The following is a 72,089-nucleotide window of genomic DNA, read 5'->3' on the forward strand; positions in this document are numbered from 1 at the left end:
CAAAAAGGAGCACTCCCATTGGTACATCTCAAAAACCTCACTAATCCCTTGAAATTAGGAAACACTAATTGGGGGCCCTTTGGAGACCCCAATTCTCCCCTAATGCTTATCTCCTCTAATGATCTTTTGACAGTAGTAGTGCTCATCTCCTGCATTTGTAGGTCTAAGTAAAGGGTGGCTTAATTTGAAGGTATATAATGGATATCCCTCCCCAAATTTTATCGCTTTTTTAAAAAATATCGTACCAAGATCTTGCAAAATCTTCCACCATATTTTCTCAATAGTCCTTACAAGACCACCAAAGTTCTATATGGCCTTATTTAGCTCTCTCCCATATGCAACATTCAACCGTACAAACGATTGTGGTCCACGATGCATGCCAATACCATATTAATTACTTGGAAGGACATAGTGGTTCCAACTTAATAGTGTGGTAACGTGGATATAGTCATGTACTTCTAAAGATCATATTTTCATTGAATAGTATGTTTGAAGTGGTTCTATCAACCAATCCCCCTCCCTCAAGGGTTTCTCATAAAGGATGCAACTTTTTGCCACAAAGGTGCATACCACGCACTTAATGGTCTTCAAAGCTTGTCTGTGTGTGTGCACGCACAGGCCCATGTGTGTGCGTGCGTGCACGCGTGTGTATGCGCACGTGCATGCACGTGGGCAGTACATGTGTGCGCACGCGTGCTTGTGTATGTTTTGGCTCCGGATCCAGTGTCGTAGTGGGTAACAATCTAAGCTTTCCCATGAAGGAAATAGGGATTTCTGCCACTCAAAGACCACTCTTGGAAGTATTGTATGTCTTGGACCTATGCAAAAACTCGTCAGTTACTCAACTTGCAAAGAAAAGGATATGGGTAGTTGTTTACCAAGATGATGTCATTGTCCAATCTAAGTCTACAAGCGACGTTATTGCACAAGGCCTCTACAAGATCAACGCCATGCCAAAAAAGATCCCTCAAGGTTATGCCATAAAAGATTTTATAACGCAAGATATTGAAATCTATTCATAGATCTGGAACAATAGGCGAGCTCCCACCAATCGTCACAACAACTACAATGTCTATCGGACGTCTATGAAAGGCAAGCAGCACTAGGATCTATTCTCGATGGTGGCCATGAACCAACCCATGAAACCATTGGAGCTAGAGCACTGAGACATCTATGTACCCATGCCCATGAGATCATTAGTTGGATCAATGTACTTCTTGACATTCATTGGTGAGACTACAGCCAGATGATGTCAATTTACATGTTGTCAAAGAAGTCTCAGGCCTTCCCCCGAATGGAAGGCAAAGGTTGGGCAAATGGCTAAAGACTTTCCTAACTAACACAAGTAGAGAGTTTATATCAACAAAGTTCAAGATGATTGAGATCAAACATCCATCAAAAATGACGAGGATATCCCAAGAGAATAGGTGGCGAAATATAGGTCATAGACAAGATGGGGTTAAGCACGTTGAGGGCAGAGGCAACCCACATTGGTGTACATGGCTTGAATCAGACTACGACTAAGCCGATGGAGGGAAAGACGCCTCTCGAGGAGTATTCCAAAAAAAATCAATCATTAGACACCTTCAAATATGGATATTAGATGCTTGGATCTATGTTCATAGTGAGAATTGGACCAAGCTTTTACCCAAGTAGCCGAAATTGTACCTCCAAAAACTACAATGAAGAGTTCAAGGCCTACTGAGTGTATGCCCTAGTGACCCAAAAGGCAATGATCAACCTGGATGCCTTCTTCTAAGAGATTAGTTTCTTTGAGGATGGAGTAGCCTCAAGATCTCCATTTAGCACAGATCCGAAATTCCATAACGAGATGACACAAATTTTGAAATAGAAGAGACTCCAACACTGAAAAGAGACCACTCGGAAACCTCAACTAGGATCCACAAGTGTAAGAGTCATGAGAGGGAACCATATGACGAGAACTATTAGCAATCCAACGATGAGTCAAAGCATTGATCAAATGTTGACCTCACCATCAAGAGATAATCTCCATAACCACCAAGCTAGATTCTATGCATCAATCACGAGCTAACACCATCATCAAGTCCATGATGGCAAGCAAGAGAGGTAGCTTGATGAATAAGTGCTCCACTTACTGAGGCAACTAACCGGCAATAATAGATAGTCATCGGGTTCTTTGCTAGTCCAGATCACTCCTACTAGTGTGAGAACTGAACTACTTTCCAAATAACTAGGCTTCAATAGGAAACTTGGACTAGGATCCACAAGTGTAGGAGTCATGAGAGGGAACCATATGACAAGAGACCCATTAACAATCCAAAGATGAGTCAAAGCATTGACTCAAATGTTGACATCGCCATCAAGAGATAATCTCCAAAACCACCAAGCTATATTCTACACCATCATCAAGTCCATGATGGCAAGCAAGAGAGGTAGCTTGATGGATAAGTGCTCTACTTACTAAGGCAACTAACCGCCAATAATAGATAGTCACCAGGTTCTTTGCTAGAGACGAGAAGCTCTAGCTATCTATGTCGATGTACACTTTGTACATGGGGTTTACGTGCGATTCCCCCTAATGTTGACCACCAAATAGGGTTTTGGGGCAGGTCTCTTTAGTGCCAAGCAATAAGTTAATCAGTACATGAAAGGGCATGTCCACTCGCAGCAGGTTTTCAAAACACAATAGAATGGAATGAAAAGAATGTATTAGTAAAATTCACATTTCCCCGCATATAATTTACTATTTTTACTTCAGAACTCTAGGATGACCAAAATGGATGAAGGCCATACGTAAGACAACAAAATATTTCATTCCACACAAATGCACTCCCGAAAAATATTTCATTTCACACAAATGCACTCTTGAAAAATGGAAAGAGGGCTACTTTAAAACAATGTTAGGTACACATGAAACTACTAAAACAAAATCTAAGAGCAGGCTATCAAGATTACAAACATATGTTCATATTTGTGAATCTTGCAAAGATGCATACCCATACACTTAACCTCTGAAATCGCATGAATCCCCACAGCCTGGCCAAAGAAAAATACATCGTGGACAATATGGAAATCAGTAAAGAGGAAGGCAGAAAATTTTACAGCAAGCAAGTCAAATGACAGGTGTCACCTGACGATTAAATATACCCACATAGGGATCTTGCATAGATACATTAACATCAACACAAAATACCAAGAGGTGAGTGAATGTATCATACAAGATGAGAGGAGTGAAGGTATCATACAAGATCTTATGCACACAATGCAAAAACGGCAGAATACCATGAGTTCCTTCTTGGTGTTTGTATGTCATCTATCATGTAGGACAAACTAACAATACTTTCTATCAACTACTGAAGTCTCTCAATTCAGCACTTGCCATACATTTGCTTGTGATAGAAAAAGCAGCAGCAGCAACAGAAGAGTTGCAAAGAACAAGTAGCTGGAGGCAAGTTCCCAACTGCATGGGGTACAAATCGAGCATTAAGGCATAGAAAGCTCCCAAGAAACCTACTTTTTAAAAACTTCTCTCAAAGATGTAAGAAGATAACCAAGGATTAAACGAGTACATGAAGAAGGCGAAAACAGATGAAAAGTTGGAAAAGCATTACCACTTCAGGTAGTGCAGTACTCCGGTTTAAAATATAGTTATTTTGCTTGCACTTGGACGCATGCAGATGCTCATTTCCTCCTCAGTAAACATGAATGACTAGAGCTCTATAGTATTGGACTGCGCTTTTTTTTTTTTTTTTCATTTCTTTTTTTTTACTGAGCTCGTATCTATGTTCTAGTAAAATTGGTGCTTCTTTATCTGTTCACCTCAACATTGGTCTCCACACACTATCACATGACAAAGGTCTGAAACAGAGTTAATCAACAAAGAATTCAACGCAGTCAGAGAGAAGCAGGCAGCAGGGGGTGATTGACCAAAAGAGTTTCACCATAACAGATGGCACTATTACTGTCGACCTCAGGAACCTTGTATATATGGCATAAACCTTGCAGCTTCTACATTATCTTTGGCTACCTCAGCTTGACAACAAGAGCAGCAAGAACTCCAGACAAGATGAGAACCAAATACCAAATTACTGAGTGTATCTGTAGCTTGAGGACACTACTAAACTAATATATACCATGTTTGACAAAGAACAGCAACTAACTCTGCTTAGGTAATCAACCAATTGGAAGCTAGCCATCTCAGAGTGAATCAGGACTATTCATCCAAAACTTTGATAGGATTTTTGTCATGGCTGTGCAAAAATCATTACTGCAAGACTGATATGACGCAAGGTAGTTGGATTGACATAAAATATCAAGCTTTGATCCCAACCATCGTATTAATGCTCTAGGTGAAAGACATACTCTGTCAAGCTTTGAAGCTTGCTAGAGTCAAGCTTTTGCCCTGCTGTAGGAATTAGAGATTGAACAGTAAGCATCTTTGAGGCTGAATCCAAAGTCCAGCCTTCTTGCATGGTGCCTGAAAGAAGACAGAAAAAATATCAATAGCGAGCTTCAAGTAATCAAACATTAAAACTACACCTCTTGTTACAAACAAGACCTTAAAATAACCACAAGTTTGTTGACAGTGAATGCCTTGAAACATCCTAACCACAATACCTGAAAGCCATTTCTCTGGTATGCTCTCAAAATTGCACTAAATAATGGCCGAGTGCAACTCAATCCAGAGCGTACACCTTGTGCAACCACTTGGTCTTTAGCCTTTCCAAATCCATCCTCTATATACTCACTCCTTGCTCACTTCAATCCTGGCTGCTCAAGAAACTCAATGCCATGGGAAGCCCAAACATACAAGAAGCAGGTAATAAACGCTTGCTATAAGCTGGAACAAGGCTTTCAGCTGGGTAACTCTTGCTACAAGCTGGAACAAGGCTTTCAGGAGCTAAGGAAGCAAATGGACAACCTCCACAACACCAGCGTCTAAACATCCTTCAAGTTTGGTTGCCCAACCCAGACCTAGAACTAATCATGGAGCTATAGATTGTACAATGATCTCTACAAGAGATTCAACTCGGAAGGTGGAATTAAGGTGCCCTTTGCCATGGAACTCAGCACTCCAGTATTGAACCTTTCCATTACAAGAACCAAGACACCCTGGCTACAAATGATTACCAAATAACAAGTGTAGGGGGCACAAACAATAAAAAGGAATCCTAACAAGATGGGACTGGTGGAAGGTTATGGACCTCATAGCTGCACGGCCGAAACAGAAACGGAAACGGCAGCCGTTTCCAAATGGCGGAACGGCGTTTCTGGTTGCTTTTTTAAATTAATTTAAAAAGCGTGGGGGAAGGACAAGGGGGGGGTTTCTAAAACACCCTCCAGCCTCTCCATTCTCCTCTCCCCTCTCCTACTCTAGCCTCTCCACTCCCTAAACTACTACAAAGGTTTTCTTGAGGATTGCAAGCCCTTGTGCCACACCAATTGAAACAGGTGCCAGGCTTAATCTTCAGGATCCTGGAGAGCCTTTTGATCAAAATATATATCCGCAGGCTGTGGGATGCTTGATTTACTAATGCAATACGAGGCCTGACACAGTTGGGGGTGTCACAGTTGGGGGGCATTGGCAAGCTATAAAGCGGATCTTCTTTTACTTGCAAGGGACTGAAAACCTTGGCTTGTTTTAACTTTTATCCCGAGGGGGGAGAATCACAGTTGCATGCCTTTAGTGATTCTGATTGGGCTGGATGTTATTACACCTGGGTGTCCACCACAGGTCTTATAAAGAAAGTTCTTGGAGACAAATAAAACAATACTGAAGACTAATGATAGCTGAAGAAGAAGTATATATCACAAGCGGAACTCAATGCAAGAGAAGATATGAGAGAGAAGCTTTGGAGGGAGCAAACATCAATCCTCCAGAGAAGGCAACTGTAGTGGACTTCTGCACTAGCTCCACAAGTTGGAACTGAACCAAATCTGAGACAGCAAACTGATGCAAGGATTGCTGCAGATCTGGAATTTAAAAAACAGTATCTGAAGCAGAAGTTAGGGGCAGGTCTGAAGTAGAAGTTGGGGGCAGATCTGGAGCTGGAAGAGGAGGGACAGATCTGGAGCTGGAAGAAGAGACAGATCTGGAGCTGGAAGGAGAGGGACAGATCTGGAGCTGGAAGGAGAGACAGATCTGGTGCAGGAAGAAGAGGCAGCCAGGAGGCAGAAGAGGTGGCAGAAGAGGAGGCAGCCAGGAGGCAGAGGAGGAGGCAGAAGAGAAGGCAGCAGCTCAGGGTGTGCAGGAACCTCAGGAGCACAAGATGATGTATAAGCACCTAGGCCCCCCCCCTTTAAATAGGGAAGGGCCAGTCGGTCAACCAGCTGGTCGGCCCAGATCTGGCCGACCTGGCCAGTCTGGTCGGCCAGATTTTGACCGACCACGTCATTCTGGTCGGCCAGATTGTGGCCAGTTCAGGAACCTGTTTTTGACAGGGTTTTGGTTTTGATTTTTCGTCCTAACGGAGATTCACCTGTGGCGTTTTTTTACCTGTAATTTATCGGACCTTTGCGCCAATTTGGCCTTTGATTATCCTGTCCGCTAGAGTTGGAGATTGCCTGGCTTAACAGGTCTTTGCTTCTATCTTGGTAATGCATGCATACCATGGCTCAGTAAGAAGCAACCAACAGTGGCCACCTCCAGTTGCTGAGTACATGGCAGTTTTCACAACTACCGTTGAGTGTGTTTGGCTCAAAAGATTATTTGCTGATTTGGATGTGGCAGCAATCTAGCACCACCATCCTCACTAACAGTCGGACACCATTGGCCATTGCGAGAAACCCAGTGATTCATGCTCGCAGTAAGCACATCGAGGTGCAATATCAATACGTCAGGGAGAGACTCACAGCAAGGGAGATCAATGTGATCTATGCTCGCACTAAGCACATTGACATGCACTATCAATATGTCAGGGAGAGACTCGTGGCAAGGGAGGGGAGATCCACGTGATCTATCTGCCTACACATGATAATGTGGCCAATTTCTTACGAAGGCACTTCCTTGTGAAAAGTAAAAAGTTTTTCACAAGCTTATGAACCTGATGCCTTTTGGGGACTGATCCGTCGAATGATCCCTGTGCATGTTCACAGCACCAATCCAGGGGGGATTTTAAGACTTATAGTATGATCTTCGTGAACCTAACTAGAAATAAATACAGTCAGGAGCTTGAGGCACTTTCCCCCGATGCATGTGTGTGAAATGTGGACAACTAGGTTCACCCCATCTAAAAGTAATCATGTAGTACTTTCTATTGTACATCTTCCTTATTGTAATACATGCAACATGCTTGGCTTCTTCACACTTAGGCTATCTGCATCCAACACCTGCTAGCATCCCAGATATAAGAGGTCAAAAGAAGCCAATTTAGCCACGTCTCCAACTAAATTAATCTGAGGGTAGAGCTGAAAGTTGAGTCCATTCCTAGACAAGGAGAAGCTCACAATCCAAGAAAATTCATATTCGACCGCAGTCACAGCATTGAAATGCATGTGAGTCAGATCACAACATATTGCCTTGCAGTTGTGTAATGGCAAAGCCTGAGATACATTGGTCTGTGCAAGCCTGCAATAGCAAATGTGCGATAATCACATGCCCAAAGTGCAAGAAGAAAAATGGGTATACTATCCTGATGCTGCAGAGAAGATGTCCATAACTTCCCCAGGTTTGAGCCAATATCTCCGAGTGTGGTAGAACCACATAGAGCGGTTGAGGGGTAGACTAGGCGGCAGAAAAGAATCGTGAGGTCAACAACCAGCTATACTTCATGTAGTCTGTGTAGAGACCCAATAGAATTGCAGCAGCACTTTCTTTCCCTGGTCTTCTGGTTCTCCCTCTTTTACCTAGCCTTTGTGGAATTCTGTTCTCCCATGAAAAAGCTATAACACTTATCTGACCCAAGGTCATTACTTGCTATTTTCTCAACATGTGTGTGCACGCGCAAAAATAAATTGCTCAAGGATAGAAACTTGGAGAAATGTTAAGTAAAATAAATTTCTCAGGAATGACCAGCTTACATTTGATTGTCTCATCCTCCTGTAACCCCAAAAACTTGGCAGCATCACTCACAGTGATTGTTGAATAAGCTGTAGATAGCAACTTCATTACCCTCCTTGAATAATCATCTGTGAAATTACGAAAAAAATCAAAAAGATCCAAGAAACGTCAATGATGCTCCAAATTTTATACCTTGCCTTGTAGGGCAACATTCCAACAAGAGAAACTAAAAGCTCCAAACAAGAAAAAATAATATCAAAGTACTTAATTAGACTCCAAATTCAGAACATCCAAACGTAAGTTGTCTTACAGTCAACAAAAAGGCATGCCATTTGAAAACGACAATGAAAAGTGAAAACTTCACCCTGCCAGTGCCTCTCTGCTGGATGTCCACAAAAAACAATCACTAGCCTATGACTGCCATCATCCATCTTCAGCACACAAGCAAATAGTAATCATGTATTCTATCCTCATAGTCAAATCTCTCAAAAATCTACAGCCAAATCCATGTTCCTACTACTGTAATAGGATGCACTAATAAGAAACTAGTTCACACCCTTCACCCAAGCTACAGTTGCTTGTGAAGATAAAAGTTACTTCATTTTGATCTCCCCCACGCAAATGGTGACTAGTAAAGGTTCTGAAAATGTAGCTAATTTGGCAAGAAGCCTATCACAATCCTAGATAAGTGCAACATCGATTTGTACAACTGCTAGTCCCGCAAAAACCTACATCTACATGAATCCAGTAAGAACATGCCCTGTGAGACCAAGATAAAAGTCACCCACACACGGCAAAAGGCATATACGTTGTCATGCACAGAAGGGAGCCTATCCATGTCGAACCCCTATCTTCATTATATATTGGAAGCCTGATACTACTTTTCACACTTTGGTCCCTCCTACTTTAACTGAACATATGGTTCTGCCTCTGCTCAAATGTTTTACAAGCTGCAGCAGATTCAGTAATATTGCATCTACTTCATGCTTGAAGGCACTAGACATGCTAAGACAACCAGATGCGTAAAGTCCTGATGCAGCAGGGAAATCATCTATCCAGATGATGTGCGGGCCCCAGGTACTGCCTAAAGCTGAATAACTAGTGTGTATTTAAAGCCCTGGCCCATCTGTGGTCAAAGGTCAGGTCCTGCTTTCGGATTTGAATGCCTTGCCGATGAAGGTATGGTCCCCTTAATAACATACAAGGCCCCCAACAATCACTCAGACTGCATGGTGTAGCTCCTGCTTTCGGATTTGAATGCCTTGCCGACGAAGGTATAGTCCCCTTTATAACATACAAGGCCCCCAACAATCACTCAGACTGCATGCACAGCTTGCCATGGCTAGTTGGTCTGCAGTCCAGGCCATTCAGCCAAGCTTCCTTCTTGAGCTGGCATGACAAGCAGGCTCGTACCTAAATAATAATAAGAATAATGCTCTCCATCCTTGTGAGAACAAGGCAGGTTATGAGAATATACACATATGTCTAGATGAATCCAGGAACTCATCCTCCAAACGGAAACATGGTACAATTCAATCATGACAGTTAACCACATAGCAGAACCTAGCTACTATGATATCCCCAACGAAGTTATCAGTGTCCAACAGAGGATGAAGGCCACAGTATAAACATATTCTCTCTCACATACATATCCACATACCCACACAAACTTGAGCATCCATTTATACAAAGGTCTTTGTACCGAGTTTCTGTCAACACTTTGGGGCCAAGGGCAGACTCAGCTGTGACAAAGGCTAGTGCTAACGGAGGCGGCTAATCAAAACGTATTCCACAATATTTCCAAGCAAAAACAAATTTAATTCAGTCCGTCATAGCTGCTGAAGTGATCCTGCTATTTGCAATGGGAGTTTTAGGCAAACACATTCATTGTGATGCAACATGCATAGAGACTACTCTTGCTTTTCCTATGCATGTAGAACATGCATGTAGGATTTGCATGTAGAAACTGCATGTAGAACATGCATGTAGGACTTGCATGTCTGTGTCTAACCGATATGCTTGCTGCAGAAGAATTACTAACATAAAAATCAAACCAAGAAAGGCACTGCATGTGACTGGTTTGGCCCTCTCCCCCCCAGGTTTTTATCAAAGATGAAATGTGTTGCTTCCTTCTAAACTGAATGGCTGCTTCAGCATAAGCCCCATGATATCCTGGTCTTCACATGGCCATGGGCTGTGTAGCTCTGCTCCCAAGGCTGCCCCTATGGCTGTAAAAATAAAACCCTGATCCAAACAATGTAAATGCCTGGCACTCAAGTGCCGGTGTCTTTTGCATATCCTAGTGTTGAATTAGGGTTAATCACCTCCCCACCTGTGAGCCCCCAAATGAGGAGTGCACCGGGGGGGTGGACCGTAGGACAATAGATTGGGTCATGGGACTGCCACATGGGCAGCACATGAGCTGTCATGTGGGCAGCAAAGAAAGGGAAGGACCTGGCAGAGAAAAGCCAACATGGAGGGCAGATCTGACGCAGAGATGCCCAGAGGCTAAAGATCTGTGCAGGGTTTCCAGCAAGCAATAGCTGCTTGCCAGGGAAATGACTCAGCAAATGACATCAGCAGGGCATGGGATCTGTACGGAAGGTTGCGAACAGGTGTACGGACTGTTCGGAGCAGTTCCTTAGGGCTTTGCACTTTCAAACCATGAAAGCTGTACAAAACTATCATTTTTATGGCCTAAGGATCAGGCTATGCACACGCCACAGAGACCAAAGAACATCAATCACTATGCATGTATAATTTGTGAGCGAAACTGCCATGGGCTGCTTACTATTATCAACAAAGCTATTCATCAGCTAGATCAGTAAATCACAGATCATAAATGGCAGTGCGTGTTTGCAAGTAGATGGCCTGAGCTGAACAAAACCTCAAATGGAACTGTCGTCATTTTCTAGCCAATTTACCCTCACAGACTCGAAGTAAGGCAAATGCACAAAGGCTCCAATAGCCAGATTTGTCATTACCTGTATAATCTGGGTTTCCACAGAATATAAGTTTACTTAGAAGGTGATTATAGTGAAGATGCAACATGCCTATCTGCTTTGAACTTGCAAGCCTATCATCTTACCCGCAACCGCAGATACTACTTGCTGAACAGACGGGCTCCAGCTATAGCTCCGAAGGCTTTCATGCACACCTGCATTGTCATATCTCCACATGCACTGTCCAATCTTCCAAGCAGCTACTAGTTCTGGGTTACTTTGCTTTACAGCCCCAGGAATACGCTTCCACAAGAACCTTCCATTGTTTCTGTTTACCAAGGCTGCAAACTTAGCTGACATACAAAGTTTGACAAATCTCCACTTGGCAAATGAAACTCAAAAGAAGATTATATGGTATAGCTGAATACTTACAAATCAGAAACATAGATATAGCCCAGCACATGAATAGCATAAGGCCAATCATCTGGCTTTTCCAGTCCTTTGGCAGCAAGCTGTGTCATCAAAATAACGGCATCCCATCATCAGATAGGCACAATAGAAAAGAGTAAAAGAAGGATAACTAGACGACTAAGCCCAACATTCTGACTCCTTTCCAATGACTATACCAAATCCAATTCGACCTGCCTATTTTGCAATTATGCTTTTTAAAGTAGGATATATAGATATCCCAACAAAAACTTATGATCTCATGTGCTTTCCAGAAATTGACGGAATTCTCAACACACTAAACGTCCTATCCAGTTTCTCTCCTTTTGTCACAAACCCCTGAAAGCTAGAGAATCTTATGAAGGCAATGAATAAGAGCGAAACATTGTGAGCTTATGCATGATGGAAGAAAGTAAAACGTTCACTCAATAGTTAAGAGTAACTTTGCCAGCAGAGAAAACTTAAATAAAATGCAATCCTGTTCACAAAAGAATTACCACATGAGTGTAACGTGAAAGACATCAAACCTCAAGTTCAAGGGATTCGCACAAGCCTGCAATCTCTTCAAAGTGCCCTGAATTAATAGCATCGTGCAACAAGCTGAGTCCCATACTGACCGACTGCTGGGGCTGCAATGCCTGTTGCTGCAGTGGCGGTGCAACATCACCCATTACACCCATGGATCACACCCACATCCGAAAACAAAATAATGACCTGTCTGAAGAACCATAAACGAATCAAGAATTGTCAAGAAGGCAATCCAGAGCACGCCAAAGCCCCTCCTGGAAAGCACCGAAATAAGAAGAACCACTCCTGGAAAGAGCAAGAGCAAAAACAACAACAGATGGACTTGCCATAATATTATATGAAGCCTTAATTTGGGATAGAAAATTTTTTGGAAAACAATCAGCTACACATTCCTCCCAAAAAAAAAAATTTTCCCAGATGTAATTAGCTAAAGACCTTTGGACAATGCTGAAATATTTGTTATGTCCATCAAGTAATAATTACTGAAATGTTCGATCTGATTTCAAAAACAGCAGTTTCGGTGGCAATCAATCATGAGCTCAAGCTCCAATTGACATACCATAAACACATTATTAACATCCATATATAGACGAAAATGTGGATAGGAGAAAATGATCACCCATCGCCTCAAAAGCAAGGTAAAGCATTACTTAAAGACAAGACAACCGAGCCCCAAAAGCTAGTGAAAACATCATGGGTGAGCTTCCATGCTTGGCAAAGACTGCCTAATAGCCAAAAATATATTAGGGATTAGAAAGAAAAGTAACCCCAATGTCAGGGAGGCCAAAACTTATATCCTTTATCATTGGAAAACTATTTTCCTTCAAACATTTCTATCTCATTTATGTTTACTTCATTTGTCATGCACACGAGGCTTGAATGGGCTTGTAATGTTCTACATTCACATCCTTGAGTCTGAATTTCAAGACACTATGTGCCAAGAGATACATGATTAAGATGTCAGGTTTACCCTTCCAGTATGGTTGCCTACTAGATCAAGACAAGCCTCTGTCACATTGTGGAAATGATCTAAATAGTGAAATATTTGAACTCTAGTGCAACACCAAAGTTGCCTAAAGTGGTCCATAGTCAAATTTTAGTGCTATAAACTTATGCCCACCAAGGTGGCCTCGGCCAAACGCCTTGCGAAAGTCCACAAAGCAACAATAGACCCTCTATCATGCTCTCTGAATGTGAGGATGTGATGCATGATCCGAACGAAAGCTTGCCTGTCCATCGGCTCTAAGTCCTTGGAGATCTACAAACTGGCTAAGCTATGTGTCAAGCACAAATGCATAGATCTTGGACATGGAAAGCCCAATCATAATGGTCTTGCAGCATTTCGAGCTCATGGGGATCTTGTGAATGGGAGCGATGGTGGTAAGGGTCCACGGGAAAACCGGTGGTAAGGGTCTAATGGTTTTAAGGGTCCAGGGGAAAGCTTTGCCAAGATCGGGCCACAATACTTGGTCCTTGTGCAATGTATTCAGTTCATAGTCCCTCATGATATGTGGCTCGGCCATTATGGAGATTCAAAGCTGTGTGTCGTGGTGAACGGTGTGCAAGAGGTGGGGCAAGGTAACTGTGAGAGGTAAGGTGGTGGCTGGTGGAGAACGGCGTACAATGCACCTACATAAGAGTGCCAAAGTGTGGTGTCTATAAGAGGAGAGGGGGCTCGTCGCTCGAGAAACTTCTACCATAAGTCTTTGGAGTAGTTACTAAACAGAATATTTATGAACTCCTCATTCTGACGAATGGAAGCCTACTTCTTCTGGCAGACCAAGTCGTGATACTTGCATATCATCTCTACCTCGCTCTGACAGTGATACTTTGTCTCAAATCTAAGCTGATGGCATAAAGCCTTGCACTCATCATCATATGAGCTATTGCAAGGTACTGAGCCAAGAAGCGGCGGGTGAGTGGAGCATGTGGTGTATGCGAAAGTGTGCAGGGTGGTCTCATGGAGGGAGCGGGAGATCAGAGTAGCTCAATCTTCCAAGAGCAGGATGTCCTCGAGATCTATGAGTAAGGTGGAAACATGTGCAGAGTACTCAAGGAAACTAGATGTCATGATATGTATATATGTGGACAAAGTCATGGTGAGCATCATGTGGCAGCAGATGGACATACTAAACAGAAAATAGGTGTGGTCAGCTCTTGGTGGTGGTGGGAAGAAAGACAAGTCACTAATATGCAAGGCGAAGGTAGGGGGTCCCATGAGCTGGTCAATTACGTTGGAGCCCCCTTCCGCGGCGTGGAAAGTAAGTGAATCCACTAGAGGAAAGTTGTCGTTCCAAACCATTGTAAATGACAAGGTCATGTATCTTGTCCTTGTCCAAGAAAGTGTACCCATAAGATGTGATCGGGACTCACCTATCTGCGAATACTTGAGATATCCCTGCCTCATCTAGATCAATATCCGGCGATCAAATAGAGTCATGTCAAATATCAAGAAGTGATATGTGACGGCGTATGCGTCCTTGCATTGAAGTCCCCAACAAAGAAAATTTTCCCGCAACTTCATAAATCGATGATGTTTGGATTTAGGGCGACGTACCGTGAAGAGACTGTCACCACAATATAAATATCCTAAGTCAAAGTACATTTGACCATTTATCTGATCATAATTAAAGAGTTTTCATGTGTGTTAATTATGGTCAAAGAGTTCTTTTAATGGTCAAAGAATTGACTACGGTCAAAGATACTTGACTCTGGTCAAGTAAGCCTGACTCCGGTCGGGGAGACTTGGTTTATTATCAAGAGGGTTAACTGCGGTTAACCCGAGAACCACAGAGCTGACTACGATCAGAGAGTATTGACTTCGGTCAACGAAACTTGGCATGCGCCGAGAGGGTTAACTACGATTAACCAAGATGAGCCAACTTCGGTTGGAGAGTTACGCCAACTTCGGTTGGGAGACTTGACTATAATTAAGGCACCTCGACCCTTGGTCAAATCCCCTTAATTATAATCAACAGCGTTGACTCTGGTCAACCAGAGAATAAATATATTTATATATATTTGTTATATGTGCACATGTGTTCAGTGGGGACGCCCACCATGACTAGAATTAGTCCATAGTGCGTTATTTGCATGCAAAGCGCTAACAATTAATGGGTGCCATGGTGGTGCACTTTAATTAATTGTTGCAGGTACTAGGAAGGGTTATTTCCCTAAGCGCTACGGCGCCTAACAAGCATCTAGGAGGCGGTTCGCGTGACCAAGTGCTTCGAAGACTCCAGAGTTGCCCTTAGTGGCATGTAATAGTCTAGATTTTAGACAAGTGGCATGTTGCCAATTGAGCTTGAAGCTCTTGTAATATTGATTCATGTGGGATTTCTGTAACACACAGCTCTACGCTGAACTATCTATTCTTTCTTCTCTCAAGTAATAAAATCCTTCGGGGGGGTCCAGCCCGTGTTGTCCTGGGTCCTAGTGCATTTGTAGAGAGAGGGAGAGAGAGCGCAAATGAGATAGTGTTTGTAGAAAAATTGTCTACGAGATTCCAGCAAATGATTGCATTGGTATTTAGAGAGAGCGCAAATGAGAGTGTTTGCAGAAAAATTATCTACGAGATTCCAGCAAATGATTGCATTGGTATTAGAGCTTGATTCATCTCTTTCCTTGGAGAGGACGGTCTTGAGCGTAAGGTTTTGTCAAGTGAGGATATGCTGACTTCTGATAGTATGGCAGAACAGGGCCTTGACCAAGTATTCTGTGCCGCATAAGTGGGGTGAATTAGGTTGTTTATACAGGTGCTTATGCAAGCAGCGCACCTGCGTAGACTCCACCAAGCAAGCTGCACAAGCAACAGCTGCTCTTCGTGAGGCAACGCAAGGCTAGGCGTCAACGAAGACCCGGGAGACGAGATGAGCAGCAGGTGCTGCTCCTTGGCTGTAGATGATTGACGAAGGACCCTACGTATGGCGAAGGCAACCGGCCAGATAGGGGTGCACAGGTAACGTCTCCATGCAGGCACACGGTCGACAGAAGGATGATGGTGGTTATCCATAGTAAGACGCCTTCACGCGGGTCTAGTTTCGTTGCTTGATAGATGGCCGGGATAGTGAAGCGCGTCGTGATGGTCTCTGAGGCGCGATGCTCTAGATGATTCGCTTGCACATAATTTTCCATCAAAGGTTCAACCTTAAGCTGATGTGGCAGCCAAGGTGACATGGCAAGCAAGGCACCAACTGACCTGGCACACACGTGGCAGAGGTAGTCAACAGACACGTGGCACACGTGACGTGGCGTCCACACGTGCGACCTGACATGGCAGCCAGGTGGCATGCATGTGCATATGCTGACGTGGCACTGACACGTGGCAGACAGTTCAACAGATGACGTGGCAAGACATGTGGCATGCTGATGTGGCAAACCAGTGGTTAAGTTAACCCTCGTCAGAGGTCTAGCTAACTTGACCCAACCAGACTAGTTTGGATCTATTTCTATAGTACTAATAATTTAGTAGAGTAGCAATAGTACTAATGTAGTTTCTATAGTAGAGTACTATTGTACTACTAATATAATGCGATTTAAGTGGCTGCTCTAATACTATGTTTCTCTATTACAACTAGTCTAATAGTTAGAACTAAGGTGGTATTGTCGGTTTAAGAGTAAATTGTTTGCCTATAGTATTGAAATGGAAGGTAGCTGGATTCATGTTACTTAAGCTATGAAGAAGTCTAAGAGCATACGTGTCCAAGGTGAAATTGTAGAAACTCCTAGCAATACTATTTTTAATCCCTATGTGAAGAAAGAGTAGCATGTATCCGCACAGGCCTCATGTGGTAAACCCACCAATGATGTCATGGAAGATGGCAATCTCTTGACTGGTGAGAACCGGGCTGTGGAGGACGACCCCATGGATGATGTAAATATTTTGGGTTCTACCTTGGTTTTTGCAAGAGTGGGTGAGGAGGACAGTGGTGATGACGTGTTGGAAAGGTTAAGAAGGTAGAAGGAAGCAATTGAGAGAGAGAGAGCCTACAAAAGGGGATTTTGGACCCAAAAGATGGAGAGGGAGAGGATGAAGATATGATATGAAGTACAGGGCCAGACTCACTCCAAAGATACAGGCCCAAGTGAACACCAAAGATATTAAAGACAGATCTTATGCATTCAGCCAATGTGGCTAGGATCCTACTAGTGTGCCTTCACTACAGGCAGGATTACCGGGGGGATAAAAAGCCAGCGACCCCCAAGTTTGAAACAAGAGAGTTTCCCAAGGCTCAGAAGAGGGGATTTCAGCCTCAGAAGCTGAGGGGAAACCAAGTGCAAAAGCCCTATAAGGGAAGACCACAATTTACCCCTGAACAGATTGAAACTTTCAAGAAAGAGGGTAAATGCTTCAGGTGTGGCAAAGAGGGGCATGTGGCTGCCTAGTGCCCAGAAAAGCCTTCAACTTCGAAGGAAAAAGAGGCAGAGAAGCCACAGGGACCGTAAAAGCCAATGGCAGGAGGAATTCCTGACATATTGGGTCATGTTTCAAACCTAGAGGAACGAGAATTGCTGCTATCTTGGGGCAAAGTCAAAGACTAGCAAGCGCTGATTTTATTTGATTCAGGGGCTACTGATAACTTTATATCACAGGATCTAGCCTTGAGGCTGGGAATAAAGACGTAGGAGTTGGGTAGGGCTCTGAATGCCGACCAGATGTTCTCTGGGAACCCTGTGCCAATCACTCCCTTGATAGGGAAGCTCCGTCTTCATGTACAGAGTTATGTGGATCAGGAAGATTTCTTCATTTCTCCACTGAAACATCATGATGTAGTCTTGGGTATGCCTTGGTTTCATCGCAAGGCAGTGAAGTTAACTCTTCTTGAAAGAGTGCTGGAGTTTGTACATAGGGGCAAAGTACATCGTGTGGTTGCTAGGCATAGAGGGGAAACTACTCCCATTGTATCAAATAGTTATGTTGGAAAAGAAATAAAGTCTGCAGTTTTGGTGACATTTTACAGCAAATGCAAGAGGGGCAGTCCACCAGTCACTATTCCCTAAAAGATGGGTATTTAATGAAAGATGACTGCCTATGCATCACCCAAGAGATGAGGAAAAACATTTTGGAGGAATGCCATGCACCTCCCTATGCTGGACATAGAGGAATTACAGCAACAACTCAAGCTCTAGAGAGGTATTTCTTTTGGCTAGGGATGCGGAAAGATATACATCAGTTTGTTACTGAATGCCTTACATGTCAGAAAGTGAAGTATGATAGACGGAAGGCACCTGGCCTACTTATGCCTCTTCCCGTGCCTCGGGCACCGTGGGAAAGTATTGCATTCATTTTTTATTTGCCAAGATCAAAGTCAGAGAATGATGGGATTTGGACTATCATTGATAGATTCAGCAAGCAAGCTCATTTCATTCCGGTTCGTAAAACCATAAAGGCAGATCATATGGCTAAGCTTTTCATGGCACAGATCTTTAAGCACCATGGTATGCCTAAGTTCATTGTCAGTGATCGAGATCCCAGAATGACCAATCTATTTTGGAGAGCTTTATTTGATAATATGGGGACGAATCTGAATTTTTCTTCTTCTTTTCATCCCCAGACAGATGGTCAAAGTGAAGTAGCAAATTCTACAACATTGGATATGCTGAAATGCTACGTGGGTGACCAAGGTTCAGACTCGGAAAAGTACCTACCATTGGTAGAGTTCGCTTATATAATACAGTACACAGCTCTACAAGGAAAACCCCTTTTGAGATCATCTATGGGAAGGTGATTCTGCCACCTATCCTCAAGACCAAAGACGAAATATTTGCAGCTGATCAGTTTGTGAGAGACCTCCAGACAACTTACAGCCAAGTCCGGACAGCAATTGAAAGGTCTCAAGAGAAGCATAAAAGAGCTGCAAATAAGCATAGAAGACAGTTGGATCTCAAGGAAGGGGATTGGGTACTTTTAAAGTTCGAGAAAGCTAGGCTCCACAAGTTTAAAGGCAAACAGAAAGTGTATGCAAAGTTATCTTCCAGATACTATGGTCCTTTCAGGGTTATAGAAAAGATTAATGAGGTTGCATACAGGTTAGCATTGCCAGAGCATTGGAGGATTCACAATGCATTCCATGTGACTCTTCTAAAGAAATTCCAGGGGCCAGAGCCTACAGAGCCAATATCAGAGGATCCACCAGAAGTGGATGAGCTAGAGGAGGTCCTTCAGCCAGAGCAGATTGTGTACCATATTGTACGCAAAGACCCTCAGGGCAAGGAGTTTTACAGGTATCTTGTAAAATTCAAGAATTATACGGCATTGGATGCCAAGTGGATGGATGAAGACATGTTGTCCGAACATCCACAACTTCTGGATGTTTACATGGAAGCTTTTCAGCTTGAGGTCAACTGAATAGAAGCCGAGGGGATGTCACCACAATGTAAATATCCTAAGTCAAAGTACAGTTGACCATTTATCTTATCATAATTAAAGAGTTTTCATATGTGTTAATTATGGTCAAAGAGTTCTTTTAATGGTCAAAGATACTTGACTCTGGTCAAGTAAGCCCGACTCCGATTGGGGAGACTTGGTTTATTATCAAGAGTGTTAACTGCGATTAACCAGAGAACCACAGAGCTGACTACGGTCAGAGAGTGTTGACTTTGGTCAACGAGACTTGGCATGCGCCAAGAGAGTTAACTACGGTTAACCAAGATGAGCCAACTTCAATTGGAGAGTTGTACCAACTTCAGTTGGAGAGACTTGACTATAATTAAGGCGCCTCAACCCTTGGTGAAAGCCCCTTAATTATAATCAAGAGTGTTGACTCCGGTCAACCAGAGAATAAATATATTTACATATATTTGTTATATGTGCACGTGTTCAGTGGGGACGCCCACCGTGACTAGTATTAGTCCATAGTGCGTTATTTGCATGCAAAGCACTGGTGCGCTTTAATTAATTGTTGTAGGTACTAGGAAGGGTTATTTCCCTAAGCGCTACGGAGCCTGACAAGCATCTAGGAGGCGGTTTGTGTGACCAAGTGCTTCGAAGACTCCAAAGTTGCCCTTAGTGGCATGTAATAGGACTTAGTCTAGATTTTAGACAAGTGGCATGTTGCCAATTTGAAATGAGCTTGAAGCTCTTGTAATATTGATTCACGTGGGATTTCTGTAACACACAGCTCTACGCTGAACTATGTATTCTTTCTTCTCTCAAGTAATAAAATCCTTCGGGGGGGTCCAGCCCAATTGTTGTCCTAGGCCCTAGTGCATTTGTAGAGAGAGGGGGAGAGAGCGCAAATGAGATAGTGTTTGCAGAAAAATTGTCTACGAGATTCCAGCAAATGATTGCAGAGACAATCTCAGCCTTCTCGTGTAGATCTCAAGCAAAGTGAGAGGTCTTGGGAAAAAAGTAGCATACTACGATGAAGAGGTCAAGTCGAGAGGTGCGACAAATCCAAATCTAGAGACATCTCGAATGTATGTCACACCTCTCAACAAAGATCATCCTCGTGAAAGATGATCTCTACAATTCCACCACTCCACCCACTCCACCTCACTCCCGAGTCATCTCGTATGTTGTCTTCCATGTGTATCCGCTCACGTAGGCAAAGGGACTTTGGGCTATGATGCATGTCTAGGTAGAAAGCTATATCTCATCCCATGTATGATAGCGATAAATTCCACGGATTTAACCATAAGGTTCCAAACAGTGCACGTCAAGGTCTCGATGCTTCAAGTCTCATAGACCCGATCTCCCTATGTAGGGAACCACCAAATGCCCATTGAGGCCTATCAGCAGCCGCCTAAGGGATAGGTGCGACAAGAAAGAAGAGTCCTCAGTGGAAACATAGAGGGGTATAGTGGAGGCCGGACTAGACGGGCATGACAAGGGCTGTACTGATGCTGATAATAATGCAGACGTTGATGCTCAAGATGGTGTCGATGGTGATGATGATGATGATGATGATGCCAAGGATGGTGTCATGTGCACGGATTGGTATCTGACGTGTACTGGGTACACAAGACTAGCTCAAGTAGCCTGGGGAGGCTTAGAGCTAGGCAAGCTTGATTCTCGGGTTCAGTGGCAAGGCTACGAACCAGTTAGAGGTCTTCGCTATTTTTGGCACTTGGGGCCCGAGTCTATATAAGGGGCCCAAAGGTTCAGTTCTCAGAGAGCCGATGGGAGCAAGTCTCGTTCCCAGGTGCTAGGTCTGAACCTGGATTGAGTCATGGACGCGCGCCTGCATCATAGCATAGCCCAAGGCCCAGCAGCAGATCCCAGGCTTCATAGCACCTCCTGGTGGTATGGGACACCAGGCTGGTTAGGATAGGCTGGTTAGCATCTGGTTGGGAGTTCGTGCCAAAAGCTTAGCTCGTGGCTCGGAGGGGACATCTCTTGATTCAAAATCGCATCCCGTAGATGTCATGGTTGGGTGGTGAGCAGCCTGCTCAGTTTCCTCACGTTTGGTGTGTTCTTGTGTTTGCTTGCAAATCAAAGGTTTCAAGAGTGCTGGTGTCGTGTCAATTGGTATTGTAGGCCATCTCTTGGTGGTTCTAGTGATGCCCTATAGGCCATGGTATGTGCCTTGTAGGCATAAATATAGGCACTTATAGTGTTAGTGCCTTTTAGGCCACATAGGACACTTAGTCCTATGTGACACCTAGGACACTTAGTCCTAGGTCTAGGTACAAGTACTTTGTATGCTTCATTTTCATCTATCCTAGTTGACGTGACAGCAAACTCTATCGACTCTTTGTACCTTGCTCTCTCTCTCTTTCCATTCAACGATCCTACACAGGTATCAGAGCCCGGATCTGCTTCCTGTCCCCGTACAGTCCGTACAACTGCCCGTACATTTTCGTATCAGCTGCCCGTATATTTTCGTATCAGCTGCCCGTACATCCGTCGTACATGCGATCCGTACACCTGCCATACATCTCCGTACCAGCTGTCCGTACATTTTCATACTTGCGTCGCCGTACATTGTACCTGCAACAATACATCGTACAACTCCCGTATCTGCGCCGCCGTACAGCTGTACAACAGTCTCTGTACTTGTCTGTACTGGCATCCGTACTACATTCACTATACCGCACTTTCCCTGTACCTGCATACGTACAAGCATCGTACAGCTTCCGTACTTGCACTCCGTACAGGCATCGTACATGTTTCTATACTGTGCTTTCGTACAGCCGTATAGATGTACACCGTACAACTTGGTACATGCGTTCCGTACACCGCACAGCTCTGCATCCGTACAATTGTACTTGCTCCGGGATTTGGTACAGCATTTGGCACGTGTGAAATTACTTGCAGTCTTTTACTGTTTTTTGACAGTTTTTACTGTCAAACCCTAATTTCCAACAGAAAATTTAGGGCTTTTGACATCTGAATCTTCAACCTATCAATACAATACTTTGGACAAGGTTGACAACTGAAACCCTTCCAAAAATTGAAGTTTTCAGTTAATTTCAGGTTCAGGACTGTCACATTGTGCCACATCATCACTTAGGTCAACAAAATTTGGGGCCTTTGTATTGGGAGCTCAATTTCAACTGGTGTTTGGGACAATAACTCATACTTTTGCAGTTTCAAGCCTTGAGGCTATACATTGGGTCAGATTATCATTCATTGGGTCACATTTGCAAAAATTTCAGCAAAATTTGGGGCTTTTCTGCATTTGCCCTCTTTTTGGCCTATTTGCCCTCATTCAATTTGGGGCTTTTGCCAGATTTGCTGTTTTTGCAGTGAACATTGCCTGCCACAGTCACATTTGGGTCAGATCTGCATTTGCCTTTTGATTTGGGTTGGAAATTTGCAGATATTTGCTGTCATTTTTGGACAGCCAGCTCTTTGCAGTGATAGCCTTGAGGCTTTTGGGTTTTCAAGTCTTTTTCAGGGTATCACATTTGCTATGGCTGGGAACAATCAAGATCTATTTGGCATTCTTCGTGAAGATGATAAGTTGGATGGCACCAACTATCCGATGTGGTCTTATCTCATGAAACATATTCTTGTTGCAAAGCATCTGTGGAATATTGTTTCTGGGGTTGATCTGAGGCCAGCCAATGCTACAGTGGTTGCCTCTACTGTTGGTCCCTCTGCAGGGGGTACTCCTCCTAATGCCTCATCTTCTAGCACCCCTGCTGCTGCTCTTCCAACTCAGGAACAGTCAAGATGGGATGCAAGAGATGCAAATGCACATTCATGTATTGCTTTATCATGCAAGAGAATCATTATTCCACACATCCGGTCTTGCAGGACAGCAAAGGATGCTTGGGACAAATTGGCTTCTCTCTATTAGATTCACAATGAAGCACGTGTTGCATATTTGAGAAGGCAATTACAGGAAGTCCGTATGAATGAAGGTGACTCTATGGATGCATACCTGACAAAGGTCAAGGACCTCATGGAACAACTTGCCAACATTGATGAGGTGGTGCCAAATTCACAGATTGTCAGTACCACACTGAATGGACTGCCAGATACATATCAAGGATTTGCTACAACCCTTCGATTAGTGGCCATGGGTAATCCAAACCACTATTCTTTTGATCAGCTAGTTACTTTGCTTTTGCAAGAATAGCAAAGTCGAGCTAATAGACAAGCCATTATTCCTGATCATGCATTTGCTTCACAACAGACAGAAAGAGGCAAGGCTTCCAAGCCTATGGGCAAGCCTAAATCTGCGCATAGCAGCTGTAATTCCTCCCATGCATCTAAAAATACAGCAGATAAGTCAAAGAGGAAAAGATGCAACTATTGTCGCAAGCCTAGACATGACATTTCAGAATGCAGGAAGCGCATTGCTTCGGAGAAAAAGGAAGCAGGATTGACAGTTAATGCCTCACATGCTATTGAATCCCATGAGCCAGCAGATGCTTCACATGCACATGCTCTTCAGGATGATTGGGCATGGGCTGTCCATTGCTCATTTGATCCCTCCAAAGCTGATGCACTCTTTACTACTAATGACGCTCAGTCTTGGTATTTTGATAGTGGTGCCTCCAAGCACGTCACATCTTGTAGACAGTTTCATCATTCTTTAGCACCTCGAGGGGGGACTGTCACATGTGCTAATAACGTTTCATATAATGTAAAAGGAATTGGAGATGTGCAGCTCACAACCATTTTAAGCCATCCTGTCACTCTGACAAATGTTCTTTTTGTGCCTCGAATTAAAGTCAACTTGATTTCAATTTCAGCAATTGCCACTTCAGGTTTCAGAGTGATTTTTGACGGCTACATATGCCTAGTTTATGATCTTCATGCTGACAATGCCATAGTTCTCACTGGCACTTTGCAAAAGGGGCTTTATCACCTTGATCATCACTCAGCTGCACTTTCTATTGAAGCATTTGCTATTTCAGATTCACAGCTTGCTGAAACTCATCTTTGGCATGAGAGAATGGGTTGTGGGAAGATAGGACAACTCTATGTCTCCTGCTGACAACCGCTCCCAAACATAATGATAGTGAACTTCAATATGCTTGGTAAGCACATGAAACACTAGGTTATGCGCAATGGCCAAAGCATTCTGGCTGTCAGTGTAGACCATAGTGGAGGATGTCTGGTGAATACCAAGATCTGTAAGTACCTGTCGAAGCCAAACACACTCTATTGTAGCGGTGAAAGCTGCCTTGTGTACTCAGCCTCACAGCTAGATGTGGCAACTGTTGGTTGCTTCTTGCTAAGCTAAGAGATACATGAATTGCCAAGCAAAAAACAATTGCCGGTATGTGACACTTTGGTGTCGGAACATCCTGCCCAGTCACTATCCGTGTAAGCATGCATGGTAAGTGAACCCTGATCACCATAGAAGAGGGCTAAATCCTGAGTGCCTTTGAGATATCTGAAGACTCTCTTCACTGCTTGCCAATGCTGTGAACTGGGCATGTGTATGAATCTGCTGAGCTGAGATACTGCATACTGTAAGTCAGGTCTGGTGTGACATAAATAAATAAGGCATCCAACAGCTTGCTGATAAAGAGTGATATCACATGGTGGGCTCCCATCATGAGCTGAGAATTTGAAGCCGGGGTCCACTGGAGTAGAGATTGGCTTGCAATCATCGAACTGAAAACGATCAAGGAGCTGTCCAATATACTTGGACTGTGACATCATGATACCCCCCTCAACATGAGCAAACTGAATGCCCAAATAATAGTGGAGCTGTCCCATGTCTGACATTTCAAAAACCTGCTGCAAATCAGCCTTGAAAGCTGCAATATGCTGAGTATCTAGGCCTGTGATGAGCATATCATCCACATATAAAATCAGCACTAAAAAATCAGATCCACTCCCACGGACATAAAGAGTGGGTTCTGTGGGGCTATTATGAAAACCAAGAGGTAGTAAGTGGGCATGAATTTTGCCATACCATGCCGTGGGTGCCTGCTTCAAACCATAAAGGGCTTTTCTAAGTCGGCATACCTGGTTTTCAGAATTAACAACCTCAAAGCCGGGAGGTTGTGTGACATAGACTTCTTTCTGCAGATCCCCATGAAGAAAAGCAGTCTTGATGTCAAGTTGGTGCACTTGCCAATGGTGATGGGCTGCAATGGCAATGACACATCTGATGGTAGTAATCCTGGATGTGGGAGCAAATGTCTCCTCAAAGTCAATGCCTTGTTGTTGGGCATACCCTTTTGGAACAAGACGGGCTTTGTATCGATCTATACTGCCATCAGATTTCCTTTTTAATTTGTAGATCCACCGAGTACCAATGGCATGCTTGCCGGGAGGGAGATCTACTAATTCCCATGTGTCATTTTTGGCAATGGATTGTAACTCAGCTCTCATTGCATCCATCCACTCTTTGCTGTCAAAAGCATCTTTATGGCACAAAGGCTCTTCATTGCAAGCTGTAGCAAGGAGTGCAAACTCAAGAAAGTGACCATGCATCTGTCTATTCCCTGATTTTGTCCGGGCAGCAAAAGGCTGATCTTGTTTGCTGTCCCTTGATGTATCAAGAAGCGATCTGGGAACTTGCCTTTGCTGTCTATTGACAGCTCTTTCTTCAATCACTGCATCATGATAGTGGGATCATTTTGTGCTGGAAGAGAAACCTGCAAGTCAGCATGGGGTACTGGCTGATCATTGCTTGTTGAAGGGCCTGCAGGAGGCTCATGTTGCTGGTCAAAGTCTTCCTCTGATGATGGCAGAGGTAACCAAGAGTCAAAGGCATCAAACATGTCAACATCTGGCTTAGCTTTGCAGTCCACAAGAGGAGAAGCTGAATGTTCAGCAAAGATTACATCTCTACTGACAATAATCTTCCCAGTATTTGGTTGGTATAACCGATACCCTCTGCTCTCTTGGCTGTAACCAATAAATATGCATTTGATGGCTTTGTCATCAAGCTTATGTCTCAGCTGAGATGATACATGAACATATGCAAGAGACCCAAAAATTCTCATGTGTGAAAGTGAAGGCTTCTTGCCTTTCCATGCTTCATAAGGTGTAACATTCTTCAATGCCCGTGTAGGTGATCTATTCAGCACATAGTTGGCACACATCACTGCATCAAGCCAAAATTTATTGGGCAAAGACTTGGCCTTAAGCATGCATCTAGCCACTCCCATTGTGGACTTGTTTTTCCTTTCAGAAACAGGATTCTGCTGAGGAGTGTAAGGAGTAGTGCATGAGTGAATAATGCCCCGTGAAGACAGAAATGCATCAAACTCCTTTGACATATACTCTCCCCCCCTATCTGTGTTGAGGGTGACAAGCTTGCATCCTGATTCATTCTCAACCATATTCAGCCACCTCTGAAAGTATGAGAAAACTTCAGATTTGGCTTTTAAAGGATATACCCAGCAATATCTTGTGAAATCATCGATGAGAGTCATAAAATATTTGTATCCCCCAATGGCATTTGTCCTCATTGGGCCACAGACGTCACTGTGTACTAGCTGCAATTTCCTTTGTGAGAGTTTTGGACAATTCTTTTGAAAAGGAAACCGATGCATCTTACCCAAAAGACAACCCTCACACACATGTTTGGAAATTGTGTGAGTTTGAGGTACATCATTTGCCATCTACTGTGAATGTAGCTTTGCAAGAGCTCTATAATTGAGATGGAGGACAACATAGCAGATATATTTACAAAGGCACTTCCTCGTCCCAAGTTCGAAGTCTTCCGACAAGCTTTACATTTGGTTCCCTTCGTTACATGATCTGTCATCCCTTATACATTCATAGGTGGCTATATCCTTTTGGATGAACATGTGCCACCATGATCAAAAAATACCAGGTATTCTGAGACGTTTCCAGAATACTTCAGCCCATCCCATGGAGGGGGGTTTGTAGGCCATCTCTTGGTGGTTCTAATGATGCCCTATAGGCCATGGTATGTGCCTTGTAGGCATAAATATAGGCACTTATAGTGTTAGTGTCTTTTAGGCCAACACTTAGTCCTATGTGACACCTAGGACACTTAGTCCTAGGTCTAGGTACAAGTACTTTGTATGCTTCATTTTCATCTATCCTAGTTGACATGACGGAAGACTCTATCGACTCTTTGTACCTTGCTCTCTCTCTCTTTCCATTCAACAATCCTACAAGTATCAGAGCCAACTCCTAAGGTAGGAACTTCTGTTCCGAGAATTTTGGACGATTTTTTCTCCAGATATGCCCTAATTTTAAAATTCATATTCAGTACTCTGCCAGTGCTTGTTTGGTTCATCGGTTAAGGGAAGTGGTTAAGATTAGGGAAAGAAGGTAGGAGAAGGCAGAGAGTGAGTGAATTCGACGTTGAATTGAGGCGTTAGGTGAGAGAGAGAGCGAGGTGTAGCTTGGAGGGACAAAGAACAATTGCAGGGGAGAGAGATTGCAGGAGAGAAGCGCTCGTAGGAGTGAAGCGATGGGCTGAGGCAGAGCTTCGGTTTAACCCAGGTATGGCTGGCTGAGCAGGGTCCATGAGGGCGCCAAGCGCTGTTCGCAGCCAAGGAGGGAGTTCAGGGGTGCGCCATAGCTTGGAGCAGGCCGCACGTAAGGCTGCATCTATTGGGGGGGGAGGGGGGGGGGGGGGGGGGGGGGCCGCTGGAGGCTTAAAAAAAGCACTACCCCTCCATGTTAGGAGGGGGGGGCTTTCTTAGAGGCTGAGCTCTCTAAAAGCATCGCTCCCCACTCTAGACTTTAATGCAGCAGCAGCTCCTCCCCTACGGGCAGATTTGTGAGCAAGCCTCTACACCTCCACATCCCCTTCCCGATTTGACGCCCTAGTTCCGCCTACTGCAAATTTCCGTACCGGCCAGCAAGGAGCTCGGCTCCTGGATTGACAGCCTTCGCCAGCCCCTTCTCCTTTCGACCAGCCAGCCTCTTTCTCTCATCCCCCTCTGTTTTGTCAGCTTTTCTCTCTGTTCCAGTCACCCAGTTTCGAGACCACCTATTCCTTCTCTTCTCTCAGCCTATTTTCTTCATCAGATTCGATTCAGTTATGGCTGATTCTGTAGACCCCGAGCTTGCGATGGGAGACTAGGATATAAACTACCATGCGAAGGATGACCAGGGTCTCTACGATGATCTGATTACAAAGACAACCTTCAGTGAATTCACCACTACTCTTGATGAAAAGTTTGAGCAGGTTAACACGAATCAAACGGGGTTGACACAGCAACTCCAAGGGATTCAGACTACACTTACACTTTTGAATAGCACTGTTCAGGCGCTCACGCATGTGGATGCCATGGCTTCAATATTAGGTCCGAACATCACTCCAAATCCTTTTCCCGGAGATCATAAGTCTCGTACCAAGGAGGTTGTTGACACTTGGTTGCACAAGTGGCAAGTACACTTCCAGTTTCACCCTTACTCAGATGACAAGAAAATACAACTTGCAGCAGGGTTTATGTCAGGAAAGGCTTTATTGTGAAAGGAACTCCGACCCAAGCCTGCAACATGGATAGAATTCGAAGGGATTTTCACAAAGAGTTTCTGAAAAAAGAGGAAGATTACGATATCGTAGGCAAGCTCAAAGCCCTCGATATGTCTAAGCTGAAAAGAAAAGGACTGGAGCGGAGCAGAATCCTCCGTAACAATGAAAAGAAAAGGACTGGAGCGGAGCAGAATCCTCCGTATGTCATGTCGCCCTGACTGGTGCATAGCCGGTGATGGGACGCTAGAGCCCATCAAGGAGTGCCGTGGGTCTCAGTCTCCTGGACAAGGCTCGACGCAAGACGGGAGCCACCATGACTCCCGCGGGACGTATCCCGGGTCTAAACAATGACGAGAGGTCCCCCAGAGTGATTTGTATGTCCCCTTGATGTCTCGTGTGTCGTGCTACGATCGTCGAGTCGGGGTCTCTGCCACATCTGCGGCTAGAGACTGGATGATCAATGTCACTCGATGGGAAGACCTCTATGATCCTGCTTTGAGAGCTGTCTGATGATGTGGCCAAGCCCCGTCGCTTGAGTAAGTACTCTCTGTGTCGGACCCCCTCATGAATGAAGGCAATTAATAATCAATACCCTCTTCCTCGTTCCGATGATTTGATAGACCGTTTGGCCGAAGCGAAGTATTTCACTAAAATTGATTTGCGTACAGGTTATCACCAAATCCGTATCTATGCTAAACACATAGATAGAACCGCATTCCAAACTAGGTATGGCCACTACGAGTTTCTCGTATTACCTTTTGGTTTGACCAATGCTCCTGCTACCTTCAAACAAATGATGAACGATTTATTCCAAGATTTTCTGAGCAAATTCATTGTCGTGTTCTTAGATGACATCTTGGTATATAGCCGAACGTTGGAGAATCACATAGGACACCTCCAGATTGTCTTACTTGATTTTGAAATACGTTATCGAAAGAGTTCGCTGAATAGTGTGGCGGATGCCTTAACTTGAGTCAAGTTTGTAAATGCTATGTCATTTACGAAAATATCCTCAGACCTATTTCAATCCTTGAGAGGGCTTTGCGCAACTGATAGTCATTTCAGTTCTTATTGGCAAAAAGTCCAGGATGGGAGCTCCATGGTTAACCAGGACTCAGGGATTGTGCCACCTACGGTACAGGAGGCGGGAGGTCGGTGGATGATTAGGAACGGCTTGCTATTCTAGACTGGAAAGATCTGTGTGCCATATGTTATGGATCTTCGATCCAAGATTCTCTAGGAGTATCATGATGCTCCTAGTGCTGGACATCCAGCTATACATCGGACTCTGTCTCTTGTGAAGCATACCTTTTATTGGCCTAAGATGCGTGCATTTATAGAAAACTATGTGGTAGGTTGTCGGGTTTGTCAAGTTACTAAGGCAGAACGCCTTAGAAGCGCGGGTTTATTACAGCCATTGCAAATCCCGAGTAATAAATGGGAAAGTATTTCCATGGATTTTATTACCGGTTTGCCAAGAACGCGCAAGGGTCATGACTCCATTTGGGTCATAGTGGACCGTCTGACAAAAATGGGTAGATTCTTACCTACTAGAACAACTATTTCAGTTGTTCAGCCGGCTCATGAGTTTGTGGACCACTTGTTTAAGCTATATGGTTTGCCCTCTAACATAGTTAGTGACAGGGACTCGAAGTTTACAAGTAACTTTTGGACACTTGTTTTTGAGAAGTTAGAAACCACTCTACGTATGAGTTCCTCAGATCATGCACAATCTGATGGCAGTACAGAGAAGGTCAACCAATTGGTTGAAGATATGCTTCGGGCATATGTTTCTAAGAGACACTCTTCATGGGAAGATTATCTACCTATGACAGAATTTGCTTATAACAATGCAAAGCATTCGAATACTGGTTACAGTCCTTTTATGCTTATGTACAGGTTTCAACCTAAGTCACCAATTATGGTTGGGTTAAAGGGAATCCAAAATGATGCTGCAAAGACCTTCTTGCAAGACATGCAAGAAATGTTGCAATTTGCCAAAGAGTCTATTAGAAGTGCAAAAGATCGGGACAAATTTTATGCTAATAGACATCGTCCACCTAGAGAGTTCTCTGAAGGAACGATGGTATATTTGCGAATTCCCAAGGAATCCAAGAGCCTAAGTACTGGTCCAAGTTATCCCCTAGATACTATGGTCCGTTCAAGGTTATTAAAAGAGTTGGACCAGTTGCATATAGACTAGAATTGCCTCTCCTGATGTTAAAGTACATCCAATATTTCATGTCAGCAGACTGAAAGAGTGACTGGGTGTGGATGATCAACTTGTTTCTTCTCAAGAAATAATACAAGTTACAGATTTGACTTTTATTCCACACGAACCTGAGAGTATTCTTGAATTTCGTGAAAGACAGAACTATCACAGAATACAAGATCAAGTGGAAGCTAAAGACTAGAGTATAGGCTGTAGTAGCTAGCTTGTAGCTTGTGCCTTCAAGACTTGGACCTTGGTTTCATGGATTATGTATATAGTTGTTAGTATGTCATTATGACATCAGACATGTATCACATTTCATATCGATGATTGACTCCTAAGTCTTGAGCAATGAAACTTGATCCATGGAGCATCTTTCACAATGCATATCTTCAAATGCTTTAAACTTGAACTTTGAAAGTTGAATCAATCATGATGAATCTTGATTTTGAATCATAAAGTTTACTATTTAAATATGGGCCACGGCCTATGTATGCATTGTGCAGCATACTCCACTTGCAACCAGTAAGATCTATGTCGAATGTCCATTGTCTCTGTAACCTATAGCCTATAGCCTATAGGTCGAGACTCGCCTCTTTGCCTGTAGGCTATAGCCTGTCAGCTGTAGGCTGTGTCTATTGAATTTTCAGAGAGCTCAGTGTGTATGTGTGTATCTGAAAAGAATGTGTGTTTACGTAATTTACATATTTTATATAAAATACATATTTTTAGGCGTTTCTAGACGGAACGGCTATAAAATTCTAGAAACGTTTCTTGTGACACTGGATCGGTCTTATGGCGTTCTCTGCTCCTAGCCGACTGGCCTTCTAGAGCACTAGGCAGCCAGACGTCCTTCTTTCCTTGCATCTAAAGCACTTGCTTTCCTTGCAGAGAATCTAGCGTTTTGTGCTCTTCAAGAGCACTAGGCAGCCGTGGGCCCTTATTTTCTTGGCAAATCCATGCCCTTTAGCAAATCCCTTTAGGTCTTGTGGAGTTGATTACTTCCTGCTGGAAAGATATTCCAAGGCAACCATGGTAGAAATCCATTAATTTTCAATTCTACTTTAACATCTTCCTTGCATATAAGTCCCCTACTAATGGCTTTACTAATCTACAAAATTCATGATCTACACATTCAAGCATCGGATTTCCATGGGATTTATTCCAAAAGGTTTGTAATTTTGTGTTTCAATAGTCTATGCATTTAGAATTTGCATTCGAACCACAAAACTTAATTGGTTTGAGAGATTCATTGCTAAAATTATTTCTTAATCCAATTATGACTTATGCCTACGTTAAACCCCCTAATCTAAAGTAATTAAGCTAATCTAAATTAATCTAACTTAGCCTAAGTTAAACCCTATTTCAAATGCCCAGCTTGGGCTCTTTCGCTACAATGTAACTGCCTGCAAGATAACGCTGGTGGCTTACAAGACCGCCTACATTGTTCCGTCCTAATGGCGCATGCAAATGTACATGTCTGGTATAGACCAAATTTACGAAAGTGACTTTCAGTCTGAACCCTCAGGACAGCTCTGTAGCTGGCGCGAAGAACGAGGCCTCTGCAAGCTTCAACCAAATCTGAGACGGTAACGGTCTCAACTTGCAATTGCAGCCATCATTTTTTCACATTGTTTCTAAACACTTTCGGTGTTTTGGTCTGCGTGAACGCATCAGGCATTGTTTGTAGGAATGCCCGTCTCCATGAACTGAGAACTAGCAAGCAAGACAGAGGCCTTGAGAAGGCGAGACACAGGAGGGGAGAGACTTGTGCAGGACAGAGGCCTTGAGAAGTGTAAAGAGGAGAGGAAAGAAGGCAAGCACGAGGAGATGTTAAGGAAGAGGGGAAGCTAAGAAAGCTCCCAGAGAAGATGAAGGCATCGACAAGGATGAGGTTCCTTTGGTGATCGATGCATCAAGCATGGAGAGAAGGTAATAGGTATGTCGAGCAAATGAGAGGATGCAAAACGTGTTGAGAACGCAGCTGGTGATGACAGGGGCTGTGAGTCTTATATCCTACAGTAAGGCGGTGAAGAAATGTCCAAAAAGGGCACGTGCCAAATCATCCCTCCCCCCAAAACGCCCCCCAAGCATTCAATGGCCTAATGCATTTTTTTGTATCATAGCCCCCCTATTCCTCAAATAGTTTTTGGAATGAGTCTAGTCATTTCTTCCAAGGGCTTTGTATTCTCCTCGACTTCTTTATCTGGAACTCCGCCAAACAATAGAAAGTCAAAATAACACACTGTGGACTAATCCTAGTCACGGTGGGCGTCCCCACTGAACACATGTGCACATCTAAACAAATATATATACAAATAAATATATATATATTTTCTCTGGTTGACCGGAGTCAACACTCTTGATTATAATTAAAGAGCTTCGACCAAAGATCAAGGTGCTTTAATTATAGCCAAGTCTCTCCAACCGGAGTTGGCACATCTTGGTTAACCGGGGTTAACCCTCTTGGCGCATGCCAAGTCTTGTTGACCAAAGTCAACATTCTCTGACCGTAGTCAGGTTTACTTGACTGGAGTCAAGTATCTCTGACCGTAGTCAATCCTTTGACCATTAAAAATAACTCTTTGACCGTAATTAACACATACTTGGCCAAGATCACTTGTCCCAATACTTGAGCATATTAAGCTCCATGGACTTCTCATTTATAAGTTATGTCTTCTTGAAACAAATTTCATGAAAACAATCCACTGTTCTCCTTGCATTGCCGCACAAGGGTTAGATCTTCACATAAGGCAAACTTTATCAACATAAAATAGATACTTAGCCTTAGACGTTTGTAAAAAATATTTCTTGGAGCCTTTCTTTGTCTTCTTTCCTTGAGAGACTCTTTAAGTCTTCTCAAACGTTTAACGGAGTGATTTGCAAATAAATTCATATTGATACTTTTCCATGACCAAGTCTGTATCAGGCTTTATCTGATGGAGATGCGGCGACACAGGGAGACGCTTATACGACAGATCAGAGAGCAACAGGGGATGGTCAGACCAGTATAGGACATAGAGGGTGATTGGGCACAGCGACACGTCACAGACTTCTATACATTTGAGTCAGCCCCAGGACACAATGGAGTGGAGGAGGAGGGGCTAGCCAATATGAGAGCAGTTTGGATGAGCAGCTGGCACAGTACCACCAAGAGATGGGCGCAGAGGCCACATGTGCGACAGAGAGCCCCCAAAGTACACTCTATTGAGGTCCAACCTATCACAGCTTTCCTCAGGGGAGACCGACAGAGACAAGGGGTCACCCTAGACATAGCCCAGAGAGTCCAGAGAGCGAGGAGACCGCGTCAGCCACAGCAGCGCGAGATAGCTCGACAGACAGATACGAGACATCTTCGCAGCCCACCAGAGAGCCATCACTGTACCAGTCTTCGATTTCATCCCAACGCCTAGATAAATTGATTGATATCGCCCATTCTGCAGTTGTAGTTGACTTTTTTTTCTTATGATTATGATTTTGTTAGCATAGATTAGTACTCAGCAAGGGTCTAGCGTACCCTTTGCTTCAGCCCACTGAGGCTTGTATGAGTACGCTTTTCTGTGTACTTTGTCCCATAGGCCCGTGAGGCCTCCCATGGACGTTAATATATCTATCTTTCTTTCTTTCTTCTTGGAATTGCTTTGGAAAAAACTCTCTTTGAAGAATTTCTCAAATTTCCATTCACTGATTTAAGTCGCCAAACACTTACCATGCCTGTTAGGTGTCGACTTACTGCTCCAAAAACTTCTTGGACTGACTTACTACTCCCAAAACTTCTCCGTCCAAAAGAATTGAAAAGCTGTGTCACTCTGGCCACACTAATCCATGGGATGCCATAAAGATTTTTATTTATTCTATAAACACGTCCCAACAAAGGAAAACTGTAGGATGATAAAACCTTGACTTGGCAAATGATGACAATATAAAAATAATGTCATGTAAAGAGCTAGTTCTTAAGCATATCATGCTCCATAATAAGAAACAATAAAAGTGAATATCATAACAGAAATCCTCTTAAATAAGATAGCTGGAAACATATAATTGAGTCATATAAACCATATTCATGACTGTCGGCTCGGCTAACTTAGTACATACTACCATCAATTGGGATTTGACTTTGAATCTCAAAGGTACTTGTTTCTTAAAAAACTCTTCAACCCATGTCTGAATCATATAAACCGATTGCCTTGGAATGGGCTTGTGAGACCAATCTTTCCAACCATGTATTCCCCCAGTATTCATGCATCTAAAATCTTGACCAGATAAAAGAAACCGGTTCCTTAACAATATAACTGGGATATTATAATTGGAATCCTCCAAAACTTCTATAATATAACTCGGAATAAATAGCTGTGTGAAAACTGATTTTACACCCTCTTGCAATTCATAAAAAGACATCCCATATCACCAATCATAAGTAATGCCATAGCTCCATATATCTTTGGCGTAAGACTTAAACATCTTTGTTAGGTCCAATGCTTGGGTTTTGTCTCATCGAGAATTCTTCCAAAATCCATGGAAACATATAACTTTGACAAACAATCAAACCAAGTGTGTATTGCTCTTGCTTCCTTGAACTAAACAAGGAAAACAACATATAAATATTCAAGGCTTAGAGACAAAACATATGAATAGCTAATTAAATCAAATATACTTAGCCTTTACTAGGAATCCCTTTTTGATAAGGAGTTTTCACATGTATATAATCCTTTGATCATGCTTGTAATCTTTGTGATCCTTGGGTTTCTCATTCCTATAAATTCTTTGTCAAGATCATCATTTGGCCCTCCAGAACCTCACTGGCTGGATTGTCTAGTGGCTAAGCTTCCATGTTCTGAAGTTGTGATGTGCTTGGAAGATCAAGCCCATATACCTAGATGAATCCAGGAACATTCCCAAACTCATCCTCTAAAAATACAACTTAGTGCAGTTTGAATCTCATGATAGTCACTCATAAGGTGGAAAACCATAAACTCCATCACGCATAGCCGGGACTAGCTATTATGACATCCCATTGACGTCATCAACGCCCAACAGTGGGTGTAGACCATAGTATAAATATATACTCTCACACATACAAATCCACACACCCACACATACTTGAGCATCCATTTATACAAAGTCTTTGTACTGAGTTTCTATCGGCACTCCAGAGGTGAAGAGCAGAGTCAACCATTACGAAGGCTAGCACGAAAGGAGAAGGCTAATCAAAAAGTAGAGTCCAAAATCTCTTCATTCAAGCTAAAACTGCTTGTGAAGTCGAAACAATTTCATTTTAGTCTCTCCCAAACGAGCATCTAAATCTAGCTGATAGGGCGACACACCATTTAAGATAGAAAGAATTATCGCAATACTAGCAGACCACAACACGGATGCAAATTTCACCTTGAATTTGCATGTCCGCTAATACGACAGAAGCATATACCTAGATGAATCCAGGAACATTCCCAAACTCGTGCTCTAAAAATACAACTTAGTGCAATTTCAATCTCATGATAGTCACTCATAAGGTTGAAAACCATAAACTCCATCACGCATAGCAGGGACTAGCTACTATGATCAAGCCCAAGCTATATTGTAGCTAGATTGATTAGAAAAACACTGGATCATTGAGAAGAAAACCACCAGCACTGAATCGCACTTTAGATAACTCCAAGATCTTGAACAAAAATCAACTATTTCTGCAGTAAATCAGCAAAACAATTTGCTGTTTCGGAACAACAAACTGAGCTGAATCAGATCGCCAGGGGATAGGACTATTTTGAACTTGAAATTTGCTGTGAAATAGCAGCAAACAGGGCTAAGTTGCCCACACCAAGTTTCACCAAAATTCAGGTGCTACTTACAGATCAAAACACTTGTGCTTTGTTCACAAATTTGAAACGATTTGACAAGGCTGAAAAGGCAGATCTGAATTGTGATCAAATTAGAAACTCCTTGTTATCTTGGCGTTGAAAACTCTCTTTTGGGCTGCAGATTTGTTGCCTTCTATACTTCGCTGATGTCCCTCCTCAATCGGGTTGTTCTTTGGATTAAGGAAAGTGGCAAGGCTGAGCTCTGAATCTCTGATACCACTGTAACCAGCCTAGAAACCCTAAAATGAATCTGTAATCGGCTTTGAAACCCTAAAACGAATCACTTCTGATCAAAATGCAGCTTGTATCCTCAATTCGCAACAAGTGAATGCCAATCATAGCAGCAGAACACAATTCGCAGCAAACAAGCTCAATTCACAGCGCTCCAAGTCAAATCATAGCACTTCATAACAATCGCAGTAGTCTGGAACAGATTCACTGCAGATAATCTCCAGGAAAGAATTCAAATTTCAAGAATGACAGGGGAAAACAGCATCTGATAGCTTCATCTCGCGGGTAGCAGCAGCAGCAGCAGATTTCTTTTGGGAATCAAAATGAACTGAGAGGGAGAGAACGAACAGAGAACACACACACTAGGGGCCAAAAATAAGGCCTGCCCCCCCCCAAAGGTCTTTATTGCAATAGAATCTTTGTACAACTGCCTTACAGAGGAGCATGAAGCTGAATATGATTCACAATGAATTTGAAAGCAAATGAGCTCTCAATTTATAGACTGGGGTGGGCAGCTAGAAGGCGTATGCTTTCTAAAAGCTGGAACTTTTTAGCTTTCTTAACAGATGACTTTAGAGGTTTTACCAAAAGTAGGGCGCTTTCTAACCTTTTTCTCAAGTGGGCCCTCCTTGTAGAAGGTGCCAGTTGTCTTGGCACTTTTCCCAAAAATTGGGCACTCCCCTCCATAAAAGTTGGGACTTTTTTCAGTCTGCTACAAATAAAACAATGTCCACCACACTTTAGCCCATTAAGGGTTAGCTAGTGCATGCTTTCTAGGCCATGGACTAATCCTAGTCCCTTGTGGGCGTCCCCACAATGCACATTAACCAATGCAACGCAAAACTTCTTCTAGTTAACCAAAGTCAACTTTCTTTGACCAAAGTCAATCTAATAAAGATTTCTCCTTATTTCTTGGGAGAAGTACAAATCCATGACACACTCCATACTTTCCTGCGAGACACATGATCGGAAGGTCAATCTTGGTAAAACCAAGGTTATGATCTTCAACACATCCAAGGTAGTCATGCATAGAGAACAAGTTACCCTTGATGGATTACCGATGATCCTACACATATTTGGGAGTTTTCTTTTCTCTGGCTCGATTTTCACAGTAATATACCTTTGTAAGACTAGAATATATCCAATCATACAAATTTAGATTTTTTGTTGTTCTAAAGTCCAAAAATCTATAGAAAATAAAAGAGAAAACGAAAGAGAAGAAAAAAGAGGTAACAAAACTTTTTTTAAAAACAAAAGGAAGACATACTTAGCAAGCAAAGCAACACTTATGTCGTCATCAGAGACCAAGAATATGCAGCTATACTAGGTATTCTAAATACCCGCAGAGTCTCTTGGGCAAACCCAATGCTTACTAAAATACGTCACATAAACAAAAGGGAAAGAAAACAAGAAATAAAGAAGAAAAGAAGAAAGTGACTAAGCAAAATTAAACAAGCAAATCAAGAAACAAAATCTTCCAAAAAACAAGAATAAAATATCTCTCTCTCTCTCTCTCTCGCTCTCTCTCTCTCTCATTTAAAACACAAAGAACTAAAAGGACCCCTTACACAATGAGACCAACAATGCAAGCCTGGCTGAGTAAGGGGTATGCCATCCTTTCTAGGCTTGAGCGACAGTGCCTTCACTCTCACTTTCAAGATTCCCCCTTGAGATTCCACATGGATAGATAGCCCTTCTTTCAATATAGCCTTGAGGCCCCCTCTATTCCGCTCACCTATCACGAGACAAACCAAGTCATTCGAGAGGGTCCCATACAAGTACATACATACAGGACCCATTTATCCCCTAGTGGGCTTTTTATGAAGCTTAGCTTCTACAAAGATCGCTGCCAACGGATATCAAATAAGGGCTTCACTGACCCGCAAGGCTTCACACGGATCCACCTCCCCCACTCTTTGAGGATTTCGATCAAGCAATTTCATGTCCTCCCACCGATTACGCATTGAAGCCGGATGGGTTGAGGGCATACCTAGAGAATGCCGCGGATGCATCCTATGCGATAGGAGGTTGAGTTAGAGGAGCATTTTGCTTTTAGATGCCCCATGTACTATGAGATCCGAGGTCGTCACCATTATCTTTTCACAGATGTATTTGGACCCCTCTTCAGCCTCTCAGATCACCCAAATAAGAGACGTTTGGCGATCTTCATGAGAGAGAGAGAGAAGGAGAGATTTTATTAAAGTCTTTGAAAGACCCACACACACATGCGCGTAAAAATGTACATGTGTATATACAAAGACACACATATAAGCACGTAAATATGTACATACACGTGCTTATAGGCATGCATAAACTAGCTGATTTGGTCCAACTATTTCACTTTGTCCATGCAGTGAATAGAGTGGCAAAGTGAACCTCTTCAAACTTCTGGAATTCAAATCTTGCTAGTAAGAGTCTATTCTCATGATCTATAAGTTGAAACTACTCGACCAAGAAATATTGCTGAGAAGAGAGGAACACAATAGCATTGGTAAAGAATCAAGCTGACGTACTAATTCATCGCAGCAACTGTGAGCATATTAGAATGAAGTTTGAAATGCAAAACTTGCAAGAGTCAATTCCTGTTAATTGATTCTTTTAGATTCGGGTTCTACTCTCTATATTTTTTCATGTCTATCTGTTTCCGTGTCTCCCGATGTCAAGAGGAGTAAAGATGCAGCCAAGTCTTTGATCTTTAGAAAACTTTGCTTCTACACGGAAACGTTAGACACTCAAGATACATTGTACATTTGCACCATTTGAAACTGCAATAAGCCCTAGTTTTGATATTACAGTAGCGGAACCTCATAAATAATTGAAAACATCAACACGCTCTGTCGTACAAATTAACATATAAGAAAAGCGGCGATCCGTGATTAATGTATATCGGCGTTCGCTGCATCGCCCCAGAAAAAAGTGCTCGTGCATCAAAGGTAAATCTCACCTGCAACGTGAAAGGCTCGAAAGGTATCGATTTTGAGATGTACCTCAAGTGCAGAGGAATCTCTCTCGTCCTACTATTTCTCCTGCAGACGATCGTTGAAGAGGCCTGAATTTTGCAGTTTTAGCGTAAGGTGAGGCTGATTAGGTCCATCTTAGAGTTTGCTAGGAGTTGTGGTCAAGCGGACCGGATTAGTTAGTGTTAATTAGATAGGTTGGTATCTCGTTAGAGGGGGGGGGGCTCGTGGTTGCTTGTGCGTATGCAGACTCTGGCATGGCCGAATCGGCGCTTGCGGTGGCTTCAACAGTGTGTTCGGGCTATTCGATGGTGAAAAATGATGGTGCTTCGACATGGGCGTGCACAAACAGCTTCATCAGCTCTGTAGATAGGCTCCCCTCCAATCAGAGGAGCCAATCTTGGCTCCCTCTGTTGATGAGGGGGAAGCTCGTGTCAGGCAGATCCTTATCAACTCTAGCATTGTGAGCTTGCTTGATGAATCGATTTCGGGATTTTTTCGACTCATGAAGGTTATAAATCAATGGTGTTGTTTGTGGGTCCATCGTCAATAAGTAGCGAAAATGAAAGTCCTTGAGAACACCTTAAAGAATGACACAACCGCAACAACAATAACAATGGCAGATGACACTTTGGTAAATTGGAAATGCCAAAGTACAATGGATGAGGGGACCCCACCAAGTTCCTTCAACTCATCGACGTAGCATGTTGTGCTAGAGGCGACCAGTCAAATGAAACCAAAGCCGCTTGGTTCTTGATGGCCCTAACCAATGAGGCTTCAGAATGGTACCTCGACCTTCTCATAGAGGAGAGAGCCACATGGGCACTGCTATCTAACCAGTTCAGAAGAAGATTCCAAACAGAAAGGCTACAAGATGACCCCGCATTACAACTTGGCAATATAGATATGCGCAAGAAAGAAAAGGTCAGCTTGTGTGATGTCTACGATTGAAAGCGTTGTGAACAATTGTGATATCATGATGGCGAGGCCTAAAAGGTGTGGTTGCATGTCTTCTACCTAATTTTCGAGCGTGATTCGGTGATGGTGGTGTTGTATGTAGCATGCATGCTGCGGAATAGATGGCTAGCTTCATTTCCATTCTGTGTTAGTCGAGAGTGTGATTTGGGGGTTCGTAGGGTAACACTTGTTGGGGGAGTGAAAAGCTAAGCAACACTGTGATGGTGAGGAGTTTGGCACTTGGGAGTGGGGAAGTTCTGTGCTCAGTTGAGTGGAAAGCCTATCGAGTTTACTGTTGACTGTGTGGTAAGGGCGTGCGAAAGAGAGGAGGCCTTTGTAGACTCAAGACGAATCTGGAGCGACGGATTCCAAGGTGGGAGTATGTGAGAGAGTTGTTGAGGGTCGTGTGTTAGATTTTGAGCGAAAGAGAAGAGAGCGAGTTGCAGGTGGCCTGACAGTGTGCCAGTCGGGTCTGCAAGTCCAGGATGTCTCTGCTATGTTGACAATTCGTGTTCACGCACAGACTATGGCGATCTGGGATGCTTTTTAATGTTCTTTGGTGTGGTCACGATTGGGTTTATGTTAGAAATTGTAGTATAATTGTGTGATGAATTGGGCATTTCGGATGGTGTGCTTCATTGTGAATTGCAAACTATGAGGTCGGCTGTGATTTTTGGATGGTGCATTTCTCAGTGGATTGCGAATTGTGAGGCCGACTGTGTGAAAGAGACTGCCTCTATAAACTATCATTACTGTGTGTGTGCGCGCATTTCGTGTAGGTGTTTTCTAGTCTCTGTGTATTGTTTGTATGCCATTTGCATATAGGTCCCCCCACATTTAATGAAGAAGAACATAAATAAAACATGGTGGATCAAACAACTTTCTTTTCAAACAACTATTGGTGTTTCCACATGTTTTGACAAGAGAGGGGGGTGGGGAGGGGGGGGGGGCAATTCAAAAAGGATGCAACTCCGCTCAAAATAGAGGGATTGCCAACATGGATACTTATGGGAGAGGATAAGCAAATAGAAGAAAATGTCACAACAAATGTTTCTTGAGACTCATGACTGTGTGTGTGCATTACGTGTATGTGTTTCTTAGTTTGTGTGTATTGTTTGCATGCCATTTGCATATAGGTCCCCCCACATTTCATAAAGAAGGACATAAACAAAAACTCACATTTTAGATTGAAAAAATGTTAGCAAATGAATTGAGTTGCAATGTTTTAATTAATGATAACCTGAACACTCAATATTGCTACATTCCACTTTTTTCTTTGATAAGAAATTAGTTACCTGCAATAAACATTTTTTATTCTGGTCACATGAAGTTATATCAATGCTTTTAAACCACACATAAACAAGGACTGGACACCCAATACACCGCACCACCAAAGAATCCAAATAGGGCCATACAAAACTAACATTCTTGCATGAGAGAAATTCCCTCTCTAACTACCAACAGCAAGAACAATCCATCGAGTTCAAGGACTAACACTAGAGACGGTTGCATTCTCTCCAAAAGGAGTTCGTTCTCATGGCCTAGCATACACAACTTTGAAAGATATCAACAATTTGTATTTGACAGAAGCAATTCAAAATGAGAACTTCCCAGTTGAAGACGACAACTTAAAAAAATAAATGTCTAGACTAAACTTGAAAGCTGGGGGATTTTAGTGTAGTTGGTCAAGCTAACTTACTTAGTGGGGAGTTTAGGGTTTACATTAGGGATGTGTTTAGGTTATTGACATGGTTAGGGTCAATGAAGTGCTTATGTTACTCACATGGATAGGGTTATTCATCACCTTCTCCTTTCTTTGTGTTGGACCTTCTAGCTATGGGGGAGCACTACTCCTATGTACCTGGTGTGGTTTTCTTCTACTGCATTGCTACATTAATGGTATAGTGAAGCCATACCAAGCAGTGAGTTCTTCAAATATTTTGAGCTAAAAAATAAATCACTCGGTTGACAATGCCTTGGTGATTTTTTTCAAAGACAGCATGCCAGCTAGTTGTTTAATTATGGTGGACCAAATGCATTGTGTTTTGCCACGTGGCATGATTAACGTGGAGGGCTTATTAATGCAGAATCATCATGCTAAAGCAAGGGAGGCTCAAGCAACCATTGATTTGATAGGAACAGAAGTCGTAGATTCTAAATGATTATATTTGATTAGAAGTCCTGTTGATCAAATCCAATTGCAAACTCAATATACTTCATCGTCATCATCTTCAACAGCCATATTTATGCTCTCCTTTCATATAGTTCCACATTTCCATCAACCTCTTTGAGCTTCCTCCTTCAAACTAATCCATTCTTCACCTCCAGCTTCCCCCACATTCACCTTCTTTCTCCATATCCAACTTTGTCATGCTCGTTATGATTGCTCAGCTACCATGGAAGAATGTCTACGATGAGGAGTTAGTCGAAGAGATCTTGGACTCCTACGACGAGGAAGACCATAGCCTCATCATCAACAAAACGCACATCCGGATCACATATGAGCTTTTGAAGAAGGCGTTCCAACTAAAGCAACGTTCCAATCCCAAGAAGTTGGTGTATGCCAACCGTTGTGATGCATTCTTCAAAGCGGGTAGCTATTCGTCATCTCAGGGTTATCTCATCAACAAGGTGGGAATGAAGGATTGAAGACAACATGCAGGTTCTTGTCCGAGCTCATTGGATTTAAGAAGAGTGTGGGATATATCTCTTGATAATTTGTGGCTTGAGTATTCACCGCCGCAGTGGAGGACTAGCTCCTTGTTGACTGGTTACAATTTTTTAGAAAGCATTCAACAACCAGCTCAAAGCAATCAACAGGGGTCAGATGCATTGCAAGCTCAGTCTCCACCTCTGCATGCTTTATCACCGCCCAATGTCCGAGCGAGTACCCTAGCTGGGAGCATTATCATCTAGCGAGAGGGATCACCAAGAGTAGGGCCATCAGGAGTAGGTGGGCAGGTACAAGAAGAGCAAGAGGAGGAACAGGGTGAAAGTGAGAGTAGGAGCAAGGTGACATGGAAGAGCAAGACAAACACCGGGGGGGGGGGACGACGAGAGGGGCCTTAAAGGATAAGAGAAATCGAAGGGAATAGCCAACATGGCACCTTCGAAGTAAAGGGAATGGATGAAGGCGGGGAAGCAGTGGATCGAGAACCATCAAAAGAATAGGAAGTCTAGATGAGTGAAGCTGAGACCACACACAGAGCCAAGCAACAAGGGGCTGGCTCATCACTCACCTCTCTTACCTTGCCACCACTCCCTGCACCCCTTCATAGCCTTAGACCCATAGAGCCATTCCCTCTCAACCCGCTGCTTATAAAGATGAGCATCAAGACTGGGTTGTCTCACGAAAAGTCAGTGGTGGCAGGTGTTGAGAGAGAAGATGGTCTACGCAACGAAGTCTTTGAATCAATTGGCAAACCATTTGATTCCCCCCCAAGTATTAGAGCATAACTTGTTTTTACAAGCTCAGTACTAGGAGGAGGGGATCAGGTTCTTTGAATAACAGACGGCCAACCTGCACAGGGATGTAGGTGACCTGGCTACTGAGTGTAGGTTTTTGAAGGAGTAGTTGGAAGACAAACAAGTGGTTCACCATGTCCATGCACAGATGCAATACTCACGTACAGAATTGAAGATGGACCACAACAACCTGCAATGCGAGGTCAAACACTTAAAGGACCTCACGAACAAGGCCTAGGGCAATGTTGTATATATCGCCACCAAGAACGTGAAAATGCAACATGCCCTATGCAAATTGCAACAACAGCTCTCAGAGAACAAACAATAGCAGGTAGCTCAAGCTAGTGTCGAGGAATTAGATCAACAGATGAGAGTGCTCTCAACGGAAGCAAGAACGGAAGAAGGAGAGAGAGAGACAGAGAGCCACACAAGTTTTGGTGGGTGCAGAACCTCCCTCATCTTCTTTTTTCATTCATTTATATATGTGTTTGAGTATTGTACATAACCGGGGTAAAGGCACAGTGACCTTTAACCCCCACAACCTCCCACTTAAAGGACAATGTGCCTTTAAGGGAGAACAACGAGTGAGCATACTATCCAATGCCCATCAATACACGACAATACTCAAACCGCTGACTAGGTAGACTCTTCGTCAGCATATCTGCAGGGTTATCATCTGTATGAACCTTGACAAGCTCTATGCGCTTGTCCTCAAGTACCTCCCTGATGAAATGGTACCTGACCTCAATGTGTTTGGTCTTTGCATGAAAGACCGGATTCCGTGCTAGCTGAATAGCACTCATGGAATCACTATGCAATGTCGGTACACCTGTATGAATCCCCAAATCTCCCACTAGCCGATCAAGCCATATAGCCTCCTTCCAACCCTCTGTGGCTGCAACATACTCAGCCTCTGTGGTAGACAAAGCAATGCACTTCTGTGCATGAGACATCCACGATACTGCACCACATGCAAAGGTGAACACATAACCAGAAGTGGATCTCCTACTATCCACATGCCCTGCATAGTCTGAATCTGTGTACCCAAGTACACGCATGTCTCCTTTACCAAAGCAGATGCACATCTCCTTGGTACCCTTCATGTACCTCATGATGCACTTAACTGCCTCCCAATGCCTCTTTCCTGGATTAGCCATATACCGGCTAACAACTCCCACTGCAAATGCAATGTCTGGTCTAGTAGCTATCATAGCATACATAAGACTCCCAACTGCTGATGCATAAGGAACCTTGGCCATCATGGCCCTCTCCTCATCTGATTTGGGACTATCTGTATGACTCAGTTTCACATATGGAGGCAATGGAGTACTCACTGCCTTCCCCCCCTCCATATTGAAACGCTGTAACATACTCTTTTTGTGAAAGCCAAAGGAGTTTCCTACTCCGATCACGCGTGATGCGCATACCAAGAATATGACCTGCAAGTTCCAAATCCTTCATATCAAAGGCCTCATGCAACTTGGCCTTTAATGCATCTAGCTCATAAGTATTCTTGCTAGCCAATAGCATATCATCCACATATAGTGCCAGGATTATCAGGCTATTATCCTTAGCCCTTTTAGTGTAGAGGCAGTGATCAATTTCACTCCTTTTAAAACCTTGGGACTGAATGAAAGCATCAAACTTCTGATACCATTCTCTAGGTGCTTGCTTAAGACCATAGAGACTCTTCTTCAGCTTGCAAACTAAATGCTCTTTGCCCTTTTCTTCAAAGCCTTCCGGCTGAACCATGTAAATTTCCTCATGCAAATCCCCATGCAAGAAAGCTGTCTTGACATCCATCTGCATAAGCTCCATATCCTCTATTGCCACTAGTCCAAGCATGCATCTAAGTGTGGTCATCTTCACAACCGGAGAGAATATCTCATCAATATCTCATCAAAGTCCACACCCTTCTCTTGCTTGAACCCTTTAGCAACCAAACGGGCCTTGTACCTAGGCACATCATCACCTGTGACCTTCATTTTGTAGACCCATTTACATGGCAATGCTTTCTTTCCATGTGGCAAAGAAACCAAGTCCCAAGTCTTATTCTTCATAAGTGAACTCATCTCTGATTGCATAGCATACTCCCACTTGCGTTGATCCTCACGCATCATAGCCTCTTTGTAGCAAGAAGGCTCCCCGCAATCAGTAAGCATCACATAGTCTACCCCTGGAACAAACCTATCAGGCGGTCTAGACACTCTAGATGATCTTCTCAAGGGCATTTCAGCCATATTTGGCTCATCATTTCCACCAATAGATGATCCATCATCTACCCTTGATTGTATACCTGTGGGAGTACTTGGTTGTACCATTTCTTGCACATTTCGTGCATGGACAACTTGATGTCTATCAACATATGCAGGTGGATTCACATCCTGGAAAGTGATTCTCCTCATTTCCACATCCCTCATGGGTGCCTTATGCATCTTCTTCTCATTGAAGACCACATCATGGGTGCGTATGATCTTCTTTTCTTCTGGATCCCAGAGACGATAGCCCATCTCTCCACTTTCACCATAACCCAGAAAGATGCATTTCCTAGACTTAGGATCTAGCTTCTTTCGAAGCTCTTTTGGCACATGTGCATATGCCTCACACCCAAATATACGCAAATGAGAGTAAGAGGGCTTCTTGCCACTCCATGCCTCTTCAGGAATACCACCATCCAAACTCTTACTAGGTGATCTATTGCTGCAGTCTTCATTGCCTCAGCCCAAAAACCACCAGAAAGACTTGCATTGGAAAGCATGCATTGCAACCTTTCTTGAATGATACGGTTCATCTTTTCTGCAACTGGATTTTGCTCTGGAGTACGAGGGGATGTGAGCTCCCTCTTCATCCCACGTGTATCACAGAAATGCTGAAAGTCATGAGAGAGATACTCTCCACCATTGTCAATCCGTAGGCATTTAAGCGTTCTACCTGACTGATTCTCAACCAAGGCCAGCCATTTCTGAAATACCTGGAACACATCACTCTTCCGAGCTATAGCATAAGCCCACACTTTCCTAGTTGCATCATCAATGAATGTCACATAGTATTCAGCCTCGCCTAATGACCGTGTAGGCATGGGACCACATACGTCTGAATGCACCAAATCAAGCATTTCAAAATCTTTCTTTCCCCTTCTTTTATGGGCTGATTTAGTCTGCTTCCCATAGAGACAATGCTCACAAAATTCAAAATCAGAGAAACTCAAATGCGGTACATAACCCAAACGGCATAAGAGTTTCATTCCATTCTGGCTCATGTGCCCCAACCTGCAATGCCACAAAGAAGTGCTTGGCTGCTCGGTTATTGCAACAACATGATCAAATACCCCTGATACATGTAAGGGATACAAAGTCCCACACTTGGCACCCCTGGCCAAAAGCATAGAGCCCTTTTGAATTTTCCAACTTTGAAAGCCAAAAGTGGTGTGAAAACTAGCATCATCTAGCTGACCCACTGAAATAAGACTCTTGGTCAACTTAGGCACATGTCTCACATCTTTCAAAATAAATGCAGACCCATTCGCAAAAGAAAATTTTATGTCACCTACTCCCACTATGTCACATGCATAGTCATTTCCAAGATGCACACAACCTGTCTTTCCACTGTCATAACTGGAGAACCATTCCCTATGGGGAGTAACATGGAATGAAGCACCAGAATCCAAAATCCAATCCTGGGAATATGCATCATCTGAAGTGGTAAGCAACTCTGAAGATAAACTGGACATGAAGAGAATGTCATTGTCACCATCATGTGTGACTGCATTGATCTCCTCGATCTTCACTTTTCCTTTGTCCTCCCTTGGACTCTCTTCCTTTTGATTTGCACCCCAATTTGCATTCTTTTTCTTATCCTTTTGCTCTCTTTTCAGCTTGTAGCAATTCTTTTTCATATGGCCCTTCTTGCCACAATGGTAACACTCAATGTTCCGTGCCCTGGATTTGCTACGAGACTTCCCTCTTTCTTGGGACTTCCCCCTGAACTGTGATCTACCCCTTTGCACATTTAAGGCTGCATCCTGCTTGTTGCCGTTCATAGACTTCCGTCTAATCTCCTCGGCCAACAAGCTACCCACAACATCATCAAATTTCAGTACTCCACCAGGTGCAGAGTTACTGACAGCTGTACGGAAGGTATCCCATGAGGATGGCAATGAACATAAGAGAAATATTGCCTTAGTCTCCGCATCAAAATTCATTTTCTGAGCCTGAAGCTGGCTAAAAATAATATTGAATTCATTCAAGTGAGAAGCAATGGAGACCCCTTCCTTCATCTGTAGCTCAAACAACCTCTTCATGAGGTAAACTTTATTAGAGGCAGTTTCCTTTTCATAAGTGGCACATAGTTTCTTCCACAAATCTTCCGTAGTCTGCTCATTTACTACTGTGAAATAAACTGACTCTGCAAGATGAAGTCTAATAGTAGACTTTGCTAATGCATCCAACTCATTCCAATCATCCTCAGACATATTTGCAGGCTTAGCTTCAATCCTTGCCAAGGGTTTAATCTGCTTCTTTTGAATAAGCACATCCCTTATCTGTTCTTTCCACAAAGAAAAGTTTGTCCCATCAAACTTTTTAATGTTGAAAAACTCCTTTTCAGACATGGAAGAGGATTCCATGATGCAAATAAAGCAAAATCCCAAATGCTAGTGCCTCAAGAGAGAATCACACCAAATACCAGGTGCACCCAAATGTGTATGCCACAATAGAGTGAAATATCACCAAAACTCAAAGCTCAAAGCATCTGACTCATGTGCATATACTATGCATCCATATGAGCAAATCTGGCCCAAAAGAAAATGCCAATAAGTGCCAAATGACTCAAGCATAAACACTGTCCACTGGCATATGCATCAATAATGTCTCATCCAAGAGAGCATAGCACTATCAGTGCATCACCTGCAATGTTTCAAAGCTGTCCCTTAGCATAAAATAGCATCCATGTGCAAAGCGTCCATAAAAAAATAGCATCCCACAAGGCAATTTGGGCCTATCAGCACATCCAACAAGGACCGCAATGCATCCAAATGGCCTATAAATCATCCACTGCAACCCAATGCATACCACGAATGAGCACACACTGCTCAAACTACACTACTCAAACTGCAACCAGAGTGATCTGCATAAGGTATGCTCAAGAAATCATAGTCCCACGGTAATGAGCGCTACTGAAAATAGAACCTGAGATGCCTCAAAACATGGGCGCCATTGCATAATCGGACTCAGCAAGAAAATCTGCAAATATCTCTCTTCTGCCAGAACTCCAAAATCCCAACCGATGAGTGAGAAATGGGAGTCAACACTTATCCACTGCCATGTGGCATAAATCTAAGGTTTCAAAACCTTAGAATGAAAAATGCATAACAGAGAGACGAAATCGAATACACAGAGATCTACTCGAGATCTATAACTCTGAAAATCCTCCACCGAATTGCGCAAGAACTGACAGGTAGGGGTTTTTGGGCGTCCGGAATGCAATGGAATAGACGGTTTTGGAAACCGTGGTCTCAATCACTGGGTCCAACACACGGACTGAAAAACGTTTTTGGAAATAGAGCTATCTGTAAACTCCACCGGAGTGTGAATGATGAGCAACATAGAAGTTTTAGGACCTCCTGAGTCCACCGGAACTGACAGATCTGCAAATGGTTGCTCCAAACTTGAGTTCCAACACCCGGGCAAAAAACGCAGGAACTGACACAATGAGTCAGAAATCCACTAAAATGATCCCAGTTTCAAGAACGAAGGTGTTTCCAAGCTCCTGAAGTAATGTGGACACCAAAAGCAAGCAATAGTTGTCATTCATTTATATATGTGTTTGAGTATTGTACATAACTGGGGTAAAGGCACAGTGACCTTTAACCCCCACAACAGAATGTGCACCTAAGGGAGGCAATCGCGGAAGGGTAGGCCTTACGAGAGGAGAACGTGTAGTTACAAGCCAAGCTGGACAAGTAACAACAACTCCAACAACTCATCCATCTCCTCTAGCTGCCTGATGAGCATCCTAGTAACCTACCTTGCAGACAACCACTGGACAATGATGGAGCTGATGGACAAACTAGTGGGCTTAAATAATCTATTTTGAGCAAGCACGTAGGTACCTTAGGCTAGCATTCCTTGCCTAGGGGAGGTACTTCCCAGACTAAGGGGCCAGAAGGGGTCATGGCCTAGACTCTACTAATGCTGCACACAAGTCGAGTAGCGCGTACCGAACATGCAACACAAATGGAATATAGTTTTGATGCTACAGTGCAAATTTGAGTAAGTAGAGTAGTATGATTTAAAAGTGGTTGGTTGGGGGACATACAAAGGAATTATTAATATGTGATGGTAACATCATTTATGACTTTCAAGTAATGGCAAATGTTTGATGAAATATATGCTTGTGTTATGCACATATGTAGGTTATGGGGTGATCTATACAATATGCATATGATGTTCCGCAATGATTATTTATATTTGGTATGTTGCTCCAAGTGTGATGTAGTTTTGTTTCATATATCATTGTGATGTGATTACATTGGAGTGTGCAATTGAAAGCATTCATTCATAATTTCTTGTAATGTGTGTGACTCTTTTGTTTGTTGCAACCTGTCAATGTTGAAGTCTCCTATCAGTATAACATTGCGTGTTTCAGAAGTAGATGATAGTAGATCATGTAGTAAATGAAAGAATAATTTGGAGTGTTTGGATGGTGGCCTGTATATATTGGAAATTGCACATGTTTTATGTTTTGCTCTTATGTGAGTCATTGTAATTTCAATTTAGTAGTGTACAATTTTATCTGCTTTTTCAATGGTAATGTTATTTTGTATTAGTGTTCAAGTGGAATGATTATTAATGCATTGGAATTTTTTTTAAAGATGTGCTTCATAATGTTCAATTTTAGTCTCTTGCAAACAAAAAGTGTCTGAGTTCATAAGTGTTTCTGTGGCTTGTATGTCTTCTTTATATTTTGGTAAGGATCTAGAGTTTAAAGATTGTATCAGTATAGTTGTGTCTTCATTTTTTTAGTTCTATTTTTTAGATTTTCCCACCTTGATTGAGTTGTCAATCTTTCTATTTCTTTGTAAACACCTCTATGTATGAGAAAATGTTGTTGTTGGAGTGGATGAAGCAAGTAAAGGTTTTTAATTTTCTTTACATGCAAGAGTGCTATATATGCGAGACCATGGACATGAATTCCTACTAGTGAGAAAGCTAGCTTCTCCAGGGTCTTCTAATATTCTAGATAAAATACGACTATTATTATTAAACATATCATTTTCTTTGATGGTATATTCTTTACTTGCCACTGTGTGGAATACTTTGCCATTTTGTTTGTTCATGTCAAGGTTGGTATAGTAAAGGTGGGGAAACGTATGATCTTGGGGTGGTTCACTAAAGCACATCAGTGTGTGCACTTTCTGAAAGAGTTCAGTGCTTGTATGAATTGGTTGTTCTTTTGCCACATTGTTTTTTGTAGCTCATAATATCGGGGTTTCATTAGCCAATATGTGTTTGCTAGTGTTTGTAAATATGACTCTCTTTTTGGTTTGAATACCCAACTATCTTTCACTAGTTTGGTTTGGTATAAATCTCCACAATAGATGACATCAACATTTCCAAAGTAGTCTGTGTGATTTCTTTTGAAAGTTCTCATATGAAGGTTTGTAAAATCTAAAGTTTGTCTTCCCACTAATGAGATCTCATCAAATACGATTAGTTGCACTTGTTCATAGAGATGAATCAGTGTGTCTAGCTTTTCCCTTGAAAGGGTGGTTAAGTTTCTAGTTTGTAATGGTAAATGTAATGCAGAGTGTATCGTGAGCCCATTTATATTATAAGCTGATTTTCTTGTGTAAGCTAATATTAACGCATGTAGTAATTCATAGTCTATATGTGGGAGTGCTTGATTGTAAAACCATAGCAAACCTTGTACTATAAGTAGTAGGAGGAATGTTTTTCCTATGCCAGCTACACCAATTAGAAACAAGTGTATTTTTTCTAATGGATAAAGTCTTTTAACGTATCATGATGTCATCAAATATTGTCTCTATTCAATGTTTAGAGATTGAATCATTTTGAAGTAATCGTCATTCTACATGAGGATTTGTTTTTTAGTTGGAATGATGAATTTATCGTTTAATGGTATTTTATGTTTGTTTTTCATGTCTAATGCAATATTATATGTAGGAATAAGTCATGGCTTTCATTTGTTTCTGAATCATGATTACTCATGTGTTGGATGTGGTTTTCTTGTGTTCTTTGTTCATTATGTTTATCTTGTTTATACAAAGCTCTATTTTTTAGAAAAGTTTCCCGTGCATGAATTATAACTTCTTGGCAAGATCCATGTATCGTTGGTTCATGATTCTTGTCATTTTTGAACGGGTAGTATGGCAGTAATTGTTCACGATAGCAATTGTCTGGGTCTTTTGCCATGTTAAACTTTACAAATCTTATGGTTTTTGGCCTTTTACTTTTCTTGATTCTACCATCATCATAGCTATATTCTGCTACAAAAGTTGCGAGGCAAGTGTTGTCGATAATCTTTTCTTCTTGTGTATCTGTTTATAATAGTCTCACATGTTATGTCTATTGATTCAGTAGGGAAATGTTGTAGTTGTTATTTTCTTTTAAAAATTAGTGCTCTATTTTATTGTTTATTTGTGTTTAAGAAGTAGAGGCTCCTTGTCACTCTATGTAATGGGAAAGACAAAGTAATGAGAGATATTAATTGTGCACTCATTTGTTGTGCATGTAAAAACATATTTCCCATTGCTCATAGTCTATCATGCATGCATTTTGTATACATGTTTAAAATGTTCGTTGGAGGTTGATTGTTATTCTATTGTCCATTTTTATAATGTACAAAGTGCAGTATGTTGTGGCTGAGTATGGGTCCATAATGAATTGTATATCCATATTTGATTGCCATAAGAAACTTATTTTTGGATTGAAAGCATTTGTGAAAATATATTTTGGTTTACTTTTCAAGAAAAGTATTGTTTTTTGTATTTGTGATCATAGTGCTAGTATGTATGTTGATATGCCTACTCCAATATTGTCAATCCATTTGGCAATTGTCATGTGTGTTTCAACTTCTATGTAATCTATATGGTAGCAATGGTTGTGCATATTTGTTTGTAAATATGTAGTTCATTGTCTTGTAGGAGTGATGTAGTGGAGGTTTAAGGCAGTGGAATTTGTAGACATTGTTATTTTCTTATTGCATGTGGATGTATGTTTGTGTGTTTGGATGTCTCTAATATTTCTTGTTGATAGGTTCTTATCACATGTAATTATTTGTCAACAAAAGATGTAAGTTCTGTTAGATATCAATGCTTTACTCTCGTGTAACTACGTGGGAACCAGCTAACTCTACTTGTAAGCCCCCCATATGAGGAGAAGGCATTTGAGTAGCTCGGTTATCCGGTAGGTCCTGGTTTGGACACCAGATGGGGGCCATGTGTGGCCTAATGGCTGAACCAGCTAACTCTACTTGTAAGCCCCCCATATGAGGAGAAGGCATTTGAGTAGCTCGGTTATCCGGTAGGTCCTGGTTTGGACACCAGATGGGGGCCATGTGTGGCCTAATGGCTGGACGGCTTCAAATAGAGTTGGCACACTGTCAACTAGCTACATGCAAGTGCGAGAAGGCATCCCTTGACTGACCGCACTGAGGGTAGATGGAGCATTTCCCGGGCAACCCACTCTTGGGTTGTGGGGCCCATTTGGAGCCTCAGATGATCTCGGATGGCTGTTTGGCTGAATGGAGACCGTAGGTTAGTTGCTCTGTTTTGCGCATCGGTTCTATCGTATGGTCGGTGGCCTATTTCGGGACTGACGCCGATCAGGGCAGACTGGGTCGGCCATCCAATTGAGCCTAACTGACTATGACTAGTGGCTATATAAGAGCAAGCCCGTGAAGCCCATTTCATCACTGGCTATCGCAACCCTGATTCCTTAGCATCCAGCCTTCGTTTTCTACTGTTTTCGACATGCCATCAAAGCTTCTTTCATAGGAGCGCACGGTTGGGAGGTAGCGCCATCTATTGTATCAGTTCTACAGTATTCAAATTTTTGATTCTCCATACTATCTTGTTTTCTCTCTTGCGTATGAGATCCAGTTATCTGTTGAGCACAGATGTATTATTTTCTTACAAGTTCATTAGTGTCATGGACACCATATATGGGTGCACTTTGTATCCACATGATGCTTCATGTTGGCTTTCTCTATTTTGGAATTATGTCATGAAGTAGTAATCGAGCACATTTCCAAGTAATTATTTGTCCATTATTAATGTGAGAAATCGTTGGATTTTGTGAGTGTAATACCTTGCACAAATTGTTGGATTGTCTCTTATTAATTCTCTTATTTCAATGCTTATGTTTTTTTTGTATTGTGTGTTTGTTCTTATTGGTTGAATGTTTGGCATATAAACATTTTTCAAAGGTCTCCACAGTCTCATTGCACATGATAATGTCATAAAGAGTGTTGGAGGCCCTAATTGTCCCATCACCGCAAGTGTATCTTTCTTGAGTTTTTCTTTTTGGTCTAGGAAAATGCGTACATTCTCGAAGTCCTTGTACCTAATTCTAGACTTTAAAATGGCTTAAATGTTGGTGTCATTCATAGCATCCTTTGCATATATTGTTTTGTTTTATAGTGTGCATGGGCATGCCACTTGTGATTGTGTGTGGTCTTCAAATTGACCCAAGGTCGATTTGAAAAGCCTAGCCATTGTGATGATTTAGCGGCTGCTGTTGCACCAATAATCCAGGCATTGAGGATTTGCCCACCAGCCTTCATTGAAGGCAAGCTAGGATGGTATGAACTACACCCTGTGGAAGTTTAAAATGACTACTATTCTGGATTCATATGAGCTTTTGGAGACAATACTGGGGACTGCTGACCTAGAACCACAAGGAACCCTCGACCCAACAAATCTAGGGAGTACGATACCTCCTAATGCCGACCTTCTATGAGCTTGGAAATGTAGGAATGCAGATGCTCTATGTGCCCTAGTTACAAGTACTACTAATAGTGTTTTGACCTTGATTCAGCATACATCTAAGGCAACTATGGCCTGGAACATATTGAAGAGTCAGTATGAGATGTGGAATCAGACAAGGATCCAGAACTTGGAGAATCAGCTCGCAGTTGAGAAGTTTAATGAAGGAGAGACAACGGAGGCGTTCATAACCCGAATCAAAAATTTGCATGACCAGATGGCTGGTGTTGGGATACAAAAGACTAGCGAAGAGCTAGCTCAGCGGTGTCTCCGGATATGTCCACCAAGGTTTGATGGACTGGTAACAGCGCTTAACACTCAAGTGAGACCCTAACCATTGTCATTTGAGGAGTTCTGTGCTTTACTTATGGAGGAGGAATTGAGGCCTAAAGCTCGAGATGGAGGCGGCAATGGGGTGCTGTGTTCTCTGCCATTGCGAAAGGAAAAGGTGGTTCCTCCACCAAAGGTGAGTCCTCTACTAGTGGTGACAAAAAGAAGAAGGGTGGCAAGAAGAAGTTTCAGGGAGAATGCTTCTACTGCAAGAAGAAGGGCAATGTGATTATAGATTGCTAGGTCAAGAAAGCAAATGAAAAGAATGGTACCCTGAAGAAGACAGCTAAGGGGAAGTAGAGTTGGATCTATTTTTGGCCGCTGAGGAAGAGTGTTCCTTAGTTCAAGAAGCGTCAACCACTGTATCATGGGTGTTGGATAGTGGTGCCTCCCGTCACATGACTTGCAAGAAGGGTCTATATTGTTCCATGCAGCCTCTACAGGAACCCATCACCGTGACGGTTAGAAATAATGCAAAATGCCCTATTGAGGGTACAGGTACAGTTTCATTTGTTTCTGTAAATGGAGATGTTAAGAAACTATCTAATGTGTTGTATGTTCCACAAATCAAGAGAAATTCGCTATGAGTTGCTTCCATAACTGACCTTGACCATGAGGTGAGGTTCAACAAGACAGGACTAAAAATTATGGATAGTGCTGGCAATCTTGTTGGTATAGGATTAAGGAGGAACAACCTGTATGAGCTAAGTGCTCTTACAACCATTGCTGGAGTGGGCACAAGCAAACTTTGGCATGAAAGATTCAGCCACATTAGATTTGCACTACTGTAGGAGATGTAGAAGCAAGGTATGGTTGCTCACTTACTTGCAGTAGCAGAAATCAAAGAACCGTGTGAAGCTTGCATGATGGGCAAGAAACAGAGAAAGGCATTCCCACAAGAAAGCAAGAATAGAGCAAATGCTCCTCTAGAGTTGGTCAATGTTGACTTATGCGATAAGATGCCTACACAGGCCTTGGGGGGATCTTCCTATTTTTTATTGATTGTCGATGACTATAGTAGGAAGATGTGGGTGTAGTTTCTTTGCAAAAAGGCTCACGCTTTTGGTAAATTGAAAGAATGGCTACAACTTGTTGAAAATGAAACAGGGAGAAAAGTACCCTAATGGAGATTATCATGACTGGCACTAGAGTCATCCAGATGACTAGCTGAGAGTGGGATCGACACAGCTTGGTATGCAAGTATCTCCAAATGGTTTTGATCTTAGGGCATTTAGGTGGATCGTCTCCCCCTTTCAGTATAGTCTAGACTCCCCATTTCTCTAGATCCCATGAGATGAGATCAAGCGCATCAAACAGTTGGATTTACTTCATCTATATACATCACAAAGTTGGGGAGGGGACCAAGAGTTTCCTACCAAGATCCAATTTTATCGAGACCACTTCCTGAGGGACCACTTACTGGGACACCCTTGCTTCAGAAGCATAGGACACCACAACTAGATCCTTCCCTAGGACCTGATCCACACGGGCCCAAGATGGGAAGATGCCTCAAAACCATTGGTTTGATGATGAGTACAGAGATGCATGAGCCCATCTTACATGAGAGCGAGCCCTAGGTGAACTGACACCATCTGGGACTTACCACATCTTTTGATGGTTGACACACCACAAGGGACATGCCTTCCTCACACAGAGGATGGATGAGATCATCAGATCATTTCGAGGCTGGGACCCGGACCACTAGAAGGGGACTTCTTTCAGAAGGGAAACCACCCATTATGATCATTGATCTAGGAGTGTGGCACACTTATGCATGCTCCTTATATGATGTCCTGATGCACACACCACAACCAGACATGTCCTCTATGCCTAAGCCCACTACTTGTCACTTATTTACCACACAAAATGTATGTGCTGTGCTTCATCGACTACACAATCGGAAGGCATAGGACCATGAGGGCCTATAGACTGAGAATTTCATGCATGGGCAAGAGGTCTTAGCTTTGATTCTTGCACAAATGTTCAACCATGATGTATCCCACTGCTTCCCACCGGCTTGGAGCATCACCACAATTGTACCGATATAGGAGGCAAGAGACTCATGGACACTGGAAAATATCGCACCCTCATGATAGGCCACACACTGGCCAAGATTTATGGATCGGTACTAGAGAGGGAGATCAGTAGTCATACAAAAGCACAGGGACAATGGGCACTAGGGCAGGCAGGATTTCGGAGGCAACACTATACACTAGATCACATCTTCACTCTGAGGGCTATCATTGATGAGGAGAGGTTCAGACACCACAAAGTCTACACATGCTTTGTAGACTTTCGAAAGGCCTTTGACATAGTTCCACATTACCACATGATCAGGAGACTACAGGAGATGCAGGTTCTAGAGACACTAATCTTGGGGCTATGTGAGTTAGTCAGAGGTAGAATTCATGCCCCAGGTCACCTACCAGATTGGATTGAGAGCACGAGTAGGGTAAAGTAGGGTTTCCCCCTCTCACCGACTCTCTTTGGACTTTACATCTATGAGATCACATCCTTCATTGATCACCTAGGATGCAAGGGATCATTATTGGTGGCAGACCTCGTGATACAGATACAACAATACACTGATGACATAGTCCTTATATAATCTTCAACAGAAGGGTTGCAGAGACATCTAGAGGCCCTACAGGTATTTTGCAAAGAGAGATACTTGATAGTCAACCTTGGGAAGACCAAGGTTATGGTCTTCATCACCTCATGGGCAGTGCTTTGATGACTCAACTTCACTTATTGTGGCAAGCTAGTGGAGATAATACAATACTACATGTATTTGGGAGCAGTCTTCATAGGACCCCTCTTCACAATGACCCCTGCAGCCCAGGCATGACTCAAACGGGGCATAGTGATTTGGCTCGAGTAGAGCGATATTGGTTCCAAGCACACTTCCAAGATCCACTAACGAAGGGCTGTCTTTTCAATATGCTAGTGCAGTCGATTGCCATATATGCATCGCCCTTCTAGGGATGCGATCTCTCAAAGGTAGAGTGGTGCCATATATGCATCGCCCTTCTAGGGATGCGATCTCTCAAAGGTAGAGTGGCTACAGGTGATCATGGGGTCCATGATGATTTGGTGTAAGCCTTGAGTCCCACATGAGATAGTACTGGTAGAGTTTGCCATGAAACCTCTCAAGGTTGATGCCATCTTTCAGATAGTGACTTTCATCCACAGAGTTTGGGACTTACCTCATTGGAGATGTCCCAGGCTAGCCTTGGAGTCATCCAAACGACTAGCAGAGGACAGGGTAGACACATGGTATGAACATATATCCAGTTGGCTTGCCAGAAATGGCATTCAGATGGATAGACTTCCTGCCTTTCAGTATAGCATGGGCGCATCTCTTGAGTCGATCCCAGGAGACGAGATCAAGTGTATCATACGGTTAGATCTCCTCCAGCTCCACACATCTTGGACTTGGGGAGGGGACCAGAAGCTCCTCAACCAAGATCTAGTTCTATCGTGACCACACGTCTTGAGAGTGTTGAAGGAGGGATTCATCATTAGACCCCAGTACCTCAAGGATAGAGGAGTCTCACATGCACTGAGGATTGCCATTGGAAAGATGCACATTTTGGTCCATGAGCTCAGGATAGAGTTAGGGCGAGCTGAAGTTTACCTAGAGAGTAGAGGATTTGCATTCTATGTATGATGGGGGCGGTTAAGATGGAAGCGTATTTTCTCTATATTTGTCGAGCCTATTATAAGATACGGGGATGCTACCACTCTCTCTACCTAGAGGGGAGTGCAACAAAAGGAGGCTAGACCACAAGACATGGAGGCTCATCAGGCACAATGACTTGTCATAGACTTCTATACATTTGAGTCCAACTCTAGGACACAATGGAGTAGAGGAGGAGGAGCTAGCTAATGTGAGGGCATCTTGGATTAGTAAAGAGAGCCGACATGGTGGTGCCACTTAAAGAGGGACGTAGAGATTACGTGCGAGACGAAGAGTGACCAAGGCACATTCTATTGAGGTTCGACCTATCATAGATTTCCTTAGGGGGGACTGATAGAGATGAGGGGTCACCCATGACATTACCAAGAGAGTTCAGAGACCCTGCCCCTTGCCACACCACGAGACAGTTGGTAAAGAATTGCACAAAGAAGATCTCCTAGGAGAAAACCCTAGCATGCATAACATTGGACATTGATGAGATATTCTTGAAAGGAACTCACATCAAGTTGCTCTAATCAGCCTTTTGATTTACAAACATGAATGAAATTCTATGGTAGCTATTGACCAACACGAATAATGCACTCTCTATCCTGAAGCAAGCCTCATGCCACACCATACTCAGTTATAGCACCATTCGTCAATGCCCTGAATTGAAGCTCCAAGCAGAAGAAACAATTCCTTGCACTACCTTTGTCGCACCATGACAAGTCTTGTTGGAGAAGAGGAGAATGAAGGTTTCAAGCCTGCAAACGATCACTTAAATCATAGGTGCAAGAAGTGGGGGATCCCAGGCACAGGGCATATCCATAGAAAATAACCAAGAGATCTATTTTGCAAGCTCTGGTGGTTCGTTTGAGAAGAACCATTTGAACTAATGAGCATAATTTAGGGAACTGATCCTTATTATCATGGCTGTACATTCATTTATCCTCACATTTTTATAGTTCATTGCATCTTGCTTCTGATATTACGGCATCAAGTAAAATTGTAAGAGGTCTAACTATAGTCACAATGCGGAACCCACATCATGCTTCAAATTTCACAATAGCATGCTAGAGGTTTTCATAAGGGCTTCTTGGGTTTCCCTTCCAATCATCAGCCAAACAGCACAAGTACATCAAACATGTCCATGATTCAGATAGGTGTCTTTTGTACCCAAATTGAATTATCAGTCAAGTAAATAAGAGTAGTTGAAACAACCTTAGTCCATAATTATAGCATATGATGATATGGCATGATGGCATGATATGATCATGTGGTGGCAACCATGATGTGGCATTGGACACATGGCAGCTTCCGGCTTGGATCCCCTCCCTTTGGGGCTTGTATCATTGGGTTGGAGATGGTATATACAGCAGCTATTCAACTCCATTGTGTCTTGTTCTTCTATTCTTCTCTCTTCTCCATGCATTCTCTGTTTGCTATTTCTGTTCCACTATGCAGTTTGACACTGCCCAATGCCGCAATCTACTTCACCAATGAAGTAAGAATTACAGCCTTTTACTATGGGTACACCTGCTCCATAAAAGAATCAACCCACTATTGCATCTACATGTGCCCTCCTCCTAGGATGCCACGAGGCCACAAGGTTTGCTTGCACAACTATCAATATACCTCATGCATAGGCCCCATAACTAAGGCAAACATTCATATAAAGGTGCGTATTGATAAGGGAAGGTTGGGTGAAGAACATGTCTACATTGTGAATCTAGTACTAGTTGTCACTATCTAGGTTTACAAAAGCATTCGATTAGGAGATAGTGAAGGAGCTCTCAATAAGTGGAATACACTATAACATAGTCCATCCACTTGCCTATTCTGGTCTCAAGATAAGAGGTCATAGTCAAACATATGTAGTGTTCTATGCTTGATTGATCATACAACTTGGCATCAATATATCTTATGGACACACCCCACATCTTGGGCAAAAAAGGTCAACATTGATAAGGAAGGTTGGGCGAATCTTGTTTGAGTTGTCACTAATGTGGTACTCAATTGGGAAATAGTCGAGGAGCTCTCTGGTGACGCGTGGGTAAGGATCCTGAATGCATCACACTAGATCACCTGGGATCATGGGCACTCTCAAAGACAATGGTCCGAGGTCTCTGTCCTATGAGATATACACCTCTAGCACTCCACCTTGTCCCATATGGGCTAGCCAGCTGCACACCAAGAGTCCTCCATGGGCCAGAAGTTCATGGTACCATTGATACATACAAAGCATGTTTGGTTACAAAGGGCTACAATCAGAAAACATGGATAGATGATGGGGAAAATTTTTCTCCCTTATAGAATGACTAACATTAGGTGTATAATTGCTATGGCTACATATTATGGATGGAAAGTATATCAATTGGACATGAAGACAACCTTTTTCAATGGGGAGATGTCTATATCATGGAGCCCATAGGTTTTGTGACACCTAGCCAAGAGAATGAAGTATGCAAATTGAGAAAAGCCATATATGGCTTGAAGAAGGCACCTTGAGTGCTTAGAGCTTGGAGTGAGAGCACGTACCACCAGCTTGCCTAAAAGAGCTCCACATTAAATCTTGGGATCAATAATGCCGATTCCTCCTTGTGCGCCTGGGATAAGATTACCATCTACCAAGCAATCTGTCTGATGTGTTCCTCATACCATATGGATCTTGGCTCTAGTGTTCTTCATAACATCCAGACTTGCCCATAAGAAATTTCCCAGTAGGACTGCAACAACTCCTCTTGCTCAACCACGTCAGGGTGGATCTTTTTAAAGAGGCTCATCTGGAGGTGTACCCACATATTGCATTGAATGAAATATAATACACATGATATCATATGAAATCAAAGAAAACAAGTCTATTTCTAACTTCTCATCATTATGGATTCTCTAGTAATTGGGACGTGACAATAGAAAATAGACACTCAATGCTTTGGAAGGAATCATATTCTAGGAAGGACTTACGAGAAGGTAAAGTAGAGTTTCTATTGGAAGTTGAAGTATGTTAAAACGTGTGTTGTGTTAGCAAAATAGGATTAATAATGTTCTCCTAGTAGGACTATTACACCCCCTATCCATCCTTGAGGGCAAGTGGAATTATATTGGAATGGATTTTATCAACCAAAACCACTTATACATCTTCTTAGGTAGCTAGCCAATTCATAGAATAGATATTTAGGCTGCATGGTCTTCCTCAAGAAATAGTGAGTGATAGAGATGTTACATTCATGGGTTTTGGAAAGAGTTGTTCACCCTGAGTACAACCTATCATCCTCAATCTAATCGACAAAGTAAGAATGTAAACATATGGTTGTTGGAAGAATACTTGAGGCACTTTTGCTTTGACACAAAAGTTGTGAGGTAGATGGTTATGATTGGAAAAGTTCTCTACAAAGCACACCTCTATTCGCATGACCCCATTTGAAGCTTTCTTTATATGGATGCACATCAATCTACCATCTACAATCAAAGATTATATTTTCCTTAATCAGCATTCTCAATAAGAGCTGGAGAGAATGCAAGCAATCCTTTAGTTGGCTAAGGATAATTTACACACGGCACAATCTAGAATGGAAGAGTATGTCGATCTAAGGAGGTGATGCATACCGACCTTTACAAGTCTATCAAAGGTCGATATATACCAACTTTTGACAAAAGTGTAAAGGTCAGTATATATTGGCTCTGAGATGCTTTCCTATATCGACCTTTAACAAAGACTAATTTTCCCTATACCGACCTTTAAAAGAGAGTGTTTCTTAATGACAATTTTTTTTCTTTTCATACATGTTTTATCCTTTGAAAGAATAAAAATACAAGAGCATGTACATCAAGTTTGAAGCTCATATATTCATGTCCAAGTTTGAGATGAAAAAAAATCAATCAAGAGCATTTACATCAATGGCTTCAAGTCCTGTGCGCCAAACAAGTCTATCTCCAACTCTAAAGAATTGATCTTGTAATTCCCCTTCTTCAATAAAGTCTGGTGATTCTTGATCATCATCTTCTTCCTCAATATTGTGATCTCCATCTTCCTCTCGTACGATGTCATTATGTGCATCTTCTTCTTGGCTCATATTATGATCTTCATCTTCTTTGCTAGATCCATCTGGATCAATTGGATCCAGCATTGGTAGTGGCATCTCCATATCCACATCTCTATCTTCAAAAATCTATTTACTTCGTGGTGCAACTTGGATCATGTACCACCATCTTGGATCAAAACGATCCGGATGAAAAACCACCTAAAAGATTGGTATCGGAGGCAATCGCTCGGCTACCTTGTATGAAGTTAGCCATGACTCCACAATCATATGTGACTCTCTTTGAATCGATGCATTCCACACAAAAATGTCATCCATATGACCACAATGCACTGTACTTTTTGTACTGGAAAAGAGCATCATTAAAACAATTAGGATGCATCTATTTTATAGCGTATATTGCCACAAATAACTTAATTACGTCAAGAGGTAAGAAACTTACATGCATCATACATCCACATGAAAACTCTCGCTCATGCTCGTTTATTGTCTCTCCATCGTGTTCGGCTTTATGTAGAGCTAGTTGTAGCCAATCAAGTGACGTGAGTGGGGAGAAGGGCGAGATCCCATGGATATGGTTGTGCTCGCCTGTGGATGACTCTGAATCTTATCCTTGCATTTATTCTTTTTGCTTTGGCCACTTCATATCTCTCAATCCACTTCTGCATGTCCTTTCTATTGAGGATACAAAAATTATTGAATTTCTCCATTTGCCCTTCGCTTATCTTTCTTTCAATTCCTTTTCCTTGGGGAACCTTGCCACAATGATGCAATCATAATCCTTGTTATGCCAAGCTTGCGGCATATCGAGATCCATGAATGCAAGAAACTCTGTGATATATACTAATGGCTCTTGCACAAGCCATCTCTGTACCATGCTTGCTTCCTGTCTTGCTCTTTGCCTTACAAATCCTTTCAAAGTTTTCATAAACCGTTCGAGAAAAAACATCTACCGACTATGAACGGTACTTACGATGGGCACCTCATCAACTATGTGCACAAGCAAGTGCACTTGAGTTGTCATAATGCTTGAGAGAAAGTGCTTCTCAAGTAAGCACACGACTTTGATGGAGTCCACCCTAGCCTTCTCGATGCTCAATGTGGAGATCTCTTTTTGAGATAACCACCTATTTCATGTGCCCATATAAGATTCTCTCTTTCATTCTCTCTTTTCCTTCTCTCTTTTCCTCTCTTTCATTCTCTATTTTCCTTCTCTCTTTTCCTCTCTTCTCCCCTCTCTTATTTCCTCTCCTTCCTCTCTTTTGTCCTTTCTTCTTCTCTCTTCCTTCTCTCTTTTTCTCTCTTTTTCTCTTTTCCTCTCTTTCCTTCTCTTTTTTTTTCTCTTTTCCTCTTTTTTCTTCCTCTCTTTTCTTCCTCTCTTTCATTCTCTATTTTCCTTCTCTCTTTTCCTCTCTTCTCCCCTCTCTTATTTCCTCTCCTTCCTCTCTTTTGTCCTTTCTTCTTCTCTCTTCCTTCTCTCTTTTTCTCTCTTTTTCTCTTTTCCTCTCTTTCCTTCTCTTTTTTTTTCTCTTTTCCTCTTTTTTCCTCCTCTCTTTTCCTTCTCTTTTTTCCCTCCTCTCTTTCATTCTCTCTTTTCCTCTCTTTTCCTCTCTTTCCTTCTCTCTTTTCCTTCTCTTTTTCTCTCTTTTCTTCCTCTCTTTCCTTGTCTCTTTTCCTCTCTTTTCTCCTTCTCTTTTCTCCTCTCCTTTCCTCTCTTTTCTCCTCTCTTTTCCTCTCTTTCCTTCTCTCTTTTCCTATCTTGTCCTCTCTTTCCTCCTCTCTTTCCTTCTCTCTTTTCCTCTCTTTCCTTCTCTCTTTTTCTTCTCTGTACCTCTCTTTTCCTCCTCTTTTTCATTCTCTCATTTGCTCTCTTTTCTCCTCTCTTTTTCTCCTCTCTTTCCTTCTCTCTTTTCCTCCTCTCTTTCACTCTCTTTTCTCCTCTCTTTTTCTCCTCTCTTTCCTTCTCTCTTTTCCTTCTCTTCTTTCCTCTCTTTCCTTCTCTCTTTTCCTCTCTTCTCTTCTCTTTTTCCTTCTCTCTTTTCCTCTCTTTCCTCCTCTCTTTCCTTCAATCTTTTCCTTCTCTCTTTTCCTCCTCTCTTTCATTCTCTCTTTTCCTCTCTTTTCTCCTTCTCTTTTCTCCTCTCCTTTCCTCTCTTTTCCTCTCTTTTCCTCTCTTCTCTTCTCTCTTTCCTTCTCTCTTTTCCTCTCTTTCCTTCTCTCTTTTCCTCCTCTCTTTCCTTCTCTCTTTTCATCTCTTTTCCTCTCTTTCCTTCTATCTTTCATTCTCTTTTCATAGATTTAGTAAATTGAATTTGAGATTCAAGTAATAAATTGCCTTTTAAGCAAATTGTCTTTGGGCTTCTTAGCCACTCTTGTTTTTGTTTTTGTTCATGTTTGTCCAATCCCCTCAAATTAGACATGGCATCACGTCGCACATCCAGAGAGTACGAAACCCTTCGTAGGAGGAGACATCATCATACGTACTCTCCAGAGGACTTTGATTCCACTCAGTCAACTCCTCAGGGCCTACCCTTGCGACTACCCCTGGGCCAACTCCTCTCGGACCTAGCACTGTGACTACCCCTTGGGGAATTCCTTTGCTAGCAGTCCATGGCTTTATCAGGAGTCCCAATAAGTTTGTCACATCCATGAGCGATGCAGACACAACAAGATTCTTCTCTCTAATATCCCAAAGGACCTCAACTATTCCCTCTCCTACACCCCTTGGGGTAGATCAAGGCCATCAATGGCTAGACCTACTCAACAACCATCCCCTCCCCTTTGACCAAGGGGTCAACCCATCGTAAGTCTAGGAAGAATAGTAAGGTTCGAGGCTGTTGTGATGGCTTGAGGGATGTAGACGAGTTAGCACACTGACATCCCTATAGGTCTCCATTTTGTCATGAGACCAAGCTCATTTTTTGTGATTTTTTATTTTTGCTTGCCTAAGTGTGCATAAGAATTGTGAAAAAAAGACTGTTGATTGATCGTATCGTTGTGACCGTTCATCAAATTAGCAAATATTGAACATAAAGCCCCCAAAATTTTACTCTGTCTTGCTATGTGATTGGTTGTTGAATCCAAATTTTCAATGCATGACTTTCTTCATTAATTTCATTGTCGGGCCTAAACTGTTGACTGAGAATATCTTGCATCCCGATCATTAGAATGAAATGCCACAAAAAGGAGCCTTTGTTATTTTTTTGTGTACTTGACTAAGGGAATTTCTAATTTCTATTTCCAAGTGCCAATAGGGGTGCTACTTTGGAAAATTGCATGTATAGACCAAAACTTTGACCACAACCATGAGTTTGAACAAAAACTTTTGAATGCCAAGTCCAGCAATTTTGTGTCATATTTGATCTTGTGAAGTCTATTCTAAAACCTAAGTCTGATTCAAATGTATTCCTTTGGCATTCAATTGTTGGGGGCCTGAACCAGTCAAAACGCCTATTTTAAGACATCCCAGATGGGATACTATATTTCATATGCATGTGGATGCATCTGGTTATGTCATTGGAGTTATTTTGGCACAACCAGAAGGAAACTTGGATTATCTATTTTATTATGCAAGTCGAGTGCTGACACCAATAGAATCCAATTATAGCACTACTAAAAGGGAAGCCTTAGGAATGTTCTACAATGTCTAAAAAGTCTGGCATTATATGCTTGCTAATTCTTTTGTCTTTTATGTGGATCACCAGGCTCTCCTTCATCTTATAAATATAACAATAATAAAAGGAAAATTGGCAAGATAAATGTTATTATTGCAAGAATTCAATTTCAAGATTACCCATAAGCCAGGCAAGTTGCATGCATGCATGGATTGCTTGTCATTGTTACCACCGCCAGCCAAGGATCCAAAACCAGGTTCTATAGGCCAGGAAATTCACACTAAGTTTCCAAATGCTTCTTTGTTTATAGTTGATTTCTTGAAAGTAGAGTATGATGATTTGGCTCCTTATAGGTACATTTCTTGAGAATATGCCCAAAGATAAGCGTAAACATTTGGCCATGAAAGCTTGGAAATACACTTTGATTGTTGGATAGTTATACGACCAAGGCACTGATGGAGTATTAAGCAGAGGGGTACTACCCCATGAATGATTAGTAGTGGTGGAAGATGCTCATGCTAGTCCTATATGGTGGTGATCTCACTGCTCAGAAGGTCTTACAAGCACGGTTTGTGAAGATAGTGGGAGAGAGGGAAGGAGTCTCACTTGCGGCTTTCTCACATACACAATGGGGGAATACACACAAAAGGTGGAGGCTGAAAATAGTTTTCCTCTTCTTAGTTGTGAAAGCCAAAAGAACTCTAGTACAAAGAAATATAGAAGAACCCTATATGCGCGTCTCAAATCAAACTCAGCTAACTAAGGTGGCATACTAACTGAGCCACGAACTAGAGTACATAAGGATAGCTATCATCCAGCTATTATTCATGGGCAGTGTACCAATCGCATCTGCAGCTAACAAGTCGGTGACATAAATGCACAACAGTCACCCTGGAATATCTAGAGTGGAGCTCGATATCTCAACACTCCCCCTCGAGCTCAATCCCAATTCCTGCACACCAAGCAGGTCTCTGAACTTGCGTAGATTCTCTGTGCCCAATGCCTTTGTGAATATGTCAGCTACTTGATCCTCTGTGCTGACATAAACTAGATCAATAAGACCTAGCAAAACCTTCCTCCGCACATAGTGATGATGCACCTCAATGTGCTTTGTTCTAGCATGATAGACTGGGTTATTTGCCAAGTGTATATTGCTCATGTTGTTACAATAAATGACAACTGGCCCATCTGTACACTGATGCATATCATAGAGTAGCTTATGCAACCAAGCTACCTCACATGCAGCCATTGCTGCACCCCTGTACTCAGCCTCTGTACTTGACAAGGCAACTGTAGGTTGTTTCTTATTGCTCCAAGTGACTGCAGCACTCCCAAAAGAGAACACATATCCACTGGTAGATTGTCTATCAGAAATACTACCAGCCCAATCAACATCAGTGTATCCATGCAACTGTATCTGAACCCAAGCCTCATAAAATAGTCCATACTACAATGTGGACTTCACATACCTGAGTATGCATCTAGCCGCATCCAAATGCGGTTTCCTTGGAGCCTGCATAAACTGACTTACCAATCCAACAGCATAGCTCAAATCTAGCCTGGTAATAGTCATATGAATCAAACTTCCTACTATGCGTCTGTACATAGTAGGGTCTTCCAGAAGCTCACTTGCATCTGCACTCAGTTTCACATTCTACTCCAAAGGAACTGAAATAGGCTTACAGCCTATCATCCCATATTTGGATCGCATGTCCAATCCATACTACCTCTGCAAGAGCCGTATCCCACTTGGTGATCTAATCACCTCAATGCCCAAGAAATAATGCAGCTCTCCCAAATCCTTCATCTCAAACTTCTGCTTCAATAGCATTTTCACATGAAGGATATCTTCATCACTATCACCTGTGATGATCAAATCATCAACATAAATGACAAGAATCATAATACCTTTCTCTGTTTTTCTCACATAAAGTGAGAAATTTGACTCAAAAATCTGAAAGCCAATAGTGACAAGATACTGTCCTGTCTTGTCAGACCATGCTCTAGGTGCTTGCTTCAAGCCATACAAGGCTTCTTCAACCTGCAGACAAACTTAGGATGAACAGCATGAACATAACTTGGTGGCTGCTCCATAAATACCTCTTCTTGCAAATCACCATGCAAGAAGGCATTCTTTACATCCATCTGATGTAAGACCATCCCTTTGATGCAGCCATAGCAATGACTGCTCTTACGGTTGCCATCCTTGCAACCGAACTGAATGTTTCTTCACAATCAATGCCATATGTCTGTGCATACCCCTTGACAACTAATCTTGCCTTGTATCTGTTCACAAAACCATCTGCATTGTGCTTCACCTTATAAACCCACTTACAGCCAATTGCATTCTTGTCTTTAGGCAAAGGCACCAATTCCCATGTAGCATTTGCTTCCAAGGCATCCATTTCTTCATCCATGGCTTTCTCCCATTTTTCTTTTCCCATGGCTTGCTCAAAAGAAGTGGGTTTTGGTTCCTGTATCACTTTTGACTATATAGGCATAGTGAATGGCTATAAATCCATCATATTTCAGCCTATCCATAGGATACCTAACTCTGGTAGACCTGCGCAAAATAGGCTCACTTCCAGGTGCTCTCAAAACATCCCTCGTCTTTCTTACTCCAGGTGTAACAATAGAAGGAATACCCAACTCATCATTAAAGCTCTGTTCTGAGCCACTGGATTCACCATCCACATAAGAGTGACCTGCATTCACATCAAACATGGGCTGATCTACCTTCTCTTTTCCTTTTCATGATACCTGCATACCACTATCTGCATTGCTTTGAGGAGATTCTCCTGATCTCAATCTGCCTATCCATGTCGAAGGATGTGAACCACTGCTAGAGGACACTGTAGGTCCACTAATATTTTGTCTTTGCTGCTGTGAATTCTATGCAGCATTACCATTTTGTGCATCTACATCATCAATCACATTTACTGGTTTATACTAGTTGCTCATCTCATAAAAAACAACATCTCTGCTCACTGTAAACTTACGAGTAAAAGGGTTATAACATCTATACCCTTTTTGCTGCAGGAAATAACCAATAAAGATGCACTTCTCAGCTTTTGGATCCAACTTGGACCTCAACTCATCTGGGACATGAACATAGGCAATGCAACCAAAAATTTTCAAATGAGAAATATCTGGTTTCCTACCAGTATACATCTCCTATGGTGTCATGCCATGTATTGCAGCAGTGGGAGTCCTGTTCATTATGTAAACTGCTGTAGCAATTGCTTCAGCCCAATAATAATTTGGTAGGTCTTTTTCATTTAGCATGGCCCGAGATACCTCTCCAATATGCCTGTTTTTCCTTTCTGCAAGCCCATTTTGCTGTGGGGTATGACTGCATGAATACTGCTGCTTTATGCCATGCTCTTGTAGGAACCTTGCAAACTCATTTGAGAGGTACTCTCCCCCTCCATCTGACCTTAGGCATTTTATTTGTAGGCTTGTTTCTTTTTCAGCCATAGCTTTAGAAGCTTTGAAATGCCCAAACACTTCACTTTTCTTTTTCATAAAATGCACCCAAACTTTTCTGCTATAGTCATCAAAAAAAGTGACAAAATAATGACAGCCTCCAATAGATGCAGCTTTAGTAGTCCACACATCAGAGTGGATTAATTCCAATGGCTTCTTACTCTCTTGAACATGCCTAGGACAAATGGATTTAGTAGTCCAAATTGATAGGCTTCACATACCTTATGCATTTCTACAGCCTTGAATTTAGGTAATCCTGTAATAATATTTTGGGCCTGCATTGATTTAAGTCACTGTACATTAACATGACCAATGCGTTTATGCCAGATATCAATATCTGCAACTACACCGGTCCCATGTGCAAATATTGCTGCACTCAATTCAGGCATGTCCGCATCCAATGTAAAATTCCTGCCCTTCTTCTTTCCTTTTGCTATCAAGCAACTGTTATTTTTCATATCCTCAACAAAGCATCCATGAGGATTAAATCTGACCTGCAAGCCCTGCTTAACCATTTGACCAACAAAAACCAAGTTCTTGGTGATATTTGGGACATGAAATACATCCGATAGGTATTTCTTTTTCCCATCCTGCATAGACAAAGGAATTTTACCAATCTGCACAATAGGATGTGCAGTATCATGACCAGTCTCCACAAATCATGGTCTTTCCATTTTCCTTGCATCTTGCATCCATTCTGCATGACCTGTCATGTGGTTTGATGCACCTGAGTCAACATACCACACATAATTACTTTCTTTTGCACACATCATTACTTTCTTTTGCACTTGTCATAGAATTGGTCATGTGCTACACCATAAACAAATGCTCATTTCTGTCATCACCCTGTCTACTAGAGGATGCATAATTGCCTTGCTGCAATTTTCCATTCATAATGTCATTCTACTTTTTGTAGCAGTCTTTAGCCATATGACCCATTTTACCACAATAGTAGCATTCAACATTGCTGTTTGCATTTTGGCCTCTCTGCCATCCACCACGACCTCTTTGGCTCCCCCTGCCTCTAGAGTTACCACGTCCTCCTCTAAAGGACTGGTTTTCTTGAGTTTGTTGCATATTCTGATTTCTACCACTCGGCCTCCTCTACCTCTCCCTCTACCTCTTCTAGCATTTGAGTAGAAGACAGTTTCTTTTGAAGTTCCTCCTGAAGAAGATGCACCACCATTTCTCTGCTCTTCAGAAATTAGAAGAGCAAACAACTCCTCAAAATCAAGAAATTTTTCACGGATGGCAATGGATCTCCGGAACTATGCATAATCCTTTCCTAGACCATTCAAGGTCATAGAAACTAGATCATCATCTTCCACTGGTGACCCAATGGAAGCAAATGCATCTGCAATTTTCTTCACCTTCATGTGGTAGTCATTAATGTTCATATTTTCTCTCTGCACATTGTGCAACTCTTGCTTGAGCTGCATTTTCCTGGCTTGTGTATTTGTGCTGTACATTTTTTCCAAAGTGTCCCATGCCTCCTTTGGTGTACTTGCATCCTAAATATGCACAATCATAGAATCTGAAA

General features: G+C 42.4%; 2 protein-coding genes across 6 annotated transcripts; one reads left to right on the plus strand and one right to left on the minus strand.

Annotated features, from left to right (window-relative positions):
- Window positions 1-3,863: 3,863 nt before the first annotated feature.
- COP9 (COP9 signalosome, subunit CSN8) lies at window positions 3,864-40,446 on the minus strand. Of its 5 annotated transcripts, none has more exons than XM_087382638.1 (6): window positions 40,004-40,446; window positions 11,898-12,014; window positions 11,356-11,435; window positions 11,070-11,251; window positions 8,002-8,109; window positions 3,864-4,459 (listed from the first exon to the last, which is right to left on the minus strand). In XM_087382638.1, the coding sequence occupies exons 2-6, from the start codon at window positions 11,979-11,981 to the stop codon at window positions 4,320-4,322; spliced, it is 594 nt and encodes a 197-aa protein (XP_087238764.1). In that variant the 5' UTR covers window positions 11,982-12,014; window positions 40,004-40,446; the 3' UTR covers window positions 3,864-4,319. The 5 variants fall into 5 exon arrangements, with proteins under 5 accessions (XP_087238764.1, XP_087238763.1, XP_087238762.1 ...); XM_087382637.1 differs by having other exon boundaries at window positions 39,961-40,446; XM_087382636.1 differs by having other exon boundaries at window positions 3,865-4,459; window positions 11,898-12,088.
- On the plus strand, window positions 16,709-19,246 carry LOC147895638 (uncharacterized). Its single transcript, XM_087382793.1, has 2 exons — window positions 16,709-16,854; window positions 18,706-19,246. The coding sequence occupies exons 1-2, from the start codon at window positions 16,709-16,711 to the stop codon at window positions 19,244-19,246; spliced, it is 687 nt and encodes a 228-aa protein (XP_087238919.1).
- Window positions 40,447-72,089: the final 31,643 nt, after the last annotated feature.

This window comes from Dipteris shenzhenensis, chromosome 12 (genome assembly GCF_047967505.1).
Source record: "Dipteris shenzhenensis isolate YYH24624 ecotype China chromosome 12, Dip_SZ_1.0, whole genome shotgun sequence".
Taxonomy (NCBI): Eukaryota; Viridiplantae; Streptophyta; class Polypodiopsida; order Gleicheniales; family Dipteridaceae; genus Dipteris; species Dipteris shenzhenensis.

Bases quoted from the DNA above. Each gene is read 5' to 3' on its own strand.
- COP9 (XM_087382636.1), bottom strand. From the start codon at position 12,050: ATGGGTGTAATGGGTGATGTTGCACCGCCACTGCAGCAACAGGCATTG. The intron at 11,436-11,897 runs GTTTGATGTCTT...TTGATGACACAG, and splicing joins GCGAATCCCTTGAACTTGAG to CTTGCTGCCAAAGGACTGGA. The intron at 4,460-8,001 runs GTAAGCTGGTCA...GTCTTCTTTCAG, and splicing joins GGAGGATGAGACAATCAAAT to GCACCATGCAAGAAGGCTGG.
- LOC147895638 (XM_087382793.1), top strand. From the start codon at position 16,709: ATGGAAGATGGCAATCTCTTGACTGGTGAGAACCGGGCTGTGGAGGAC. The intron at 16,855-18,705 runs GTAGAAGGAAGC...GACAACTTACAG, and splicing joins GTGTTGGAAAGGTTAAGAAG to CCAAGTCCGGACAGCAATTG.